This window comes from Misgurnus anguillicaudatus, chromosome 5 (assembly GCF_027580225.2).
Source record: "Misgurnus anguillicaudatus chromosome 5, ASM2758022v2, whole genome shotgun sequence".
NCBI classification, from domain to species: Eukaryota; Metazoa; Chordata; class Actinopteri; order Cypriniformes; family Cobitidae; genus Misgurnus; species Misgurnus anguillicaudatus.
This window is the reverse complement of record NC_073341.2, coordinates 20,256,768-20,328,856: the sequence shown is the minus strand read 5'-3', so window position 1 is coordinate 20,328,856 and position 72,089 is coordinate 20,256,768. Positions and strand designations below refer to the sequence as shown.

The following is a 72,089-nucleotide window of genomic DNA, read 5'->3' as shown; positions in this document are numbered from 1 at the left end:
TTTATGTGTCCATGGCAGGCTTACGTCAAACGTCATCAGAGTACTCACATTTCAGTTGAAAATATTATCAAATGAAGATGTATTTCTCTTAAGACATAGTTTTTTGTCAGTCGCATACATTTCTATAAATAGTTTTTCGTGTCCGTTGCACGACTTTCTTTATCGTGGCATTTTATGTATTGTTTTCTCATCGTTTTTTCCCTATTTTCTTATTATTGCCACTTGGGGTTAGAATCACTTTCTGTTACATTTTTAGACATCCTAACCCAAACCCCACCTCCAGGCGAGAATAGTTTAAAAGTGGAAGGAAAACATGTAGAAAACAATACATAAAAGTACATCGTGACCCCAAATCTAACCCCAAGCGACAATGATTTAAAAACAGGGGGGAAAATGAGAAAACAATACATAAAATGACACTTAAAAGAAAGTCATGCAACGGACACAAAAAACTATTTATAGAAATTTGTGCGACTGACACGAAATATAAATTCGTGCTCAAGGCACGAAAAAAGCAGAATTTTGTGCCATGGACACAAATAAATTAATCAAATTTTGTGACTATAACACGACTTTCCATGAGATCATGTTGCTCCTCATATACTCGGTTGACCATATGTGTCATTTTCCCTGGACAAGTCCTGGACAGGATTTTGGGTGTGTCCTCCGGAAGTCTCATTTGTCGACCACATACGTCATTTAGGTATTCACATTTCAGTTGAAAACATCAAAATAAGATTTTTTTCTCTTAAGACATACAATCATTTTAGTTTTATTTTTACCTTGAAATGTAACGTTTGCTTTTCTGAAATCTGAATCTGAAATATTAAACCTTGATGACGTACGCGGTCGACCAATGCGACTTCCGGGGGACACACCCGAAGTCCTGGCCAAGACGTGCCAGGAAAAATTATGGAACCGTCAATACCCTCCCTGGATCCCATCAATAGAGCTGCGCATTGTGACTGATGGGAGAGCAACTTCAAGGCTATCTCAAATAAGAGAAAAAGAGAAAAAACTTGACCTGTTTTTTCTTTTCACAAATATGGTCTGAAATCCTGGCCAAGACGTGTCCAGGAAAAATGACACGTATGGCAATGTTAAGTGTATGAATGTTATGATAGTTTGAGCTCCAGTACATTGGCTCTGGTCATTTAGTTTCTGGTCTGCTGTCGCCTTCATGTGTTTTGAAGGAGACGTGGCTTAGTTTGGATGGTGATTTGCAGGAAGGATGTCTGAGATCGTTTGCCCTTTGTGCTAATAGGCTAAAGCTAGCATTTTCAAAATCACAGACTATACATTTAAAGATATCAAGGTTATATTTTCACAGAATGTTCTTTACATTATGTAGGATGATTTACTGTTCATCACATGAAATAACTTGGTGTTTTACAGACTGGGTCACAGATTATTCAATTAATTCACACCAAAAAGTTACACCATACATGCATTTAGTACATGATGCATTTAAGCACATTCATAGGTTTAAACTTAATGTTTTTTTAAATGAGGCCTTAAAAGTGTAATGTGTTTTTAGGCATCTAGTGGTGAGATTACGAATTGCAACCAACCTCAATTTCGAAACGCAATGAGAAGCTACGGTAGCTTCCACAGGACAAACATGTTGTCGTCTGAGACAACATAGTGACGAAACGCGCTCTGTAAAACTGTTTGTCCGTTTAGGGCTACTGTAGAAACATGACGGTGACTTCCATGTAAGGGGACCCACGGTGTATGTAGATAAAAATGTCTCATTCTAAGGTAAAAAAAAAACAATACAGTTATTTTGTATATTATATTGCATTTCTGTCAAGAGATCCTTCTAAAAGTTACACATTGCACCTTTAAGCTGCGGTCACCTTTACTTCTGACCCCACAATGAATGTGAGTAACAGGAAGTCATCTTTAAATAAATAACTTTTAAAGTTTTTTGTATTCTTCAAACTTGTGGCAGGATCTTAATCCTCTATGCATTGTGTTCCTCCTCTCTGTGTTCACGGGGTGTCTAATATAGTATGACTGCACCTTAAAGGTCCCATTCTTTCTGTGTTTTTGAAGCTTTGATTGTGTTTATAGTGGGCAATATAACATGTGTTCATGTTTCACGTGTAAAAAAACGCTGTATTTTTCCCACAATTTACTTATCTGTATAGCGCTGTTTTCACTGTCCTAAAAACGGGCTGATGTCTTTCTTGTTCTATGAAGTCCCTCCTTCAGTAATATGTAACGAGTTTTGATTGTGTAGTTTGTTTAGTGTGTTGTGATTCGACAGCAGCTTAGCTTAGCCAGAGCCGTTTGAGCCGTAGCTGGTGACTGACGTATTCTTGTGGGCGAAGTTTAGTCAAAAACTCTTTTATTGACGTCATTCAATCGGGAAGTAAAGGGCTGTAGTCCAAACTGGCCGTTCGCTGTAGGCTTTGAAAGGTGAATTCTGTTAAAGAAAATATATCGCCTAGCAGTGAACTTTGAGCTTAACATTTTGCAGGTATTATTTATGCCCTAACAGCAACATTACAAACTAACCAAAGTTTGAAAAATGGGATCAGGAAGAACGTGACCTTTAACATCTTTAGATGTGACATGTACAAGCTATAATGTAGAAAAGCCTGTGATCTTATGTAGACAATAAGTAAACCAGAAGTCACTCAAATTTTGTGCTGACAGTTCAGAAGAAAATCCATCATTTTGAATCCCTCACCCCAAAGGAACTTCTAGAGTGAGAAGAACATCACAGTGAATGATAAAACATGGAGAAAAAAACAAGTAAATACGTCTGTCCTCCCTCTCTACAACCAAAAAGTGAAACTTTTTTCTCTTCAGCTCGAAGTTGGAACTTCAAATCATTTTTGTGGCTGTTCAAACGGTTAGGAACACATAGCGTTTGCTGGATTCCTGTGTGCTCATTCAAAAGCCGTCTCCCTCAGAAGTGCCACCTAGCAGCGTGCTAGCGCGGGAACCTCGTGCGGCGCTAGGATTCAGATATGCTAATTGATCAGCGGGGTTGCTCTGAGCATCGCTACAACCTGCTTTAAATAGACAGCTGCTTCACTCTGTATTCCCCTTATACCTACTTTCCTTCTTCTCTCCTTTCTCCTTTGTCATCCTCTCTTCCGAGTCATTCTCCTCCTTTCTTATACCCCTCCATCTCCGCACTTTTTCTTCTTTACACAGAGAACCATTTTATTGCTTACAGATTGTCATTTTATAGTTCATGAAGGTTCTTCTAATTTTTTTGTTCATATTGAAACTGTGATCTTTGAGTACAGACTTTGAACATATAAGGTTTAAAGAGCACCTATTGTCCGATTCATGTTTTTAAATTTCCTTTGGTGTGTAAGTGTGTATTAGTTAATGTTAACGATATATGTAAAAGGTACAAACCCCAAAGTAAATGATGACGCGAGTTATCGTCTCCAACGTAAATCTCTTTTCTTGGACTACAACGAACACACGGATTTTAGGCAACAGTTTACTTTCTGGGATTGGTGATGTAGTAAAGACCGACATTATCATAATTCCTCCCACTTTTTCACAGCCTGTAAGTTAACTCCTGTCAGCTTTGCATTGTGAGCGAATCTTACAAACATGGTAAGGAATGTCACACTTCCTGCTGACGTCAGAGGTATTCAGACCAATCACAACGTACATATTAGCTGGCCAATCAGGGACACAGAGCTTTTCAAATCCATGCGTTTCAGGAAGAGAGTGAGATCTGGAGCTACAAAAATGTAAGGTGTGTGGGAAATAATGTGTTTTAACCATAAACCATGCAAACACATTGTATTATACCAAATACACAAAATAACGTTGTTTTTAGCCATGAAATAGGTGCTCTTTAATTTTCAGACGTTGAGATTTCTTCTGAAGCTCTGGAAGAGGCTAAAGGGGATCGCACACCAGCCGCGCAGCTCAGCGCCACGCCGTTCTAAGAAAATCGAACACATTGTTTTCTATGAGTATACGCACACCGGCACCGCTAGTCCGCGCCGCCCAGCTGTGACTCAGGAAGTTGTTCAAATCCCTGTCGCGCCACAGAGCGCCACTCACATAGTTTAACATTAAATAACATCATATTTGTCCCAAATCATTAACGATTAACATTGGCTGCTAATGTATATTTTACATTTTGAGGTAGACTCTATCTGACGAAGCTCGCGCTATTTAATGTGCTCTTCCGGTTTACAATACCTCCGAGTTGTCCTAGGCGCGACGCGACGCGACGCTGAGCTGCGCGGCCGGTGTGCGATCCCCTTTAGATTCTTTTATTTCTGGAGAAGAAACTAAGGGGCAGCCTTATAAAACTTGAAAGTTGTTACGCATTTCAGCTGTTCGTTTACAAGATGGAGCCTTTTGGAGTCTGAAAATGCAAACCTTTGAAGACGGGTTTCAAAGGGCAAGTTTTTGATAACCTTGTCATGTTCATGTAAACATAAATCTGCGGTAACTGTGACATCATGCGCATATGTTAATTCAGGCTAGTCAAGTGCGAATACAACCAAAAAACAATGGCGGCCTACAGGACTGAGTTTGTGCTAATTTTGATACTGAGTTTATTAACGTTTCTCCAACAAAGTTTATCAAATTTTGGCACTTTATAGTCCAAGGTCACTTGTAGTATAAAACGTACCAGCTCAATGCTACTGCCATCTTCATTGTTTGTATTTAGTACTTTGTAGACAAATGCTTATGTGCGCAGGCTTGCAGAATTTCTTTACAAGGTAATATCGCCATCTACTGGTCTGGCGTATGTAATACAGCAGATTTAGTCGTCTCTGTGGATCCATGTAAATATGGATCTTTTTGACAGCGTTGCCATGGGTACATGAAATTTTTCATAAAGGGCAAAGGAAATACTTTTTAGTTTTCACTACATCGTTGTCTTTTAAGCGTAGCCAAACGCGAGTTCAACAATTTGCGCAAGTAGATACATACAAAGTCAATGTAAAGAGGCGATCAGACGCGACCCTGCAAAAAAAGTTGAAAATATTCAACTTGAGGCAAAAATTCACATGACACCAAGTTAAATCCCGCGAGTAATCTAGAGGGAGTAACGCGATGCCCCCCGTTTGGTGTGTACGTAGCATTAGAAAAGGTAGATTTACATCAAATTTGCTTTCTTCGTGGATCTGTGTAAACGTGGATCTTTTTGACAGCATTGTTGTGTGTGAGTAAAATTGTTCAGAAACGCAAAGGAAAAACGTTTTCTTTTTTCACTACATAGTTGTTGTGTAAGCGTAGCCGAAGAAACAGGAGATTTACGCCAAATTTGCTTTCTTCGTGGATTTGTCTAAATGCGGATCTTTTTGACAGTGTTCTTGTGTGTATGTCAAATTTTTCAGAAACGCAAACTTTTTTTCACTACATCGTTGTCGTGTAAGCGTAGCCTTAGAAATGGGAGATTTAAGGCAAATTTGCTTTCTACTATGTTACTCATAGTCATAATTTATGTCAAGCTGATCTCTCTCTCTCTCTCTGAGTTTAGCATTGGAGCAAACAGCAGTAAATGAACAGAAGAGGTGATGAATTGACTTTCGAGTGAAGCGAAAAGGATGAGAACTAAAGAAGGAGGACAATAAAAATGCAGAGGGTGTTTGTCTGTGAGTGAGAAAGTGTCGTCGCTCTCTCTTTATGGCTGCTACGGCTGCATTAGCGCTAAGTCTTGCGCGGCTCTTTTTTCCTCTTGTTCGGGGCACATGCTGAGCAGGAACCTGAGCTGATTGGGTTTCATTCACCCATCTCTGAGTCGGCAGTAAATTCGGCCGGGTTTCCCTGAGGGCCCCCTCGACACCTCATCTCCAGCTGGCTGAGAGCGATTGTTGAGAAGCTGAAGAGTCACATTGAGGTCATTCACTATGGTACTACTAAGCTAACTCCCCTCTTTACTTCTGAGTCTCTTATGTTTTCTCGCCTCCCCTCTGTAGGTTGCTAGGGCCTGGTATTTGCTCTCCTTGGCCGGGTTGTAATGACAGCCGCGGTGCCCCTGCTGGCTCTCGGCGAGCGTTCCTCTTTGTACTGCTCGTGGTTATTGGGAGTGAGAGGGCACAGAAGGGGTGATGGCTTACAAACACACATTATTACACACATACTCCTCATTCACAGCTTTTGTACTATGTTGGAGACCCAACTAGTTTTGTAACTCACTAAAAACTAAACTCAACTGAAAATTGAGTCAAATGTGGACAAAAAAAAATTGTAACTACCGAAGCTGGGTGTTTTAATTCATGGTTGGGTCAAACATAAAAAATTTTAGTTAATCACTTGGGTTTGTCCATATTTTTCCCAAACAACTCTTCATTTTAATTATGTATATATTTAGTGTAGTCCAATATTGAAATTCATGGTGACAAAGAAATCAACTTTTAATATTTTTTTTATATTACCGTGACGACTTGAAACTATTTTTATTGACGGACCGTATTGAAACTTTCAGGGGGGCTCTACCCAAAAAGCAAATTAATTGCATGTGCTTAGGGGAGGCAAGCATTTATGGTCCTTAGAGGGCCATGAGACATCAGAGCTTAACAGATGCCCATTGAAAAAGCACAATCAACCTAGAGATCATATCACACATCCTCTAAATACTACAGCTCGTGAAAAAGGCCAAACACCAGCCATAAAGTCTAATGACAACTCTAATAAAACTACAAAGAGATGAAAGAGCCAGGCAAAGCCCACGGTGCAAAGCTGGGTAAATCTTCCTTCCTGCTTCTGTCTACAGAGAGAGAGAGAGAGAGAGAGAGAGAAGGAAGTCCATTTGTCTTCTTTCTGACTGTCTGAATAGCGATTTCAATGGAAGCTCCATTTTTTTGCCTGCCATTCTTCTGGTTGCCATGCTTTCTCTTTGACACTGTACTATTAAAAGTTGACCTCAGCTTCTGTGATCTCATTTAACACTGATGCTGGCAGCTTAATGTCTTGGTTTCATTTAATAAATGTCTAAAATCTCTGTTTTAGCAGGGCTGACTGGGCTATACAAAATAAAGCTTTTCAGCCACACTTAAATGCATGAATGTGATTCCATTAGATATCAAAATATCAAACTAAATAGCATTTATTTTCAAGTGACAGGCTATATAGCACAGACATATTTTTTCAGAAAAACAAAAATAAATTTTGAGCATAACTAGTTGGCACAAAGGGCACTTTGTTATGATTAAAATGATAAAGCAACTTGTACTGTTCAAATAAAGTAAAATATATATTTTCTATAATTGCAGATGTAAACTGTAAAGGTACAATGTGTAACTTTTAGAAGGATCTCTTGACAGAAATGTAATATAATATACATCACTTTATTATCAGTGGTGAATAAAGATTATACATAATGAACTGTATTGTTTTTATTATCTTAGAGCCGCTTTTTATTTACCTTCACCCGAGGGGCAACCTTCCGATCTCTCTGATGAAGTCAATACGGAAGTGATTAAAACTGTAATTCATTGACTGGCCACTAGAGGCAGGGAGTCAATTCCCATAGACCTCCATGTTAAAATGTCCATCTTTAGAGCAGAAAAAATATGTTTACAGCCCGGTACCAAAAGTGTTTTTGGTCTATATAGCTAATTTTGCCCTTCATGACAACTGCGAGGGAGGTGAATATTTTTGTAACTCATCCGTTTAAATTATATTAAGCCTTAAAGTTCTGCATAATTAAGGGCGTGGCCACTTGAGTGACGGTTAAACAGCCACTACCGTCACGAGAGTCGAGCTAGTCGGGCGTGGTTTCAGCAACCAGCCACCTCAGCTTCATCCACGTCTCACCTCTTTACCCATTTTCGGATATCCGCAAGTGATGCACGGCCAAGATGGCAACGGCAGGCACTGCCTACTATTGGCTTCAAAAACGATCTTCAGAAACCTATGGGTGACATCACGGACACTACGTCCGTCTTTTTTTACAGTCTATACATACACCGCGGGTCCCCTTACATGAAAGTCGCCATCATGTTTCCACAGTAGCCCTAAACGGACAAACTGTTTTTCAGAGTGCGTTTCGATGTTGTCTCAGACGACGACATGTCAGTTGAGCTACATAAATCTGTGGTTACCCTGCTGAGACACCTGTGGGAACTTGTGGTTAAATGACCAAATATTGCCTTAGAATTAGCTGCTTAGAGGTAATTGCAAGAATGCAAGAAATGCTTTGGTATTCTGCTCTGATATAATATTAAATTATAAAACTTAATAGTAATTAATAGTAATTATGCCAACCTGTGAATTTTCTCAATTTAGACATTTCCACACTCTACAACATAAATGTAATTGTACCAAAAGGTTACACAAAGATTAAATTACATCAAAGCAGATCTACATACAATTTCACTCTGTTTTACAGTTTGTATTAAGCAAAACAGACATCATTCCGCTCTCTCTCTCTCTCTCTCTATCGTCCACAAATTCATTTCCCTCCCATCTTGTGAAATGCGCAGAAGACAACAGATGCCTTATTGGGCTCCACAGTGACTTTCCCCTAGTGAATCTTTAACAAGACATCAGATATTAAAAAAAAGAGTACAGTTTCTTTTCAGTAGGGCCAAGTCTTTTGTGTGGATGGCAAAGAGCCACAGAAGCTCTGCTTTGTTTGATGAGAAAATTATGTGGGTCTCTGTATGTGTGAGAATGCGTTCATTTTTTTTTGTCAGAAAGCGTTTTACATGTCTGATAAATAGTGCATAATTTTTAACTTCTTGCCTTTGTGCTCCGAATGTGCATCATTGGGGACATCAAACAAAGATCCTCAATAAACACCACAATTAAAAAATGCTAAATACAGATTTACCCCATTAGTTAGACTTTACATCAGTTAGATATCAAATTCTAGAAAGTCTTTTATCACAATAATATTTGGGAGAATGATCCATAAAGCAATAAAACCAAAGTCATGGTGGTTCAAAAAAGGACAGATGATAAATACATTTTAATTATTTCCTTTTTTGAACTAATTTTGCATTTGAGCCAAATGGTTGTTCAGAGGCATATGTTCACACTGTTTACCGTCCTATTGACTACAGGGACACATTAGTTTAGGGCTAATGTTTATCCCTAAACATTTTTTGGCTGCTCTTTCAATTAAAGAGTCAAAGCTTGTAAATAAATACATCAAATGACTCCAAACAGTGTAATTAGCTTGGAGAACCTCAATGGCCTACAGTGTTTTCAATACATCCTGAATGTATCTCTCTGTGTGTGTGAGCGCGTCCGTGAGTGTATAAACAGAGCTAAAGGTGATAATGGAAAGCGCTCGATCATTTAAAGACTCATCACTGCTTCTCATTGTGGTGATTTTGTGGTAAGGATTTTGACCTTTCTGCTTCAACCTCTAGAAACTAAATTGATATATTTTATGTGAGTTATTCAAACGCATTCTGTGTGTAGAGATCCAGCACATGGTGGCACAAGAATGTATGATAAGAGTAAATGTAGAATAGCCGCACTTATAATGCTTAAAAAGTTTGAAAAGTATTTTAAATTGAAATTGTAGATATACTTTTAAGATGGAAGATAAAATCAAGACAAAGTTGTTTCTACTCTAGAAAGGCAGTTTCTACTGTAAAGCTTAAGTCCATAGCTTTAATATAAAAAAACTTGGCTGTTTTAAATATGGACCAGCCCAGCCATTTGCTCAAATGTAACCTGAGAAATGTAAAATATTAAGTAAAAAATAAACTTAAGACCACCACTTTGTAAAACAAAATTGTTTTGTTTGCAGTTATATATATAAAGTACTGTGCAAAATTCTTAGGCCAGCTTTGTTGTTTTAGCAAAGTTTTAATGTCCATCCATATTTATTTTTTACTCTTTTTTAAGATACAAACAGAAAATACAGGAAATATGTATACAAAATTAAAAACAAAAAACAATTGTTTCAGGCATCGATCAATATTTAGTGTGACCTCTCTTGACATGAAACACATCTTGAGCTTTTTTGAGGAAACTGAAGTCCTGAAGTCATTTGATTAGAATTAGGTTTAATTCATTTAGGTTTAAAAGATCCTGCAGTTTCCTGCTATTGCTCAAGTGGAAGAGGAGTTTACTTGACACTTCAGCTTATACTTTTAACTGTTTTTAATACTACATACACATTTCCTGTATTTTCTAGTTGTATTATAATAAAAGAGCCTAAGAAATAATTATATATAATCTATACAATTGCAAAAACAACAAATCTAATATAGCATGGTGGGCTTACACAGTACATACTGTATATGTATGTAGTGACATGGATGCATTTTAAGTTTGGCTAAAAGTATTTTTAGGAGTGACTGTATTTGCATAAGCATTAAAGTTGAACTCTCCAGTCGGCAATATACTGTAAGCTGATAAAGATGCAGTAAACTTGTGCTTCAGTTGTTTGATTTGATAAGGCTTCACTTTAATGGCTTAACTCTGTGTGGACTACTGTCTGTTTAGCAGCAGATATGTGCCGTTTGTCCTGGAAAAAGCTGTAAACGTGCAAGTTCTTGCACATCTATGAGCAAATGCCGCCTATCAAATGGTTTCAGCACTTACCACATAGCCCCTGCAATTGAGATCTATCACAGGTGCCTTAGACCCATTGCTACCCAAAAAGCAAAAGCAGTCATTTCACCAGCTATGAGTAACCCACTTCTAGTAAAATAAACCAGAATTTAGTTACTGAGAGCCCAAATTTTGCCTTGTTTTAGGCTTGTCTGCAGGGCCAGATTATCCATAGACGGGATTGGGTGAGTGCCCTGGGGCACTAGCTAATAGGGGAGCACCAAGGGCTCCAGAATGTGACCAAGTTTTTGAACATTTTTAAAATTACTTGCACATGTGCTACCTGCAAATTTGGAATTTCTTCTCATTGTTATTTCATGTTAAAAGACAAGTAAATCACGAGCCCACAAGTGTGCAGTGGTGAATTTAGGCATGGGCAAGGAACGGTCATTAGACATTGCAGAGATGAGAGATAGAGAGAGCATGAGAACTAAAGGGCACCCATTTCATTGCTAAAAAATTTACAAATGTACAAAACTCATCGATTTAAAAAGCTCTGTGTCCCAGCCGGAAATGTGACGCTCCTTACAATGTTTTAAAAAAAGATTCGGTCACAATGCAATGCTAACAGAAGTTAACTTAAAGGCTATGAGTCCGAAGCGGGAGGAATTATGATAATGTCGGTCTTGTCTACATCACCAATCCCAGGAAGTAAACTGTTGCCTACAATCTGTGTGTTTGTTGTAGTCCAAGAAAAGAGATTTACGTTGGAGACAATAACTCACGTCATCGTTCACTTTGGGGGTGGGCCATTTGCATATTGTTAAAGGAATATTCCATTTTCTTAAAAGAAAAATCCAGATAATTTACTCACTACCATGTCATCCAAAATGTTGATGTCTTTCTTTGTTCAGTCGAGAAGAAATTATGTTTTTTTGAGGAAAACATTGCAGGATTTTTCTCATTTTAATGGACTTTAATAGAGCCCAACATTTAATACTTAACTCAACACTTAACAGTTTTTTTCAACGCAGTTTCAAAGGTCTATAAAAGATCCCAAACGAGGCATAAGGGTCTTATCTAGCGAAACGAGTGTCATTTTTGACAAGAAAAATAAAAAAATATGCTCTTTTAAACCACAACTTTTCGTCTGGATCCGGTCGGGCGCGGCCTAGCGTAAATGCGTGGTGACGTGGGGAGGTCACGTGTTACATATATAAAACGCAAATTTGCGGACCATTGTAAACAATAAACTGACACAAAGACATTAATTAGTATCAGTTGACATACAACAATGTAGGAACGGTCCTCTTTCACACACTTGTAAACACTGGGGCAGAGTTTCGCATTCGTCTCCTGTGACCTCTTGAGGTCATGATGTATTGTGTGGGGTCACGTTGACGCTTTCAGGACCGGATCTAGACGAGAAGTTGTGCTTTAAAAGTGTATATTTTTTATTTTTCTTGTCAAAAATGACAATCGTTTCACTAGATAAGACCCTTATGCCTTGTTTGGGATTGTTTATAGTCCTTTGAAACTCCGTTGAAAAAACCTGTTAAGTGTTGAGCTCTATCAAAGTCCACCAAAATGAGAAAAATCCTGCAATGTTCTCCTCAAAAAACAAAATTTCTTCTGGACTGAACAAAGACATCAAAATTTTGGATGACATGGCGGTGAGCAAACCATCTGGATTCTTCCTTCAAGAAAATGGAATATTCCTTTAACATGTACTGATACACATTTACACACCAAAGAAAATGTAAAAACGTGAATCGAACCATAGGTGCACTTTAATACCAAAAACATTATAGATGAGAATAAAGGTCTTAGACATCAGGTGCACTGGCAAGGAAAACTGGATAAAAGATGAGAAACATGTAAAGGAAGTGCAAGGCCATGACACTTATTTCATTACAATATGCTAAGTGGATAACACTGGATATAACTTTTTGTGTATATATAGTTTTTAAAAAATCATGACCTGCAACAAATCAATATCAACCTAGTGATTGTATACTATCTGCTGACCTAATATCAGCATAGGGAATCTCTATGCCTAATTTAAAAGACATCTACATTTAGCTGATATGTTGTAGGCTACCTTTTGTTGTAAACTGAGTCTTTTGGGGTATCTTACGGCTAGAATTTGGTTCACAACTTCCTATTCTGAAAGTTTGATCAATTATACATGAAAAGGACATGGGCAATAAATGCATAGAGAGTTAAGTCTATTTATTATTAAAGTATTTGTCAGTAATACAGTTATTTTGGGGAAGAATAATTGCATTGCATGCTGACTTAAGGTGTGCCTCTTAATGCGCTCCTAAAACTTTCAGTGAAGGGGTACAGTGCTACTTAAAAGTTAGTATGGAGCCGTGCAATACACCTTTAAAATATGTGGGAACTTCAAATAGGGCACTACATTGTGTTAATCCTGGCCTGCTTGTCTGGACTTTGTTTTTGAATGGCTAGTTTAAACACATATTTGCTTGCTGGGTTTGTACAGTTAAATGTTGTCTTGCTTGCAATTGAGTTTGGATAACTTTGTTATTAAAACCCCTAAAACCTAAAATAAAATTCATGGGGGGAAAAAAGGAAATAATTAGTTCACTTCTACCAAATGCAATAAATTTTGAAACTACTCAAAACGGATGATTGGAAAAACATTTGCACTTTAATTGCATTTTGAATTGGATGCCTGGGATCAGTGTTGGGGAAAGTTACTTTTAAAAGTAATGCATTACTCCCTAAAAAAGTAACTAATTGCGTTACTTAGTTACTTTTAATGGAAAGTAATGCTTACATTACTTTTAAGTTACTTTTGCGTTACTTTTTCTTACTTGACTGAGGCTTGATCTCTTTTAGGCCTTGCAGGTGTTTTTATGATCGCAAAAATGTCAATCTCTGGTCTACCATCTCCGTTTCTGACTCAAACTGTTCTCACTCAGAGTGGGTAATTCTACGTTAATATGTTCAGTTTAATTCAGTACATTATTTTATTTTTAAATTGAATTAATTAAACTGAAAAGTCACTCGCATTACTTTTTTTTTAAAAAGTAACTCAAATATTAAGGTATACATTTATAAAGTAATGAGTTACTTTACTCGTTACTTCAGAAAAGTAATATTATTACGTAATGCGCGTTACTTGTAATGCATTACCCCCAACACTGCCTGGGATGCATCAGCAAGAATTAGTGTTAACACTTTATATGCAACGCATTTTACTTCTGAATGTTGCTTGAACTAACTGATAACCTAAAATGGTTTGTCGAAACTGTGTGTATGAAGGTGACACCAAGATCGCTGTCCCTCAACCTGGCACAAACATGCGTCATCCTCCGCTCCATGTGTGAGGGATCACTGTACCTCTCTCTATTCATCTGCATTTGATGTGGAACTCACCTGTCACCCGCCCTGGACAGATAAGAGGAGGATGTCTGCTCGCGAAGGCATGTCAATCAAAGCACCTGACACGGCCCTCAAAGACGCTTTGACAGAAGGCCTGTTGACACCCCTCAGCCGGCACCCGTGCTCTTTCAAGCCCCACTTCTCCTAACATCTGCAGCAGAGATGAAACAGAATCATAATTGTGTTCAATCACATAATTCTTTTACATATAAACTTACATTACAACATGTACCAAGTGCTCTTAATACTAAAACTTGCTTAGACTTACTGATAATAAAAAATACAAAAATGCTATATCTCTTTTAAGTAAGAATTTTTAATTTGTAAAACATTTTTAATTTAAGATTGCATTACATTTTTTAAAAGGGAATGCAATATCAAGGCTCTACACGAACACCTGCTCTATAGCGTAAAACAGAAGGGCTCCTGTCATTGAGAACAATGTTTTTAATCAATGTCGTTTCTTTCATAATCCAGATTTCAAAGCTCCGTGTCTCCCTGCAGCTTGAGAAGAATATGCTCACACATTTATGCAGACTTCTAAGGAGAATTCATATAAAAGACACGGCAGATACAAGCACGCACACAGAAAGTCACAAGGCCTGATTTTTCCTCGTCTTTTTGTGTCATTGCGTTTGTGTATCGATTCCTTTCATTCATCCAGTCAGTCTCTTCACTATAAAAGCTCACACACTCCAAAAGGGTCCCTACAAAAGGTGTTTGTGTGTCACGCTACAGAATCTTCTCTTTAATCACTTTTTCAGCGAGATTCGAGACGGAAAAGAAAGGGCGAAAGCGAGCTAGAAGAAAGAGGATTAAAACAGCGCCGTGTGTGTTTTCTCCATATGATGTTTAATCAAATACTTTTGAGAGCAGCAATTCTCAATAGATCACTGTCTCGCTTTCTGTAAGCGAATGCTTTTGAACGACGTACCTGACCCTGTTTTCTGACGCATGTCAACGTGTGATGCAGAGTGGAAGAAGGGTGTAGTCTCACTTTCTATCAAACTATATAGTGCGTTTATTTATGATGTGTATTTCGGGAATGCTTTTGAGTGCCTCGAAGAAGCATTTGCAGACCTGTCTGCTGACTGTATTCTGAAATGACGCACACACATTGTGAAGTCTATTATTTAACATTTGTGTCAAGCAATTTCCAGTCAAATTTTTAGTTGAAGCAAAGTTTATGCAGAGGATAATGTTTTTGTTCAAGTGAATCAGCGCTGTCAGTAAAAATGGTCACAATATGTAACCCAGGTGTCACTGAGATATACCGGGTGTGCCCAAGCGTGCTGCACAAGCCCTGAAAAGTGAAGCCAAAATGTCTCGATCGCCCCCCAGTGACTGGTCTCAGTATAGGTCATAAACCCGCCTCCCCATGTTATTCAATAGGACTTGAGACAAACTAAACAATTTAATTACACTTCAATTATCTTTTTTCCGAAGCTGCTTTGTGTCATTTACTGTAGTTTTTATCACGCTGATGTAAATTCAAGTGTTTTTAAAATAAGTTTGTTTTTAGTTAGTTATTTAATGATATAAAAATGGTGGTGTCATATCATGATTGATAGCTGTGACATGCACATTCTGCGAGAGCGAGGGCGGGGCCTTGCTTTCGCGGCTTTACTTCCTGCTCACTACTGCGCAGGACTGGTCCCGAAATCGCTACTGCGCAGACTCAAGAACCAAGATGTCAGCACCGTATCGGGACACTGACGGCTTCACTTTTCACCAGTGGAAGAGAGCGAACGGGCGTCATCCATCTTTTTTTACAGTCTATGGGTGTGCCTCATACATCTTGAAAAGTGAAGCCTCTGGCTCTTTGATCGCCCCCTGGTGGCGGGCTGCAGTACAAGTCATAAACCCCGCCATATCCATGCAAGCGAATGGGACTCGGCTCTAAAAAATATTTGCACTTCCAATAAAGTTTTCCGGAAGATAATTTTGGTCCTTTAAGGTAGTTATCATGCAGATTTATTTTCAATTGATCATTTTTGTAATAAGTTTCATTTTAGCTAGTAATTTCATGCTATAGAAACAGGGCGTGTCGTTATGATTGGCTTGGTTGAATTGGGCGTGCAAGCATTTGGGCGGAAGTTTGATACCGCGGCTCCGCCTCTGGCTCCACGACCGATTCCTCCTGTGCATACCCTGGCTCCAAACTAACGTTTTTATGTAACATGGCAGTGCCCTTGGTCAAATATTTTTTGTTTCAATTCACTACAATGGAAGGATGCGGCATCGCATCGTCCAACTTTTTTACCATCTATGTGTATTTCCTTTAAAAAGTACAGCTTTGAGTTTATATTAGTACATCAAAGGTACACATACTGGAATCAAATGTATATATCTGTACCTAGGTAGTAGGACCTTTTAATTTAGGTATCAACTTTATCTCAAATGTTAGTTCTGCATCATAGATTAAATGAACTATTTTAATTAATATAAATAAAACTTACAAATGGATAATAGAAATTCTGAAATCTTTAACTGTCCAGGTGAAAAAGAAATGAATCAACTAAAAAAGGACCCTTACCGAGGACCCTTAAAGAAAATAAATATCTCAGTAGCCTTGATTTTTAAACTTTTCACAACATTTACTTTTCACAGTGCATGAAAGTTTGTTTTGTCAGGTGAAAGGTTGTTTTGTCACAGATTTTGTGGCCTGTATATTATTCAGTCTAAGGAAATTGTTTGAATATCTTGACCCCTCTACGGTGTCATGATTTCAGGGCCTCTTTCTTTGTTGAACTTCAGAAATAGGAAAAGGGCCACAGGGTTTTTCCTGTTATGTGTGTGTATGGCTATAACTGTGTGCAGAGTGGCAGGTGTTTTGATATAAGAGCTGCAGGTATGTGCATGGGTACAGTAATCTTTGCGCACAGGGGTGTCAGAAGGGGGTCGGATAGGCAGAGATGAGTTAAGTGCTCACAGCTATGAAACCGTATCTCGGACAGATTAAAAGCCATTTTCCTCTGTTCCTTTCAGCTCTTCCAGGTGTTAGGTCCTCGACATGTTCCTCCATGTGTAAGGTTTCTTAGTTTTTTTAGTGCGTGTGTGTGTGTGTGTGTGTGTGTGTGAGAGAGAGACAGAGAGAGAAACACCTTTACTGTACACGAAAACTTTGAACTATAGTTTTGTTTCAGTGCAAATGTTAGTTTTCTTATGAGACTTTAAAGAGTAAACATTTTAATAGTTGCCCAGAACAAGCTTTTATTTGTCTAAAATACAACAAATATAATATGACTGTGTACTGAAAAAGATTATTGCGTGCCTCAGAACGTGCAACATACTTTTAAAATTATATGTGAGATATATTTTCAACTGCAAGTGCAAATTACAGACGGAAAACTAGGTGCTTTTGAAGTTTTCTTTTTGTGTGAAAACTGGCATTGCAGTAATGTTGATATGCATCCAGTCTTGCAAAACACAATTATAATTAAGATCATGACTGTTCTTGCTTGTCCTCATACCTGAGCTGGTAATGCTGTCAAGCAGTTCTCATATGAAAATCTTCTGAGCGTAAGCTGCACCTAATTGTACAAAATAATCCATCTATGAAAAAGTTTTCATAATTCTGTTTTGTATTTTGCTGGGGGAGCATTGAGTATTCTTTTTCAAGGTATTTTATTTTTAAGCTCTATGTTTTTTGGATGATTAACATGAATCCTAGGAGGAGAAATGTTAAAGGAACACGCCGACATTTTGAGACTTTAGCTTATTTATCATATCCCGAAGAGGTAGGTAAGTCCATACATACCTTTTCATCTCGGTCCATGCCGTAACTCTGTCTGACGCACGCACCGCTAGCCTAGCTTAGCACAAAGACTGGAAGTAAATGGCTCCAGCTAGCATACTACTCCTAATAAGTGACAAAATAACATTTTCCTATTTATATGTTGTGATTTGTATAGTCACAGCGTATACAAATAACAAAGTCATATGAGACATAGCCATCTTTTAACCATATACATACTGGGAACTATACTCTCAGAAAGCGAAGCACTGCTACTTGGCCAGATGATTAGCGCAACACTTGCGCAAACTCTCTGCTCCTCACCACAGGGCTTCTCAGGTGCTGCGAGCAAATCACTCCGCTGTGTCCATGACCTTGTTATTTGTACACGATGTGACTATACAAATCACAACATATAAATAGGAAAATGTTGGGGTTATTTTGTCACTTATTGGGAGCAGTATGCTAGCTGGAACCATTTACTTTCAGTCTTTGTGCTAAGCTAGGCTAGCAGTGGGTGCGTCAGACAGAGTTACAGGACGCACGGAGATGAAAAGGGTATGGATGGACTTATTGACCTATAAGTTTAAGTCCAAAAAAGCTGGTGCGTTCCTATAAAGAATTTTTTAAGCAAGTGAATGGTGACTGGGCATGCCCAAACTGTCAACTTTAAAATGAGTTGGGTCTTTAGGAAATGTTAACCTTTTTTATATAATAATTTACTCACCCTTGTGCCATTACAGATGGCTTCTTTTCTTCAGGTGAATACTAAAAATAATATTAAAATGCTGTCCTGTTATCTTCTTATATGAGAGCCAAGATGGTGACACTCCATAAAGCACAAACATCCATCATTAAGGCAGCAACTTTTTACACCAAGTGCAAATATCAATTCGATTTACACTATAGTGACAATATTAGAATTTTCACAGCGATATGCTATTAACATGCAAAAATAAGTTTAAATTAATTTAAATTTTTAAATGTAAATTTTTAAGTGTAAATAGTAATTATTGGCAGATACTATATGCACCTCAGTACTTTTGTAGATTAACATGATGCAATAATAACATAGTGGGTAAATGATTATATTTTTTTAAATTATTAAATGGATGCTGCATTATTGGAAGAATAAAAGCCCTTCCTACACCGACCCCTAACCCTATACAATAAACACTTTTATTTTGAAAGGAAAACACTGCCGTTTTTCAATATTTTACAATGTTCTTACCTCAACTCAAGACTAATTAATATGGGGGAAGAGCACTTAGTTTGCAGCACTTCGACCTCGGCTCACAGTAATATCATCACTCCTGACTACTCCTCCTCGCTCAAACTTCTGTTACTGCACCCGAGGTTGAAGTGCTGCAAATCTGCTTAAAAAATCGCCACGTTTTATTTTGTGCCACCATACTTACTCGTGTAACTACTCATGTAACAGTCTTTAAATAGGGAAAACATGTGTTTGATGGCTTCAAAATTCATCCATGTTTGGATTCTAAGGAATGAATGGGGCTAGGCTAAATGCTAACACATTCACGACGCGCTGTACAAAGATTAAGTGCACGCATTGAATAAAGATGGGTATGTATTAATTCATCTTATTTGAGGTAAGAACATAGTAAAATATTGAAAAACTGTGGTGTTTTCCTTTAATAAACACTAGTTAGGCACTGTACATGATATGTGATAGGAAAAAGGAGAAGAGCGTGGTCGGCAAAAAGCAGATTTGAACCGGGGACATCGTGTCAAAAGACAATTTTACAAACCATACGCTCTACTGCATGTGTCACTCTAGCCATTGAATTCTGTGCATTGAATTCTGGGTGGAGCTAATGTAAATATAAGGGGTTTGCCATCAAGGGACGCTATCTGCACTCCAAAACTATTCATATTTTATTTCTATTATGTGATCGATCAAAGTAAACATACAGTTTAGCATGTTAAATTCAAATATGATGGCTTATCGATAACTTCTAATCTCATTGGCAATTGCGTGTCTCGTTAAGTTATACCAACACTGGGTTATTGTTGTTACCTAAATGGTTGGAACAACTCAGCATTTCGGTTTAAACAATTCAACATTCATAACCCAATGGTTGGTTCTGTCCATCGACAACCCAACATTTTTACAATAGTTGTTTCTTGAATATCTCCCCTCTGTCATGAACTGCCCTGTTTTCTGTTAACTGTCTTTCCGCTGTCTTTTCTCCACACTACACTTCCATCCCTATGTCACTTTCATGCTTTTCTTCCCTTTCTCTCGTGGTGTGTGAGGGAATTGTTTAATTTCTGTGAGAGGTTTAGGCAAACACAGTTCCAGATAAAATGTGCGAGACCTCACTTCCTCCTGCTCCCCTGTCCTGGCTAATCCAAACACAACTTCAGAGGGAGAGACGCTCCACATGTGGCTGCATGAAAGGAAACGCCGAACCTCGGGTGAAAAGACAACATGCGAGGGAAAATATCACATCTCACCATCTTATCCCACACAGTTCCTTTGAATAAAAATCCTCCTCGGTTTCGCCGCTATAATTGCTCAGATCTGCTAACTACAATCCACAGACTGCGGAAATACTTTAAGGATGAGTTTATAATAACAATGTCATATGCTGTCATATTTACCCATGTAGAGAGTCTGTTACACATGTGCGGAGGGACACCATACTAACATGACGAAGACTAATACTAGCGCTAGGGAATTTTCAATGACTAACGAATGCAAAAATATGCATTTGCACGGATCACCAGTATGATACTTCGCCTTTTAACTTTGGTCATCATTTAAAAGGTTATGGATCAGTCAACTAGTTTTTCTCTGGTCCACACTAGTCAAACACTAATAAAAACAAATCAAACATAGTTTGCCTTCTCAACTGCGGTTCGACTGTAAAAGGCACATTGTTAGTGTTTTGTCTGGGCTGTTGTTTTGTTTGCTCAGTCATTTCAACACTTTGCTGCAGGACGTTTAAAAGCCTCTTCCTCTCAGCAGAAAATCCAATGGTTTTTTTTTCAGAAAAGAGGAGCGCAAGAACCAAAAAAAGAGTGACGGAGGAAGAAATCAATGAAGAAATATTTGCTGCGGGCTCGCTTAGTTTTATCTGCCTTTGAACGAGTCAGCTTTAATTTGGCTTTGATCTCAATTTGCCACCGCATGAATTGGCCTCCATGCACTATAATGAATGGAGAGGAAAGTTTTCTGGCGGATTTTCTTTTTCCAAATCTCGCTCTTTCTCTCTTTCATCATCTCCCGTTTCCCTCCCTCTGTCTCTCATGCTCAGCCCCAAAAATAAATGCTCCGAAAATGCCCTTTCTTGCTATAATTTCTTCAGACGGACTGAGACGGCTCTAAATCATCAAATTAAGACTACTGAAGAGTCACGTTAGGTATTTTAGCAAACCTAAAACTTCCCTTAAAGCCAGTCATTAGATTTGTTTATCCTTAAGTCCTACAAACTCAAGTTGACTCACAGTCCACCACTAAAAGTTTTCCCAGAAGGCCTGCAGATAGTCGTACTTATGATATAAGAGAATAAGTACAAGCAGCTTTCCACTTGGAGCTTATGGGAAAGGACTTCCTTTTAATCTATCTTCACACTCCCTCTCTCTCTCTTTCATCAGACTTTAAAGGCAAGCGGTTTACAGGTCTGAAGGATGAAACAGTCAAAGGCGTTGTTGAGATAATTCGCAGCCTCAAAGGTTCTTCTGACCTGAGCAACCCAGCGCAATGCTAGTTTGGGAATAGCTACATTCTGTGTGCTTGAATCTTAACACTATGACATGATGTTTCAGATCCGCAGTTAGCTTTTGTTAGTCAAAACATGGGTAGGCTCTCTCTCTCTCTCTGTGTACATTAATCTTGGCTGAGGCCCATTGCAAGCAGACAGTTGTAAATGCATTAGCGAGAGGGTTCGCAGCTGAATAGAGTGAAGAATGAGAGACAAACTGTGGTAATGGCAGTAATAAAGAGATTCACTTTCTCAGATTCTCTGATGCTCACATAGTTTCCTTTCTCAAGGGAAGTAACAGGTTGACACAAAGAACAGCTGGCCAAATTCTCACCGACACCCCTCCTCTTATAGACACACAAACTCACAGCATCTATTCTGCTCGTACATTTCCCAGACTGGATTTCAGTTTTCCATTATGGATTTGACTGCACAGTAATGTACATTTACACTTGCTTAATTATAAAATGTTATGTAGTGGGTTACAGTAAAGGTTTGTATTTATGCAAGGGTTAAAGTTTGTATAACTTAATCAGTTTTAAATATCCTCTCCCATTCCAGCTTAAAGATGTTAAATGTATTTATGCATTGGGCATAAGTGACTTACAGTGCACCACATGGTATACATTTTATCAGTATGCGCTGATACAATGCTCTACCAATTAAGTCTGTAGAAGTACAGTGTATTAGTACAGTGATTCCCCAAAAAGTGGAAAATTAGTGGTTATGTGCCACAACATTTGTGCATACCAACCACCCAATGGCATGAGTTTGGGGTGGAACTTTTTGTGTTCCTGACCACCTTAGATGGGGGAATGTTTGTAAAACCTGTCTGAATTATTACAGTCCTTTGTTTAAAGGGGACATGTTACAAGACTTTTTTAAGATGTTAAATAAATATTTGGTGTCCCCAGATGGCGTACGTGAAGTTTTAGCTCAAAATTCCCCACAGATAACTTATTATAGCATGTTAAAACTTCCACTTTGTAGGTGTGAGCAAAAATGTGCTGTTTTTGAGCTGATCTGTGATTGGAAAGTGCAGATTAAGGGGCAGTATTATCCCCTTTTGACATCACAAGGGGAGCCAAATTTCAATGACCTATTTTTTCACATGCTTGCAAAGAATGGTTTGCCAAAACCAAAAGTTACTGGGTGGTTCTTTTACACATTTTTATTAGGTTAATAGAAGCACTGAGGACCCAATTATAGCACTTAAACATGGAAAAAGGATGAAATATTGGTCCATTTTTCACACATGCGCAAGGGTCCGCATTTTTTTTTCATCAGAAGAGCGCACTACGAAATATTTGAAACCCTGCGTATATTGTACGTGTAGATCATGCGCTTCAGGAGAATGTAGTATCTAGCCCAGGAGATGAATTGCATTTTGTCACAATGCGCATGCATCAAGTCATATACACTATACTTTGTAAGGCTGTGAGTTTGACCCAATTGGGGCAACCTTCCGATCTCTCTGATGAAGCCAATACGAAAGTGATTTAAACTGCAATTCATCGACTGGCTGCTAAAGGCTGGCTCCAAAAGGGAGTCAATTCCCATAGACCCACATGTTAAAATAGCCAACTTTACAGTAGAAAATAATGTGTTTACAGCCTGAAGCAAAAAGTGTTTTTGAGTCTGTATAGCTAATTTTGACCTTCATGACAACTGTGAGGGGGGATTTTTTGTAACTCATCCATTTAAATTATATTTAGCTTTAAAGTTCTGCATAATTAAGGGCGTGGCCACTTGAGTGACGGTAGAACAGCCACTGCCGTCACTAGAGTCCAGCTAAACGGGCGTGGTTTCAGCAACCAATCACCTCAGCTTTACCCACGTCCCGCCTCTTTATACATTTTCGGATATCCGCAAGTGATGCGCGGTGACAGGCGGCCAAGACGCATACTTTAAGCTTCAAAAACGATCTCCAGAAACCTATGGGTGACGTCACGGACACTACATCCATCTTTTTTACAGTCTATGGTTTGACTGTTCCCATACATTTATCTAAACATAAAAAATCTGACTATAGGCTTAATGTAGAAAAAATTGTCAAAATATGCACCTTAGCGGTCATCTGGGTAGTAGGGGAGAGCGGGGCACAACCTAACGCCTTTTGACTTTGGCTCTATCATTCAAAAAATATTTAAGTTAGATTTATCAGTCAATCAACACACACATCTCTGCTACAAATGAACACTTAAAGTCTGTTTGTGGGACCCACAGTTATCATACATTTACAGCGAAAGTGATATGAGTCCAAATGTTTAAACTAACCCCATAGGTGGGGTTTATTGTAACAAGCAGAGGGTTTGTTGTAACACCTGCTAGAAAATTTTGTTTAATCACAAATAATTCAATAAAATTCTGTCTATATACCAAATGTGGATATTGTTTATATATCTGCCTAGATATACACACATTCATCCATACATGATCTTTCATCTCACCATCCATGTATTGTGCATCAATGCATATAAATAGATTTTTTTGAAAAGGACCATACATTAGACAAAAAAATCATAATTGTGAGTTATTTCTCCTGATATTGTATTATCAGTTATCATTTTGATTAATAGTATTTACATTGTTTTCATTTTATACTGGAGGCTTGTAACACTGAGTTACAACTAACCCCGCTGTGTAAAAGAAAAATTTAATCCCAGCTATCAGTTACTAGGATTTGCTGACATGTTTCAAAATGATGTTATGTTTTAGGTAACAAGATAGTATAAGGTTGGATTTGGTGACTTACACACCCAAATCAGAAATCGAAAAAAAAAACGTAAGATGAAGAAATTTACTTCCATGCCTCCAAAATACTCTTTGTTCAATATCTTAAGCAAAACACATCAAAACTTTTTAGAAATATACAGGAGATCATATTCTGTCAGTAAGAGAAAAAGACCAAAAGCACAGATTGCTCGGCCCCATAGAAATATGTAAAGTAGTTGCATTACAAATAACGCTGTTAGATTGTGCCCCGCTCACCCCATAAGGTCCTAATATGTACAATTAGGAACATATACAAAAAGTACCTTTGAGATACTAATGTGAACTCTTTAGGTGCAAAGCTTTTAAAAGAGTACAACCCCATTGATAGTTTGGATACATATTTCAACTATTTATAATTGTATTTATTTATTTATGACAGTGTACAGTGCAATACAATACAATACAATAAATCCTCTAGTAAAAATACTAGCGCAAAAATCACTAACTTCAACTTTAATGTTGCCTGTATGGTCACACAAATGTTCATTCTTCTGTGTATATGTGTTTGTGTTCGGCAGATTTGAACAAGTGGGTTTATCTGAAAGGGGAGTTAGGGGTCACTGGTAATAAAAAGACCAGCACTTCAGTAGGGAAAGAGAAGAGTTCTCTAATTTAATTTGACTGGATTGAGTATGTGCGAGTGTTTGTGTGCATGTGTGTCCGCTCAGTGTGAGAGTACTGTGGGAATAGCCCAAGAAAGCTTTCTGTGTGAATGGTCCCTCCAGAGCCAAAACCAGTGGGGTGTCCCCAGATCCTCTTTTTTCCATCCTTCTCTCTTTCCATAACACCCCCCCAACCCAAGGACTACTGATTCCAGTCTAGCCACTCAGAAACAGATTAGATGACAGAAAGAGGATGAGGGGCAGAAACTCTCAGAGGCCTTTCTGATTAGTGACTGACACTAATACGCCCTATACCCATGCTAGTCTGCATTTACTTAGTTGTGTCGAAAAGAGGTAAAGTATAGCCATGTTAGTGGAAAAAGTGGTATGTCAGTTTTTTTATTTTATGTAAATTTAAAGCAAACTGCAATTTTATGTTTCAAACTGAACTGGTGACACAGAATTAAAAGACCTTTCTGGAAATGTAGACTAAAGTTTTTACATCCAAAACAGTACACCGGGTTCTGAGGATGATACTGTAATGTCCTTTCTCCATGAAACGCCTATTTCTGACCAGCAAGCAGAAAAACATGACTGGGTTGTACCTAAAGCCTTTTGGCTATTTTAAGGCCAATTTTGAGGCCTTTTGGGAATTTCGGCTCCTGTGGTAAAGCATTGCGTTAGCAGCGTAAGATTGAAATCATAATAAAATGAATGGCTAAAATCAGACTTTAATGCTCATTATCTCAAAATTTGATTTTGAAACTGTAGTATGATTATTACAGACTGGTTCACATATAAAAAAAATTGTCATAATTGTGTTGTTTTTTCTCAGATATTTAGACATTTGTATCCATTTATAATTGAACTATTGTTAGAAAAGGGCTGGATGAATGAATACAGTGTGGATACCTGTCTATTATAGACAGATATATAAACAATATCCACTTCAAGTATATAGACAAAATAGTATTAAAATATTTGCCTGCAAACTTAATTTTAAGCAAGTGTTACAACTAACCTCCTGCCTGTTACAGTTAACCCCACCTATAGGGTAAGTTGTAACGTTTGCACTTCTCTCACGTTTGGTGTAATTGTTCAAGAATGGTAAGCAATAGAAACAAACCTCAAATGCTCATTTGTAGCAGAGATGTGTGTGTTGCTTGTGTAAAAATGTAATTAATCAAACTCAATTTTTTTTAATGATTGAGCCAAAACCAAAAAGCGTATGGTTGTTCCCCCCTCTCCCCTACATTTATTTTACAGCTCTTGGAACATCCAGAATGTGATGTAGTGAATGTAAAAATATAATGACTCTATCCCACGCTAAAGATATTTAACTTATTATATAACAAACCTGTTTACAATTCAGTGTTACATTAAATTGTCACTGTCATTGCTTATTCCCAGATATAAAAATGAAAAAGGGGGGTGCTGCAATATGTTCGCTCCAAACTTCTAAGAAACTTCTCTGAACATCTTTTATTTATTACATTGTTTCTTCACATGCAGCTGTTGTTGTGTTAATGGTTTCTTTGCATACATACCAATGTTTCTCACTTGCAACCCACATTTAAAGATTGAATCTTTTAAGTGGCCTACATTTTACTCTTCAGATAACACATTGGATTGTGATGGATGCATGTCATTTCACTGTTTGGCTGATCTGTCTAGAGTTTGTGAAAACACTTGAAGTGTCTCAGTTCTGTTATTAGATGGCCACTTGAAAGCTGGATGAGGTCAGAGCAGAGCGAAGACATGCACTCTGTATGTTTACACAGATCTCATGTGTTTACAGTAGATCTCAGCCACATCAGAGTCACTGCAAATTGACCCATCTGCAGGTAATGCCTGGGTTTGATGTTTTTGTTAAAGGACACATATTATGCCCATCCTAACAAGATGTAATATTAGTCTCAGGTGTGCTTAGAGAATGTGTCTGTGAATGTTGTAGTGCATATTAATGGGCAGTATTATCCCCTTCTGACATCACAAGGGGAGCCAAATTTCAAAGTTACTGGGTTGTTCTTTTTACATTTTGTAGGTTGATAGAAGCACTGGGACCCAATTATAGCACTTAAACATGGAAACAGTCAGATGAAATGTCCCCTTCAATGGGTCCAAATCAGTCATACACAACACTAAAGTATTCTAGTGGTGATCTGGTCCTACTTTAAGTGTTATAAAATGTGACCCTGTCTGTGAAAACCCAGCTAAAGTCATTGTTTTGTGATTTACTGTTTTCTGCATAAAATCATCCTTAATAATGTAAAGAACACTTGACGGAATAAGATCATGTCAAAGATTGAAACCAATGTCAACTCAATGATTGAAATCAAACTTTGTTGCTCCTAGTGTCAAAATAACATTACAATATGAGATTTTAACCTGGGGTCACAGATATTCTCTTGAAGTATTTAAGCTTAGGCCATATATCACAAACAAGTTAATTTAATGTAACATTGAATTGTAAACAAGTATATGTTTGATCTCATGCAATGAATTTTGACTATTACTGCTTTTTGCCAGATAACCTGTGCATGTTTTCAAAGCGGTTTTGGATGATTGTGTGCCTGGTATATAAAGGGACAAATTAAAAATCGTAAATAAATTATGTGTTGTTGAACCATTAAAACCATGTGTGCAAAAACACAGCATGCTTTGAAGTAGCGGAGAACTTAAATTATTAACTGAAGAGCTCACAAGCCTTCCTCAAATCATCTGACTCTTTAAAGAGATCACATTTTGAACAAGGGATGAAAAAGAGAGGATGCAATTAGAGGATTAATCTTGCAGTCTTTTCAGTTCTTTCTCAGATACATGTGTCTGCGCAGCTGTATAACTTTCATCTCTTGCTGGTCAGTCAAGATGAATTTCACAGACATTCATGCAGAGAGATCTGATTTAAATGCATTACAATTTGTTTGGAGACTCCAGACTTAAAATCTGAATATTTTTGTACTTTGGTACTCACTGAAGAGTGGCTTTCTTAAAGGTGCACAAAATATTTTTTGCTAATTGAACGATTTTAAACAACAAATATATTATCAAGACATCCACTCACATCAAATAAAAAATCTACAGTAGAAACTAAAGGAACAGTATGTAAGAAATGTATATCAATTAATCATAAAATGGCCCTGATATGTCACTAGACATTAAGAAATCATTTTCATTTCAAATACTTAAATCACTCACAACAGCGGTCCAGCCAGGATATTGTCATTTAAAAAGTGGAGTTGCAGTACCAGTATTAGCCACAAGTTTTGTGATTGCAGTACCAGTTTTGGCCACAATCAGCTCTTAAAGCAATTAAAAGTGCATCTGACATAAGAATTGTTTCATCAGACTCTTATGCTTAAATACAGTCATTATTATTTAGTCACAAATGTCACTTAAGTCTTTTAATTCTTATGTAACCAATTTGGCTGTCTTTCGCTGCAAAACCCTCTAAGTACATACAGAAGTCTCCACTTCTAAAAAGTCTCACTCTTCATAGTCCTTTCTGAATAAAGGTAAAAGGCTCAAAAATTCATATAATTTATTCGATAAGCCTTTCCTTAGGTAAAAACACAGAGCATACAGAGTTTGTAAACAGTTTGCATCCAATGCAATGAGATAGTTAGGGCTAGCCCAAGGCATAAGCAAACTAAGTGGCTGCTTGGGGCCCCCTGGCCAACAGGGGACCCCCAATCGCTTTTTTTACATTTAAATAACTTAAACAAGTAATATGAATTAATAAATATGATTGAATAAATGAATAATTTGCGCATGTCACTGTAGTAAATGATAAGCCATGTCACAAAAAAGATGTATCCCTTTGGTGCCGAAAAGAGAACGAAGAAAAAGGCAAGATAAAGGTATGTTTGCATGATTATTTACAGTATGTCTAACTGGTGCTGAGCAGCTAGTCGACCCACGGTTCAGCTCGCATGCGATTCGCGGATTAATACGCAAATTTAAATAGGGAAAGTTTATCGTTTGCAGTTATCGTTTTTCAAAGGCTTGCAAATGTTAACATTTCAAGTGATTTTAAACAATTTAACCGGCAAAAAGGCGCTAAAGTGAGCAGCTTTCTGGACGCACATGCGGTTGAATGTGGAATAGAGCACTGAAAAACAACGTAACGTTTTTATGTTGCACCGTTTGTAATTCGTCCTACGTCTGTGAGTGCGTGCGCGCGTGTTTAAGTGCACTTGGTAGTGCACACATGGAGAGACGCGTTTCAGAAAGCAAGCGAACATAAAATCTTTCTGTTCGTGACAGGGCACATACAAAAAAAAAGATCTCCACAGTATTCTTTTTCTAATAAAAACATTTGTTTCTGTCTTAGGTTTATGTATAGATTAGGAAGAAACCAGGTCTGTGCTTCTCTTAAAGAGACAGTAACCTCAATTAACCTACTTAAGTCTGTGTCATTAATGTTAATCAAACAATACAAGACAAAGAGAAAATCACTTCTGTTGCTCTAAAAAATAATAATTATATTTAATTTGTACAATAAAGACAGTGTTATGATTTATTTGATTTGATTTCTGTACCTAATGCTAATTTTAGCCCTTACTTAAAGTGCAATTTTGTTCTTTTTATAAATGTTTGTAATTTCTTAATTTTTTAATTAAAAAATTGGTGGCGTGGGGCCCCCAAACAAATTCTGCTTAGGGCCCCCAAGAGGCTTGGGGCGCACTGGTTAGTATTTAGACCAAAACTTGTTCTATTGGGTGGGTTATGGGTTAACAAAATGTAAATGATTGCACTTTTAAATACACAGATATACAATATAAAGTAATTCAAATGCATGCATAAGTAAAGAATCATAAAGCATGCAGGTTGATTTATTTGAGATCCCCCAAATAAGAAAGAAAGGATTATTCAGATGCACCCGAATTTAGGGAACACATCTATAAGCATGCAGCCTATTTCAGCGTAAAATTTGAAAGTTTGAGAGGAGAACAAAGATATGGTAAGCAGATTAACCCCATGTCCCTCCTGTATCTATAACCAACATGCCCTGCTAGAGGCGCACCCCAATACAATACATGAACCAAATCCACCACCAACACCAGCATTTCTCTCTTCAAACCACACACACATCTTCCAATATAAAAATAGGCTGCACGATTCAAGTTGTTACTTGCTTCTCCGATGCACAGTTTGAAATCTGCAAAAAGATTCACTTTGACTGCCGCTGACAGTAGTAGGAGGATCAGGGTGTAAGAAAGACATTTAGTTCAAGAGGATAAATCTGTCGGGAACGTTCGAATCAGGGCGACCTGTATGTCCACCTAATCTCAGATTTAGGTCTCTCATGTTATACCACCTTTTCGGCATGTAAAACGTCATATGGCGGAAAAAAACATTTGACTCTAAGGAAAAATAGCTAATAAGATTTCCATTCATTTAAACTTATCAAAATTCCCACTGGAGCCCGGGGAGCTTTCTTTCTCTCAACCCTCTTTTCTTTCATCCATGGTTAAATATGTAAATAAAATGTCTAAAGTCATTCTTCAAAGGGGAACAAAAGAAAAACGGGGGGCTGAGGGAGGGGGTGAGGCAGTTCTAAAATGCCTTCCTTTCTCCATAACATTAGCCAGAGGGGGGCCAGCTTCTAGGCAGAGTGGAACAGCAGGGGTGCACACAAGCTCCATAGAATCACACATCTCTCCAATCCCTCACACACAAAAAACATGAAATATCTTTTCAGTCTGAGCCATCAAAGGGCCTCCCTTTTCTTTATTAGTTACAGCATTATCTCACACTTTCTGATTTCCAGCAAGATGGAGCCTAGCTAGCTGCTGCTGTGCTTTGGAAGAGATAAAGTTTGTGTGCATGTGTGTGTTTGTGTAAAAGATAACTGTAGAACTGGGTGAGTATGAAACGGCGAGGGTGGATGCCAGACACAGAAATAAACAGACACAAAACATGAAAGAGAAAACAGTGGCTGCCAAGGCTACTGATGATAAAGATTGAATGGTCATGATTCTCTGTTCTGTTCGTATTCTTTCTTCAAAGTGTTATCCTTGTGGTCTGTAAAACAATCACAGAAAAGAAAAAGTGTTAAAAGAAAATGGAAAAAAGTCTGTGGCATTTTTTTGTGTAGTTATGCATCAATCTCTTAGCTCTATTAGCTAATAAGGCATTCCTGTACGTCATTAATTGCTGTGATATGTTATACATCGTGAGATGCTTCAGTATTAGCAAATGCATTGAAGAATGGCATTTACATATTAAAGCACATTCCATTTGTACATACTTGTTCATCATTATAATCAGGGCCGTGCACAGGGGGGTGGCCCGGTGGCTAAAGCCATTGCCTTTCTGCTTCATCAGCTGAGGTACCCTTCTGTATTGCAGAAATATTAACTTGCAACCTAAAGGGTTTCTGCAGATATTAAATAGTCTTAATTCACCTTGACATCTGCTCAAAACTGGGTATTGACGTCAAAAATCAATGTTGATCCGATGTCAAAATCTAATGTTGATCTGATGTCAAAATCCGGCGTTGATCCAACGTCAAAATCCAACGTTGATCCAACGTCAGGATCCAACGTTGATCTGACGTCAAAATCCAACGTTGATTCGACGTCAAAATCCATCGTCGATCCATCGTTAAACCAACGTCAAAATCCAACGTTAATCTGACGTTGATCCAACGTCAAAATCAAACGTTGATCCAACATCAAAATTCTCCATTAATCCAAAGTTTATCCGACATCAAAATCCAACGTTAATCCAAAATCAGGAGCCAACGTTGATCTGAATTCAAAATCCAACACAAGTGGATACAGTATGACAATATAAATGTTTTTTCCAGTCTGTGGACATTTATTATGAAATATTAGCTAACAACCTAAAGGGTTTCTGCAGATATTAAAGTGTCTTAATTTACCTTGACATTTGCTCAAAATTGGGTATTGACGTCAAAATCCAACGTTGGCCTGAAGTCAAAATCAGACATTGATCTGAATTCAAAATCCAACATCGATCTGATGTCAAATTCCAACACAGGTGGAAATATGAAATATTAGCTTACAACCTAAAAAGTTTCAGCAGGTCTTAAAAATAGTTTTAAACATTGTTTGGGCTGAAAACACCCCTTTTTCTGAATAATATATATTGAATTTATATTTTTAGATTAAAGTCACAATGAAAGGAGGTAGCAATTGTCTTTTTTCCCTGTTGTGACATATATCCGAGTGAAACGGCTTCTGAAATGAAGAAACGTTAGGGCTGGAATTCGTCCATCGAGAATTGATTGGATTGTTGGAAGTTAGATCATGTTGCTATTTGCTAATCGCTGCAGTCTTTTCCCAGGCCCCGCCCACCTGTCATACCCTGTGACCGGAAGTAAAGGGAGATCATTTCGTTTTATGTTTTTAATGTCATTGTGACTTTTACTCAACATTTTTAACCAAAAACTGAAAACATTTTGACTGTTGCTTTGCATGGCAGTGGTGTTTTAGGGTCTTTAGAAAAAGTTTTTGAAAACCATGTGTTAATTCTGTGTAAATGACAAAACACATGTCGTGTATAGCACAGGCATGTGTGAGAGTACTTGACAACTATATTAACAATGGTACATGTAGCAAAATTAATGGTGTGTTTATGCTACTCAAGATATTTTGTTTATGAACTGTTCTCCAACAGTTTATACATTTTTGCTGCTTAATAGTCAAGGGTCACTTGTATTAATAAACCTACCTCATCATCTGTAAGAGGCCTTTTCTGTTATGATTGTTTGTACTTATCGCGTATTACTTAGTTAATACTGTACTTATTAACTACTAGCCTGGCACGCACAATACCGTGTTTTAATAGGGATTGTTTTATCGTCATACACATTTTTTTTTTCTGAAACACTAAAGAAAAACTTTTCAGTTTAGTACAATTGTTGTCATGTAAATGTGCTCTAACCTGGGCCATGTTACATTCATTTAGCACTTTAAGATGACAGTATTATGTAAAACAACTTACAAATGATGAAAACGCAAACAATTTGTTAATCTAAAGCTAACAATAATAACAGAACAGCTGTGTATTACAGATGACAGGAATTAAGCACTAAATAGTCCTGAGCACTGCTTTACGTGTTTTATATTGAGTTTGTTAACCGCCTTGAGGCATATAGGTCCAGTTTATGGTGAAACTGTTGTTGGTAGTCAAACAGTAATTGAGGAGGCACTATCTGAGCCTTGTAAAGTGTCTCACACACCACACAGATCACCAGCAGGTTGGACCTTTTAGCTGGAAAACATTTTTAAAATATGTTGAAAAGCACTTTACAAGCTGTCATAAAAAAGCTCTTAAGAGTGTTCTGTCAAAGATCTCCAGAAAACCACGGCCATCGGGTGCTGTACAGATAAATCACAGTTTTACTGGGTAACATGAGAGAGCGCCCAAGTGACCCGGTGTCTAAATGCTAGATGAGGTTCTTCATAGTTGCCATGAAAACAGAGACTTGTCACTCGCTGACTAAACCAACATGATCTCATGGAAAGTTGTGTTATAGTCATGAAAATTTTGATTAATTTATTCGTGTCCATGGCACAAAATTCAGCTTTTTTCATGCCTTGAGCACCAAAGTCTTTTACGTGTCACTCACATGAATTTCTATAAATATTTTTTTGTGTCCATTGTGTCAGATTTATTCGTGCTTTGAGCACAAATGCAGTTTTCATGTCAGTCGCACAAATTTCTATAAATAGATTTTCATGTCCGTTGCACGACTTTCTTTTTCATGTCATTTTGTGTATTGTTTTCTCATTTTTCCCCTATTTTTAAATCATTTTTGGTTGGGGTTAGATTTAGGGTTTGGATGTACTTTTATGTATTGATTCTTCCGCTTTTACAACTATTCTTACCTGGAGAGGGCGTTAGAGTTGGGGTTTGGGTTAAGATGTCTAAAAAACAGAAAGTGATTCTAACCCCAGCCCCAAGCAACAATGGTAAGAAAACAGCAAAAAACTATGAGAAAATAATACATTAAATTACACAAAAAAGAAAGTCATGCCATGGACACGAAAAACTTTCTATAGAAATTTGTGCAAGTAACACAAAAAAGACTTTTGTGCTCAAGGCACCAAAAAAGCTGAATTTCGTGCCATGGACACAAATAAATTTATCAGATTTTTCGTGACTACAACACAGCATTTCGTGAGATCAGTTTGGACTAAACACAAAACATACAAGTCTAGTACAAATTTGTAAACAATTAAGGTTACGAATTAAAACGCTTAACCTGATTTTGTCAAGTGAGAGATGGCAACATATTGTGTTAACACAAGGACAACTTAATCTGTAAATAAAACCTAAACCCATCCCAAACCCCAACAATTATTGAACCCTAAAATCAGATGGAAATGATAAGTGAAAACAATGGTCAAGAAGCAGCTAATCCTGGTTGTAAGCTTAAACTTGAAACAAACTGTAAACTTATTTCTGAAATCTGAAATAATCAACATAATGTTACCATGAGGACATCAACCAATTAGCAAAGCAGGAGAGCCGAATTAAAACAACAGCATCAAAGTGATATATGCATTCTGCACAGAAATCTATTTTATTGTCTATTTTACTGAGATGCTATGTTAGCATTTGTAACAATTGAGGGCCAGGATGCCCTTAAAATGGTCTTTAAAAGATCTCAGATCATAATTCTGATGATCTTTTACAACAAACTAGTCATGCACAAAACCTAAGGCACCACATGACGTAAAAAGCACATAATTTTTTGAGCAGAGGCTAAAGCATTGAGTTTTGCTTTTGTCAATGACTACTAACACACAACAGTTTTGTAAGTTAAAAGCAGAAGAATAAGAAATAAAAAAGAAAGCATACTGATTTATAACATTGTTTAGGAAATATGTATTGACTTTCGACAATAGAAACACACACATATATATATATATGTGATAATTGATTAATCAAACATCTGTTGGTGTTTGTTTAATTTAACATTAAAACAGCCATGTGTACATCTGACAGCTGTCTGACGCACCCACGGTTAGCCTAGCTTAGCACAAAGACTGGAAGTAAATGGCTCCAGCTAGCATACTGCTCCCAATAAGTGACAAAATAACGCCAGCATTTTCCTATTTATATATTTATATGTTGTAATTTGTATATGACCTTATTTGTATAGTCACACTGTGACATATAAATAGAAAAATGTTGCCGTTGTCATGAGCAAGTCGGTCCCCTCTGGCAATTCGGTCTCCCCTAGGACCCCGCGTGATTCCATTGGCTGAAAAAACTTCTCATGGGTAGTTTTCTTAGCGCCTTATTACAATTCCTACAAAATCGCATTATGATTTATGTAGTTAGAACGTTGTTAAAATTACAATTGATGTCTTTTAAATGATATGTTTCATATAGTAGTATATAAATGAGGCTATAGGTGGTGAGATCTACACATTGCTTGTGTCATTTTATTATTTAGATATTATATACGGTACCCTTTCTACTTTTGTACTGTGTAAAGTTAATAAATTACTTATACAAAACATGATTATACATAGTTAAATCAAACATTAAAATTATAATTTATAAGCCATGATTACTACACTTTTACTATAAAAAATACATTTCGTAAGGTATGTTAATAATTTACAAAAATAAAAGTATTGTTTTTGTAAAGCAGATGATGACACAAAAGTTCTGACGTATCTGCAACATGAATATTAGTTCATTATATTGTTTTTTTGTTAACTTTTTTATTTTTATTTGTATGCTTCTATTTTGTACAACGTAATTAGCTTGCTAGACCGCTAACGCAGACGAGATATTGCAATGACAAATTTTTGACCAGGCATTAGTGCTAGGTACCAATCGGGGTCCTAGGGGGGACCAAATTGCCAGGGGGGACCGAATTGCTCATGACACCGTTATTTTGTCACTTATTGGGAGCAGTGTGCTGGCTGGAGCCATTTGCTTCCGGTCTTTGTGCTAGGCTGGGCTAGCGGTGGGTGTGTCAGACGGAGTTACGGGACGAACAGAGACAAAAAGGATATTTATGGACTTATCTAACTCTGGGAGATACGGTGAATCAGATAAAGTCTCAAAAAGTCAGCGTGTTCCTTTAACCCTTCTCCTAGACAGTTGACATCTCACTATCTCAAAATACTGGTGTGTTATGAGGGGTTTGGCATGCACAGATGCCCCTAAGGGGTATGCCATGGTTACAGCCCTGAGAGCAACGTCGTGGCTTGCCAGCCCTTAGCACCAGCATGAGTAAAGATGAATCCACTGAAACAGGACTGAGAGTCCTTTGTCTAAGAGTCCTTAAGGCATTTTTATCATGTAGTCATTCAACTATTTATAATTGAGAGCAGGGGGGTAAAGAATAAAAGCTGTAATAGCAAAGGTTAAGAATGTCTTTAATATCATACACACCCACATCTGCTCACAAGGCCACTTGTTCTTTTGCTGCATAATATGGAGAACAACATTTTGCATATGCATTTGATGCAACGAATGTACTGCATCAAAGCACTCAGTGTTGTGTACAAAACTTAGGAATTAATGTGATTGTTCAGTTGATTTCTAGCACAACACAGTCTTTGTTGCATGGACGTTGTAGTAATGAATACTTTATTGTGATAAAGAAAAATGTAGCAGATGCTTTTATCCAGTAAGTGATTTACAAATGAGGGAGATTTTAAGTTTTTGTAGGAGCCAGCAGGAAAACTGGAATCGAGTTGAAGCTTGTGTGACTGTGAGATGGTAAACATTAAAGGAGATTTTTGTTATATAAACAAAATTAAACAGTGGACAGTTAGGGATAAGTCAAGTGAATGCGGAACAGGTGTGTCTTTAATGTTCAGATATTTGTTGAAATACACTTTGGGACTTGCACATATAAGTGAATGTACAGTAGTGATGTCCAAATTTACTTCACACTTTATTTGAACATATTAAAAATGTATTAAATATTTTGTACTGTATGTTTGTTGTATAACCGTGCTTGGAAATGAAGTTGCTTTGGGAAGAATTTGAGGAGGTTTGGCAAAAAATTACAAACAACACATGTGCAAAGTTTATTGAGTCAAGCCCCATGAGATTGGATGCTGTAATCAATAACATTGGGAAAATAACAGAATCAATTTTAGTCAATGCTTTACTTCCTGTCAGTTCTGGACATGCTGTTCGTTTGTGCAGTTTTTCTTCAAATAAAAAATTATAGTTATATTGCATATGAAAAACTTTAGTATTGTTTTCTATAGTAAATAGAGTAATTACTGCACTTTGTTAATGTTTATATTATTATGTAGTATATTAACTATAGTGAATTAATAAACTGTAGAAAATACTGTAGTATACTTTATTTTACTAAAGTAATAGTTAAACTAAACTATAGCCTACTAAAATATTTTGAAGTGGGATGCACCCGAATATTTGCATGGAGTGAATTTTAACGCACACACAGCAAACACTTGCAGTTTATCTAACAATAAAAAGCGAGGGGAAATTTGAAGAAATAAAAACTCTCTTTTCTTTCTTCCCACAATGGTAGGACCGTGAAAATCGCCAGTTGTAGAGAGAAAGGCGACATATCTTGACTGGAAACCCCGTTTGGTCGTCCTCCGTGAGAGTTTTGCCACTTACATGCGCGGTAAATGTCTGACGCGCTTTTGTAAATCATCTGAGGAAGACGACGACAACAACAACAACAACAACAACAAATGGCCAGAGAGCAATTTAAGTGTGATGTTGTGCTGAAACGGTGAGGAGGATTTGAGGTCTACACAGGCAGTTCCGCACGGTTTAAGGATAATCAGTGTGTCAGTTCGGTCTTTCTTATGTAAAGCAGCTGTCTTTGAAGGCGGATCTTTTGGCAGGTTAGTTCAGGACTGAAGCGGAGGAGCTCAGACTGCGCGAGGCAGCGAGCAACTCGACACGGAGCAACGGAAGGCGAGCTGGAGGAGATAAAAACCAGTTTACAGAGAGGATTCATTCATAAACATTAACATAAACTTCGTGAATGCGATAAAACTACGCCGTGCTTTGTGTTGCGTGGAACGCACTGGTTGAGTTTGGATCGTTTGCGGAGGATGAATGTGGAAAGCAGCGCGAGCCGGAGTTTAAAGCGAAGTCTGAAGTCTCGTGAAGGAAATAAACCGTCAAAGAAGCAAAAAACGACAGGAATTTTATCTGTGGACATGAACTGCAAAGTCTTCTAATTTTGAGCTTTCTTCAGTTTGCTGGCAGATTTTTTTGAACTTAACATTGTTTGGGACATTCTTTTCAACTCAAGACTGGGTTTCTCACTAATGCACTTCAATCCTTAAAGTTCACATTTTGGGGATACGGACACGGTCAGTTACAAAGAAACAACAACAATGAAACAACTTAAATAAGCAAAAAGTGTTCAGAGCCTTATTTTAAAAGACTCCCATATCTTCTTTTCTGCTACATGAGGTAATATAATATAAAATGTTTGTTGGCACTGTTGGACTGGGCGCTCTTGCGCTGCTGTGTGTGGCTGGAGTTTCTTTTGCTATCAGCTCCATAGACCCCGACCGTCCCGCAGAAGGAAGGTGCCAGGAAATCGCTATCCCACTCTGCAAGGACATCGGCTACAACTTGACAGTCATGCCAAACTTAATGGGACACGAGGATCAAGGCGAGGCGGCCATCAAGCTGCATGAGTTTGCGCCGCTGATCGGTATCGGCTGCCACAGCCATCTGAAGTTTTTTTTGTGCTCGCTCTATGCTCCCATGTGCACGGAGCAGGTATCCACCCCCATCCCAGCGTGCCGAGTGATGTGCGAGCAAGCTCGGCAGAAGTGTTCTCCAATCATGGAGCATTTTAACTTCCGCTGGCCGGACTCGCTGGACTGCTCCAAGCTGCCGAACAAAAATGACCCCCATAACCTATGCATGGAGGCCCCTAATAATGGCACGGACGAGCCCCTGAAGGGCTCCCACACTCAGCCACCCGACTCCAGACCACCTCGTCCAGGTAACAGTCAAGAACTGCCCATTAAGGAGAGGGTCGGTAAGACAACATGCAGTAACCCTGGAAAGTTTCATTATGTGCAGAAGAGCGAGTCGTGTGCCCCCAAATGTTACCCTAATGTTGACGTATACTGGAGCCAAGGCGACAAGCGTTTCTCTATGGTGTGGATCGCCGTCTGGTCCATCCTGTGCTTTATCTCCAGCGCCTTTACCGTACTCACCTTCCTCATTGACCCCCAGCGCTTCAAGTACCCAGAGCGTCCCATCATCTTCCTCTCTATGTCTTACTGTGTCTACTCAGTGGGCTTTCTTATAAGACTTTTTGTAGGGGTCGAAAACGTGGCTTGTGATCGCGACACTGGCGTGCAGTACATCATCCAAGAAGGCTTGGAGAGCACAGGATGCACCATAGTCTTCCTTATTCTGTACTATTTTGGGATGGCCAGTTCTTTGTGGTGGGTCATTCTTACTCTTACGTGGTTCCTGGCAGCTGGGAAAAAATGGGGCCACGAGGCCATCGAAGCCAACAGCAGCTACTTTCATCTGGCGGCATGGGCTATACCAGCCATTAAGACCATCATGATCCTGGTTATGAGGAAGGTGGCGGGAGATGAGCTCACAGGGGTGTGCTACGTTGGCAGCATGGATGTCAAAGCCTTGACCGGTTTCGTTCTTATTCCCCTCTCTTGCTACCTCATCATCGGCACTTCCTTTTTGCTCTCAGGGTTCGTGGCACTTTTTCACATCCGCAAGGTTATGAAGACAGAAGGAGAGAACACAGATAAGCTGGAGAAGCTGATGGTCAGGATCGGCGTCTTCTCGGTTCTTTACACAGTTCCTGCCACTTGTGTCATCGCTTGCTATTTTTACGAGCGACTTAACATGGATTATTGGAAGATTCTCGCGAGTGAGCAGAAGTGCGTTGAGGATGGTAAGAGCGGCGAGGAGTGCGTGATGAAGACCTCCATTCCAGCTGTGGAGATCTTCATGGTTAAAATTTTCATGTTGCTTGTGGTGGGCATCACCAGCGGCATGTGGATCTGGACCTCCAAAACGCTGCAGTCTTGGCAGAACGTTTTCAGCCGCAAACTGAAGAAAAAGACCAGGAGAAAGGCTGCGTGTGTTTTTACGGGCAGTGGTCCTTACCTCAAGCCTCATCCTGCACTGAAAGGACATAAAACCAAGTATGAACCAGCAGGTCCTCCTGCCACATGTGTATGAGCTGGGCCTCAATACACAAAAACAGCCAAACAAGTAAATGCTTGACTATAAAGACAGAAGCAAAGACACAGAAATTCTTATATTTATTTAATGCAGACTTTTTTTTTTTAAATGCAGCATTTTAAACAGTTTCTGTTTGAAATACAAGATCAAGGTCGGCTTAAGCTCTTAATGCTTGTACTATTTCAGAAAACTTTGCAGACTTTGAAACATGTTTTCCCTCAAACAAAGATAAGGGAGCTGGCCCTATTGTCGTCATGTTGTTGGGATGCCTGTATCATGTGCAATAGTTGTTTCCCTTAGTGACAGAGAGAAAGACACTCTCTGATACTGTAGGGCTGTGATTAAAGACAATGAAAGGACTCAACAAACAATGGGTGTGAATGGCTCGGGAAAAAACGGCTCCTCTGTGGCGCAGTCGTGTGGCTTTTCTATGGAAATGAAGGCCGTGTCATACACAAGTGCATTGACATTGGAGCGCAGCTGCTCAATAAGGCCTCGGCAGAGAATGAACTGCCCATTGTCAGGCCTTTTCATGGAACAAAGTATATCTTTAAGCACTAAATATTGCGGACACAAAGAGAAAACTTGTTGTTTGAGTTGTTTTGTACAGTGAGTTCGTGCCCCTGGTTTGTTTTGCTATTATCTTTTTATGTCCCACAGACATTTGTGTATATTTCTAAAGGTTCATATTTTATAAGAATAAATAAAAACATTTTAGTTTTAAACATTTTGAAACAGAAGTCATGAATCACAAAGCCATTTCCTTATTTGTGTGGAATGTAAATATGCCTCAATGTTTTTCTCTCACAAGGCATGAGTGCCTCTAATCAGATTTTAAAGGCAAGTCAATTGGGAATTACTAGACTCAGATTACATTAATATGCTTCATCAGTCATATCTTTCAAAACGTTGAGAAGCTTAGAAGTTTGTATGATCAGTCCACTGATTTAAAGTTTTAAAGATTATAACCTTCAAGACCATATCACACTATCTGACAGTTCATGAGATACAGCTTTTGAGCTTTTAGTTGTGGGTTTGTTAAATCCCAGAGCGGCTATTTTATTGGCTTGTAAGCTTTTTGCAGACACTTTTATCCAACCTGATTTACAGTGCATTTGAAGTTTACTTTTTACCAGTTTGTGTATTCCCAACGAATCATGACCTTTGTGCATCTAAAACAATGCACCAACTGAGCTCTAGAGACAGCTATTGAAAAATGACAAAATAGGTCCATAATATAAAAAGTCTACATCAAAGGATATGAATATAGTCACATTTGAGTACTGTAGCTTTTTTGCTCTCTTCTTTTTAAAATTACTTTTTAAATGCGCTAGCTTGTATGCATCTTATTAAAATGTATCTATTCACTTCCATTTTCATTGATACGCAATACTGAATCGAAAGCTTTAAAGTTTGTTTTGTTTTGGTCTTTTCAGGTTTCAAGGGATTTTTTTCACATTATTTCTGTTTTATTTATAACATCAAATCAGGTCATTTTTGAAGTGTAGCTTTTGATTTAGGTTGTCTTTTTTTTGCTGCCATAGAGTAGAATTTAAAAGTGTTACTAAAATCACATATGAATCTCCTCTATGCTCATCTCCTATTAAACTGCATGCTAGCTTCTTAAACCACAGAAGTCTTAACACCAAATCGAATAGTGTCAAAGTTGAATTAGAAAATGAATCATTTTAGGGCGTTTTCCCTGACAGGGCTTATCCTAGTCCCAGACTAAAATGCCAGTTTGAGCTACCTTCATTTAAAGACACCTTGTACTGACTTTACATATGTCAGCGCCATTGGTTTGTTTCAATATGCACACCAGTTTTTGTAAAAAAAAACTACACTGTAAAAAGTACTTTGCTGCCTTAACATTTTTTTGTTAAATCAACTCAGATTTACAAGTCATGTCAACAAAGATGAGTTGTCACAACTTATAAAATATAGTTGAGAAAAGTCAACTTAATTTTATAAGTTATAACAACTCACCTGTAGTTATAACAACTCATCTCTAGTCAAGATAAATAATAGCAAGTTGAAATTACTTGTAAATCCGAGTTGATTCAACAAAAAAATGTAAGGCAGCAAAGTATTTTTTACTGTGTACTTAAATGTCCTAATATAACCAAGGCCTAGTCCTCGATTCATCTAAACTCTGTCCGGGAAACCCCCTATAGTGCGCTATTCATTAAAAAAATTTAAGGGTTTGTTTAAAGTAAATGTTGAATTGTAAACTATGAAGTCTCACACATATGTAGGTATACATGCAACATAAGATTAACTCTGGAATTAAAAAGTATGAAAACTACAGCTTTAATTTTAAAACGCCAAAGAGCAAAACATTATTAAAGGGGCCATGGCATGAAAATCTGACTTTTTCCATGTTTAAGTGCTATGATTGAGTCCCCAGTGCTTCTATCAACTTAGAAAATGTGAAAATGATCAACCCAGTAACTTAGTTTTGGTAAACCATTTTCTGCAAGCATGTGAAAAAATAGGTCGTTGAAATTTGGCTCTCCTTATGATGTCATAAGGAGCTCATATTATAATAATACCACCGCTTAATCTGCACTATCCAACCACAGCACTGCCGTTTAGTGCAGAGAAAAGCACAATTGAATTTTAATTGCAACAAACCACCATGATCAGTGTTTGAATTTCATCAGCTCATTTGCATGTTAAAGGACACACCCAAAACGGCACTTTTTTGCACACACCTACAAAGTGGTAATTTTAACATGTTATAATAAATAATTTATATGGCTAAAACTTAACATTATGTGCTCTGGGGACAGTAAAGATTGATTTGAGATCTTAAAAAGTCTTGTGCCATGGCCCCTTTAAGATGTTACCATGAGGTTTTTAAATAGCAGGATTATCCTTAAACGTCAATACCAGTCTAATCACATATCTTAATGAACTAACCACAAAACTGTTTGCCTAGAGAAGGCAGAAGTATGTTTGAAATGCACACTTCAGTAATCTGATCACATCTGTCATTAGCCTGAATCCACAGAGGACGTTTAGACAGGTGAGTCTGACCTTAAGGCTCTGCTCATTAGCTAAACATTTAAACACGCAAGGCAATAAAAAGGAAAGTGCATCTGTTTCATTACATGCCCAGTCATGTTCATTGAGTTTCACTTTTAATAATTGTGTTTCTTATTCAATTGCATGTGATTTTTATTCGTGGGAGAAGAAACATCATTAAAGAATCAAACATTTAGGCTTACTTACATAAATGAGCACTTGTGCATTTAGAGGAAGCAGTTTGTTCTACCCAGCAGGAAACTCACAAGTACACACATTTCTTATCAGGTGTCTTTTGATGTATAGCAATATCTTAATATTTAATGTACTTGTTTTTTGTTTAATAGAGTCTACTGTGAAAATCTGGTATTTTAGATTTATCTTCATACTGGCTTTTTATTCTTGTTTAAAGGAAACATACATTAAAACATGCATTATTATTTTAAATTGCCAACCGAACGTCACTTGACCAAACCGGTAAATGGGGTCGATCGTTTCCGGTTGCCGGTATGTGCTATCATAGCTTGTTATTGTTATTCGTAGTATTATTATTATGTGTTGTGTTTTTTTTTTAAAATAAAGGATATCCAGTGGATATGCTCATTAACATCTTGAACCTAAAAATTACAAAAATGTTTGTACTTTATAGTTTTGACATACTTTCAGATATTACAATAAAAAAACATAACACAAATAATAAAACTATGAATAACAACAACAAGCTACGATAGCACATACACTCAACTGGAAGCGATCGACCCTGTTTTCCGGTTTGGTCACGTGACGTTCCACATATACCCTATTAAAAAAAGGGAAATCCAATTATTCTCATAAGCCTCATAATCAACATAAATTTTAATCTTTGATATAGCCTTAAGGGGGTCGCACACCAGCCGCGCAGCTCAGCACCACGCCGTTCTAAAAAACTCAAACACATTGTTTTCTATGAGTATACGCACACCGGCGCCGTCAGGTGGCGCCTGTCTGTGCCGCCCAGCTACGACTCAGGAAGTTGCTCAAATCCCTGTCATGCCACAGAGCGCCACTCACATAGTTTAACATTAAATAACATCATAATTGTCCCAAATCATTAACGATTAACATTGGCTGCTAACGTATATTTTGCATTTTGAAGTATCTGACAAAGCTCGCGCTATTTAATGTGCACTTCTGATTTACGATACCTCCGAGTTGTCCTAGATGCGACGCGACGCTGAGCTGCGCGGCCGGTGAGCGACCCCCATTAGTCAACATTGAAGATATCAAGGTTACATTTCACAGAATGTTCTTTATATTATGTACGATTATTTTATGAGAAAACACGACTTTAGCTGGGTGTTCACAAATGTATGTAAATCAGCACATTTTTTTGTCATAACTTTATTAAAGGTGAAATAAACGTCTGTCCACATATTAACAGCAACGACGAATCTGACAAAATATTTATTAAATGCAAAGTCAGCTGAAACGGCGATGTTTTCGTTTTATTCGTGTTCGACTCTCTCTAAGCCCTAGCAAAATATACAGTGAGTATATGCGCTGTAATTTCGATGAAGTACAAACATTTCGGTGGCCGTTATTTATAACACTCGGTGATTATAAGATTAGGGTTTGTTTTGAAGATTTCTCTGCTCACTTTACGTGTCAAGTGCAGTGTGTGTGAGAAAGAGATCTGAAACAGGTCTGATCTGATGAAGGCCTGACTGAAGTGTGTGTTCTGTACTTTGCCCAGGGGCTTTTCAAGTCTCTGCAACGTCCTTGTAGTGTTTCAAAATTCAGGCACATGAATCAAAGAGGCCTCATTTGACACACACATACACATACACACCTCTCTCTCTCTCTCTCTCTCTCTCACACACACACACACACACACACACACACACACATACATTGTGTACACACAAGTCTGTTTAAGGGCCACCTGGACTCTGGGCCCTGAGGTGTGTGAGTCGAACTGTAAATATCAATGACAGTTACCATTCCACCACCTTCTGAAGACAATCTCACGTTTTCCTTTTTTTTCTTCCCTGCAGTGCTTTCTCTGTAGTTGAGAATTAAAGACCGGTTTACCAAGAGAAGATAAAGTGTGTTTTTGAAGTGAGCTAAGAGCTCAAGTGTAAAGGACAGTGGCCATGTCTCTCTTTAATGTCACATCCGGAGCTTTGCAGCATTGAAAAGTCTGTTTTCTCACTTGTGCCTGTGCTCTTTGTGGCTGGTTAACATTTATAGTTTCCCTTTAAATTATTCTTAAGAAAATAATCCACACATATTCATCACATCCTTACATTTAATATTGTTAATATGTTCTTGTAAGTAAGCTCAATCATCCAATCAGAATCAAACCAGCAGAATCTGTCTTATGAATCATCAGGTATTTATTGGTGGGTTTGGCCAAATGATTCGGTGCACCCTGAGTGAATCACAAGTACTGGCAATGTTAAAAGAAATTCCATTTATTAATCAACTTTTATTGCCAATGTGTTAACAGCTTTAAACATAAAAAAATTTCCTGACTTTGTTATGTCAAGTACTCAGGAAAATCCAGAGGATGTGAAGTTGACGTGCACTTCCCAGAGCCTTGCCTTAATTTTAATTAACCTCATTTGTGAACATGATGTCAGTGAATCACGTTCAGTCATGTTCAGTGCTTTGGTCTACAGTATAGGCTCACTTGTGTTACTATGTGTTTGGGAGCAACATAAGGGTCAGCTATTCCTTTAAAGAACAACCTGTTATTATGTAATCCTGCACCAACTGTTTTTTCTCAGGAAACACATTACGATAAGGAACCTAGACCTGTACGTGGTGTCGGTCTGAATTGCGCACGAAGCGTGCTAAAGCGCTAACATAAATCTGTAGGTTGAGTGACTGCAGGTCAGGTTAGCTCTCTTTGATCAGATCTTTTTTGAAGACGCCTGTCGACTCATCACAACAGGCCCTTCAGCACCTGTTTTCCAGTCAGGACCTGTTCTAGAGGAGCATTGCTCTGATTGTCTCGTGCATAAATACGCCGGAACAACACACACTTATAATGACTCTGTTTCTTGAAGTGAGTTGTCAGCATCTTACATTGCCTTTCAATAACTTTCTATAAACTTAAAACCCTTTCATGGGGTTCTCTCTTGTCTCAAGTCTTTATACGCATTGCCTATGAAAACTGTCACTGTATAATGGTTTAAAATAACAGTGCATGAAAGAGATTACAGAGAGGGAGTTGCTAAAGATGAAGAGGCTGTATAAAACCTTCCTGTTCCACCCAAAAGGCAGATCGCTCCATCTGAAGATCCAAGCTGTCTATTGAAAAGACTTACAGTAGTAGCGTCTTTAATCAAAAGTGACTTACAGTGCACTTAAGTTCCTATAGATTTAACTAAAGCCCTTTTCACACAGACATTATGGAAAATACACCGGAAATGCATCCGGGATCGTTAGATTTTTGGTTCATTCACACTGCCAATAATTTGCCGTAAATATCCCAGAAAGACACGTGACGTGAAGTCCTACTGGTAGTTTTTTTTCTCTGAAGTGTCTGAAGTTAGCTTATTATCCATTATTTCTCTCTCCAGAAACCACTTGCGTGCATTTTTGTTTATGATAAGATTTTAAAGGAGCACGTGACGCAACATTCTAGTGTGTTAGGTCAATGATCTCAGTTTCAGAGTTGGGTATTTGACGAGCTCCCTTCAGTCCAGTTTGCAGACATTTCTCATTGTGAATGTAAAAACCCAGTTTTGAAGAGCCAAACGATATATATTGTTGTGATGACACACGTGCATTTTTGTTTATTATAACCTCATATGAGCGTGTGACGCGCAATTCTTATACACTGGTGAATGATATCTGCTTCAGCACGGAGAGTGACAAGCTATCTATAACTGCTTCAATTCAGTGTGCAGACATTTCTCGTCGTGAATGTTGATCTGCATGTAAATCCCTGATTTTAAAGAGTTGAACCATAACTTCATGTTGCCATGACACGCGCGTCCTCACTACGGCACGCTCCTTACAGCATTGTTTCTGCATCTCATTCATACTGAGGGCTACGGCATTGTTTCTGCGTCTCATTCACACTGAGGGCTTTCCAGGTATCTTACGGCAATGTTACTAGGTCCTCTTTCCGGGAGCAATCCCCATAGATATGTATTATATAGGCTAGATGTGTTACGGCGGAGTCTCTAACGTCATCACCTGGCGGCCATCTTACCACATGCAGCTCGCTCACTCATAGCATTGAGTTTTAATGGTGCAGGTACTTTTAAATGACCATAACTTGCGCAATTTTCTACCAATTTTCATACGGTTTGGTTTCTTACAAACGTTATTAAAATGGCTATAATTCTGGATGCTTTAACATGTTTTAATGCAGTGTCATAGGTACATCTTTGACATTTATAACAAACCAAACCGTTTAAAAATTGGTAGAAAATTGAGCAAGTTGTGGTCATTTAAAAGTACCTGCACTATTAAAACTCAATGCCACGAGTGAGCGAGCTGCCTGTGGTAAGATGGCCGCCAAATGCGGACGTTCCACTCAATTGGCCAGCAGCGCGGGCGAGGCATCTAGCCTTTATACATATCTCAAACCTCCGTCAAAATTACTGGGCACTGAGATTGAAGGTCAAGGGCTTTTTTAGCCTCTTAAAAAAAAATTGCCACGTTTTATTTTGTGCCACCATACTTGCTCGTGTAACTACTCATGTAACAGTCTTTAAATAGGGAAAACATGGAAGTGTTTGTTGGCTTCCAAATTCATTCCTGTTTGGATCCTAAGGAATGAATGGGGCTAGGCTAAATGCTAACACATTCACAACGTGCCACACAAATATTAAACTGTACCTGTCAAAATGATCTGTGGCATCCCGGTTACCGTGTGTTATTAGTTTTGTGTAGTTGCTTTCTGGGAATAACAAACTTGCAAATGTCACGACTCGCCAATCAGAATCAAGCATTCCAACGAGCCGTGTAATAATGTTAGTTAACATACAATTGTTTGTGCATTGTGGATTAACTCGTGTTAAGTTACAACTTTTTAAAATTAATGCTTAAATTAACATGAACTTAGATAAATAAATGCAGTTGAACTATTCTTCATTGTTTGTTTACATTAGCTAATGTATTAAGTATTGTTAACAAATACAACACTATTGTAAAGTGTTACCCATAACCTCTATAACAATAGAACAATGCAGTATAACAAAATATACTATCATGCCTGGATATACTGTAACATGTATCAATAAATTGTCAAGTGAAATAGGGAAGTGACTAAAGTAATGTGTGAACTACTAGTTCGACTGCCTTCACAGACATGTGATTAAACCAGTACCACTGCATTACTTCTCATAAACACAATTTTGTAAATCTAGGGTCATGGCCCCATGTGTACTGTATATAGGCAGTACTGTATACTGCTATAGACTAGTCATGAAGATACAATAAGCAGATTTACTTATGATTTTTTTAGTAAGCCAGTGCCAATAATGTCAACTCAATGTAATGAACCTGACTGGATTTATTTAAATATGTTGAAATGTACATGATGGTCCTAAAACAACTGGAACTGGCACTTATGTGCAAAAAGCCGGGATTAGGATTTAGTGCTGTTGTTTGCATTTAGATCAAATACTGATCAAAGCTGTATAAAACAGCAGAGATGTGTGGTTTTACCTATAAAATGCACAGATGAATGTGAATACACAATAGTGTTTTGTCGCAAAACCATATACATGAAACATGAAAAGAGTGGCGTGTGGATGCACATACTGGTGTGAACATTGTGTAATTATCAGGGAAGGTGAGGTGCAATGGGCCTCAATCGTTCATGGTTTTGTGTAAGAACCTTTTGGAGAAAAGTGGTCCTTTGCAATTATCAGTTGAGAGTCATTACAGAAGAATCTGGAACAATGACAACACACCCGTCTGCCCTGCAGCAGGGGCACATTTCATATAATCTTTCTCACCGTTTCAGGCGCACAACAAATACGTTCATAACTCCTAGGCGGCCATCAAACAGCTCAGAGCGAGACATAACCTTTACATAGAAAATGAGCGATAAGATCTTTATTACAAAATAAACAATAGGCATGTTTGTCTATACATGTGTATGCCTGGCTGTTTGATGTGTGTCTGTGTTATGATAGAGAGTGTGGGAGTGAAAGGGTTCAGGGTGTATGTGTGTTTGATGTGCGATAGAGGTGGAGAACTTATTGGAAAGTAAACAAGAGAAGCAACACCCTTGTAAACACTCACACTCACATCGAACTATAAGCCAGGCCAGGTCAACCTAAAACAAACGCTTGATATTCACCTGGTAATTATTATTATAGTGCACTGAAGAGTTACAGCGTTAAAGGAATATTCCATTTTCTTAAAAGAAAAATCCAAATAATTTACTCACCACCATGTCATCCAAAATGTTGATGTCTTTCTTTGTTCAGTCGAGAAGAAATTATGTTTTTTGAGGAAAACATTGCAGGATTTTTCTCATTTTAATGGACTTTAATAGACACCAACAATTAACACTTAACTCAACACTTAACAGTTTTTTTCAATGGAGTTTCAAAGGACTATAAACAATCCCAAACAAGGCATAAGGGTCTTATCTAGCAAAACGATTGTCATTTTTGACAAGAAAAATAACAAATATACACTTTTAAAGCACAACTTCTCATCTATATCTGGTCCAGCGCGACCTAACGTAAATGCATAGTGACGTAGGGAGGTCACGTGTTACATATATAAAATGTACATTTGCGGACCATTGTAAAAAATAAACTGACACAAAGACATTAATTAGTATCAGTTGACATACAACAACGTAGGAACGGTCCTCTTTAAACACATTTGTAAACACTGGGGCGGAGTTTCACGTTCGTCTTCTGTGACCTCTTGACGTCATGATGTATTGCGTGGGGTCACGCTGGCGCATCACGACCGGATCTAGATGAGAAGTTGTGCTTTAAAAGTGTATATTTGTTATTTTTCTTGTCAAAAATGACAATCGTTTTGCTAGATAAGATCCTTATGCCTCGTTTGGGATTGTTTATAGACCTTTGAAACTCCGTTGTTACGTGTTGAGTGAAGTGTTAAGTGTTGGTGTCCATTGGAGTCCATTAAAGTGAGAAAAATCCTGCAATGTTTTCCTCAAAAGGCATAATTTCTTCTCGACTGAGCAAAGAAAGACATCAACATTTTGGTGGTGAGTAAATTATCTGGATTTTCCTTTTAAGAAAATGGAATATTCCTTTAAGGTGTAAACTTTTAGAAAGATCTTTTGACAGAAATGTAATATAATATACATAACTATATTATCAGTGGCGTAAAAAGACCTGTATTGTTTTTATTACCTTGAGCCATACCATTACGTTGACTTAGACGACAACATGTTTGTCCTGTGGCGACTACCATATGCGTTTTGAAATTGATGGGTGAGCTGTTGGTTGCAATTCGTAATCTCACCCCTAGATGCCTAAATTTTCATTTCATGTCTGTATTTAACAAGACTCACTCTCGAAAATGTAATGATGGACACAGAGATAACCATAGCAACGTTCTGCCGTCTCGCGTGCTTATCACTTACAGCTTTGACCAAAATAATTGAACAGCGTTATGTTTTGCATTAAACCTCTGTCTTGGCATTGTGTATTGTACGCATTTGTGTTGCTGCTGCACAGCGCGCAGTCTTGCAGTGTTGCCAGGTCCTCACGTACCGCTTTGGCGCTTAACCGTTTATAGCTTTTGGCTCATGAAGAGATCAAGTTTTGGTGTTATTATAGTGTGAAGGTGTCGGTCCCAATATTTTGATCTTTGGGGTAAAGCATTTTCATTTATTTCGGTTTATTTAGCTTTTTTTTTGTTCGCTTTTGCCCCATCTAGGAATTAATTTTTTTAAGAAGAGAGACCTGTCATGTCCATGATGCATGTTTAAACACTTTATTAACTAGTAGTTGTTCAGTTTGGTTATGTACACACTATGCAGAGTTTCTGTAAATGCGATTGTCACTACCCGCATTTTGCAGGAGTTAATTCGTTTGTAGTATGCGACATTTGGCAACATGTTTATGTTAACGTCAAGTTTAGTGGCAGATATAGTGAGTATGTGAAAAAATGTGTTCAATAATAGTATAGCTTCTAAGATCTCTGTGTGTGCGTCAGATGGCAGCAGGATGTCTTCCATGGTGACTTAGCAGAGCACGATTGAGGGATTGTAAAGGGGTCTAATCTGCCCCATTTCTAATTCTTCCCAAACACACACACACACACACACACACACACACACACACACACACACACACACACACACACACTAATCTGCCCCTCTTTCTAATCCTCACTGCAAAGTGCCCAGATAATGAAAAGCCATCTGAATTCCAGAGCTCAAGCTCTTATTGTTGCTTAATGGTGGAGATGAGTCCCCAAACTACACACACACACACACACACACACACACACACACACACACATACACACACATACACACACACACAAAGGAAGGATCTTATGTGTTCACAGAGTAATCATAGGAGCACCTTGGGACTAGAATATTACACAGATTTGAGGCAGGGTCTTTGACCTAGGCGCTCAGAAAAAAGGTTCAAGAAGGTAAAAAAGTCACTGGGGTGGTACCTTGGGGTAGGAAACACATGGCAACAACTTAAAAAAACAAAAACCTTAGCAACTGCATAGCAACACACTAAAATATATTGGCTGCATCTGAAATGGCATACTGTGACAGTAGGTACTGAATTACTGTTGATGAAGTACCTACTCATAGACCCTTAAAACAGTAGGTACTAAGTATGAATACAAATTATATTGATGAATTCGGACATACTACATCCACCATGTTGATACATCACGTGACATACGTTGTCTTAACAACAAGTTAGTCGTTAACTGGAATGAGCAATTTAACCACAATGGACAGCTGTTTAATATGTATTATAAAACGGCTCGTTCTGGTTCTTCATTCTGATTGGTTTACCGGATAAAATACCCTGGTAAACCCACGGTTCAGACCGCATCACAAGTGTCACTGCGCCACTGTTGCTGCGTACTGATTTATGAAAATAAACACCACAGTCTTTAATCATATTAACATTTTTCTACATTTGCACAATTATGGCGATATCCAGATAAATGTCAATAAATATTGTTGAGTCATTTCGTCAATAGAGAGAAAACGTTCTCTGGAAAATGGATATTAAATGGATATTTCCGCTATAGTCCACTAGATGGCAATCTTACCCAACTTAAACACTGACGCATTTACTCAACACAACAGCGTTGTGGTGGATTTAGCGTAACGTGTGAATTTTGATGGCTCTGAATCTGATCTCTTACAAAAGTTCTTCACAAAAATGGAATTATCTCCGCTTTTGAAAATTTGAGAGGTGATAACTGATAAGAGAACAAATGAAGGTAGGATGAAACTTTTTTTTGTTGTCGTTGGAAAGCGGATGGTCTGTTCTTTCATTTGATATTTTATGTTTATTTAAAGAAGATAATTTTTCTGTTAGGCATTAAACTAAAACTGGGTCGGGCAACTTAAAAAAAAAACACTGACGGGGAAAGAGTTCACCATGCTTCCAATCATATTTGATCATCACTTCAACAGTTGCACGATATAAATGTTAATGTATATTTTAGATGAATGTTGATTTATAAAAATAAACACCACAGTCTTAAATTATATTTTCATTGTGTCTTTGCTGCATCTGTGTTGCTTGAGAATTGCGCTCTGTTGCAGCCACACTTGATTCTGAGGAACTACTTTGTTTGGCGGAAGAGCAATATTTGTACTAATATAATTACAACTTATTTGTGTTTCATTTTGTGAAACCCTGCTATGCATATGAAGTAACCGTTTTATAAACGCAATAAACCCCCGCGAAGAAGTGGGGTTACAGTGCATTGTATAACAGCTAAGGGGGTTTTAGGCACTCCGCTTCGCGTCGTGCCTAACAACGCCCCTTAGCTGTTATAAAATGCACTGGTAAGCCACTGCTTTGCGGGGTTTATTGCTTTATTTGCATTTGAATAGAGCCGCGTTACTGCTTTTAGACATTTTTAAATAAAACAACGCCTTTCATTCTTCTTTTTCGTTGGATAACCCCTTTCCCCGTGGCTCACGGGGAATGAACACTTCGGGTGTAGTAGTAGTTCATTCGGGTACTTTTCACATACTGTTTTTGGAATACTACAAATTCGGACATACTACTCGCCTCGCCTACTACTTTCGCTTACTACACACTCTAAAAAGAATTGGTGGTAAATAGCACTAAAAGTTCGTAATCATAGGGAACCATTTTTTTGTGCTACTGTATATAGCACCTATGAAGAACCATCCGGGGGTGATATAGCACCACTAAAGCACCGGATATGGTTCTATATAGCACAATAGGGTTATACGCAGGGCACTTAAAATGGTTCCCCTATGATTATACGTACATCACTCACTTTAGGGCATTCAGTCCTGTAAAATGTAACTTTGAGCGCCACATGTGTGAGTAAATGTTGTTTGCTTTTGGTCTATTTTATATTAAACTACTTATCATTATCACATGGTCATGAAAATAGCAAAAGAGTACTGCGAAAACAACAAAAGTTGTGTGATGGTATGTTATGTACAGCTACCAAATATATAACATAACTGTTTCTTTATCTTCTTTTGGTGGAACCTCCAACCCACCAATCCGCCTCTCCCAAAATCAACAACCACAAAGTTAAAACCGCAAGGACATGTTTTGTACCTTATGACAGATTGTCTATAGAAGTATTGTAATGAATGAAAAATTATTTGTTGTTGAAAAAGATTCTGGGCGGTGTTGCCTCCATTGTTTCCCCAAAAAGAGCATCATTTGGATATAAGATCAACCACAAATGGAGGAAATCTTTATTGAGGGCAAAATCTGCCGCCCAGTTACACAAAGAGAACACCTGCTTCCCTTTTTCTTAAAAACAAAAAAGCACAGGCCAAAAAAAAAGGTTTGGGTAAAGTTGAAATACAAACAGGCTGTGACATGCCAAACAGGCTGTGTCATAACTCTACCATGAAAAACACTGTCAAAACTCAGACATCATTTTTAAAGACATAATTAGTGTTTGAGGCTAAAGAGAGATTAAACTGTTTCAAAGATTGGACACGTGAACGCTTTGAACGGGAGAATATTGGGCTCATATACAGTTTAAGCTTATAAAGCAGAAGATTGATTACTTCTGTTTATACATTTATGATATTTCCTTTTTTTATTTTCATTAAAAGAAATACAGTACAAACACGCAGGTGAGATACAGCACATCTATTACGGATTCATTGGAAGCATATACTGGTGTTTAAATATGTATTTAATTTGAAACTCACTTGTTTACTTAAAAAGTTTAATACTTGCATGCAGACATCTATTATTATTTTTTTATCAGTCATCGTTATTACTCAGTCATGGTTTTGTTTTTAGATGTCCTTGTTGATTAAAACTGTTTAGAAATAATTGTATTCCCCATGAGAACAGTGTTCAGTGGGGAAGATTAGTTCACTTACATTGACACAAACAACACAAAACATATGTTTCCTTGCAGTGGTCCATGAATGTCGCCTTTCCTCTTACCCAATCCTAGGACACAACTGGAGACAATTAGGAGGAGAAAATGCCATAAGCACTATTGAATTTAACAAATGCTCTTTGTTTTATATTCTTTATCTTTCCATGTCACTGGCTATGTTCTGATATGTCGAACTAAATAGGAGTGTTCGCTATATTGTATACTGCCTGCTGTTTAATATTTACGTGGATTTAAAGCGTTGTAGATTCAGTAGATTAAATAAATCTATTTAGATAGATTTAGAAATTAGAAAGTTGCATTAAACCTTGACAGTTCAATCAAACAAGTGGGTGATTCTCACGAAACCATTGAAACACCACGGCACTAATGATTTCAGCTTTAAAATGTGTAATATAGTAACATTAAAAAGCATCAGAATGAACACAATACTGTGTTCTACCTTGCACAATGTGTGATTTCAACATAAGAATTTATAATTGGAAATTTTATCTCATTTTCTGCTGAAATTCTCATTACCGCGATGTGTCCGGCTGTGTTTGAACATGCGTTTTGTTGTAATTTAATCAAATGAACACAAAAATATTAAGAAAAAAAAATAAATGGATGTTTTGCTAGACTACTTTAGATGACAGAAAAAATATTTACTGAATATTCATGTATAATAATGAAGAAAAATTAGGAAAATTATGTGTCCATGCCTGATGTTCTCATCCTCTCCAACACTTTTTGAGAACAGTTTAAGCACACATACAGAATTTTAATAAAGTTTTGATTTTGAGTGACCAAGCACATGGACCAGTTACTTTAAGATGGCTACCAGGTAAGATCATTTTTTTACAGTTAATTTGAAATATTGTCTTGTCAGAATGCTTACACGACATTTTGATTATCATTACCACAACAGATGCTTATTAAATGTTAATTTAATTAATAGAAGCATAATACTTTGATTTTAAATGCATGTGCAGAATCTCCAAATTATGTTCTTTCAGGTTTGTCATGTCATTTTGAAAATATGTCAGTGTTGATGTTTTCTGACTGTTGCGGTAATGAGATTTTTTTAGGACTAATTTTTTTAATTAATGTTCCCATTTACTCCAGACTTTGTTTTTCAATGTCTGGTGGGGAAAAAAGTAAATTTAAGCAATTTTTACATTTTCATGCTTGACATTTTTAAAACCAAGTTTTCGTGAGAATCACCCATGTAATTCATATACATACAGTATTGTGACTTATATTACTACTAAATGGTTCAAAACAGTAATAAAGTCAAGTCTTGTGTTTTGCATTGATACAGTATTGTAACAGTGCTTTGTTGTGTACTGCATGTTTTATCAATAATCCTGTGCCCACAACCGTCATACAATATTCTGCAGAAATAATAAGAGTATATGGAAATATATCATGCCAGCGTTGCACATCTGTTGTGGTTTAGACAATCATGCTCATTTTAGGAAGGACGGGTGGGTGTGGGTGTTTCCTCAGGATAGGTGTTGGGATGTTATGGTTTACTGAAACTACAGTTAAAACATAATTTAAAGCAACAAACAATGTGTTTGATCTTAACAAAACAATCAGCCACAATTGACAGCATACAAGATATACACAGAGGACAGAACTGGGGTCTGCAAAATGCATCAAATGTGCATGCACAGATGCTGACATGCTAATGCATTGAAGCAAACATAACATGCGTATTCTGATTGAGATTTAATTTATCCTGATCCTGTTGCATTCATGCGTAATAGAAACACACAATGAAATCATCACTCACTAAACAAAACAGCCGTTTTAATAGTCTTAGGCCTTAAGGTCTGTAATCCTACTATAACACTGCAAATAAGGATGACATATTATGTGTGTGTGTTGTAGCCGTTTATTTGTGTATTTCATATTTATGTAATGTTTATATTTGTTTATTAATTATTATTATTATGTGAAGCATCACTGCATGTACGTTACTGCATATAGTCAGGGGGAATTAGTCACTTAATTATGTTAATTTAACATTTGAATTTATACAGTTGGTAACTATCAACTTGGTTAAGCTTTAATTTAAGAGTTTTCTGTCAAAATATCAAATACACTTGAATAATGAGCTTATGAAGTGTGTGTAAAACTACCCAGTCTCCTGAGGATGCGTATAAATAGCACGAAGTGTAAAACTCGTGCAATACATACGCCAAATTCCACTTTGGCGTGCATATGATACGCAAGTCCTTCCCATTCACTTAAACGGGGCATCTTTTTTTGTCGTTTTATTTATTGGTTTCTCAATTTTTTTCTGTTTTTTAAACCATTTTTGCTTGGGTTTAGGGTTAGATTTTAGATTTCCTTAATGAGGTTATTTAATATACAGGTTTCTCCATGTTTTTGTCCATATTTAAGCCATGGTCGCTTGGATTTGGGGTTAGAGTTGGGGTTTGTGTTAGGATGTCATTTTTATATAACAAAAAGTTGTTCTAACCCTAAACCCAAGCGAAAATGGTAAAAAATAGCAAAAAATTGAGAAACCAATAAATAAAACGACAAAAAAGATGCACTGTTTAAGTGAATGGGAAGGACTTGCGTATCATATGCACACCAAAGTGGAATTTGGCGTATGTATTGCACGAGTTTTACACTTCGTGCTATTTATACGCATCTTCAGGAGACTGGGCTCGACTTATGGCATCACAAAAGTGTATATTTGTCTCTGTGTTTAATATTTTGTGTTTAAGCATCTCTCTGTGAATAAGGTCCTGCTACTAAGCTCATTGGACAGCGGAGTTCAGTTCAAGGAGGTTAAAGGTCAAAAAAAGGGATTGCATGGTAGTATTGGGGTCTTATTGAAAGAGTCGATCTGGATAGAGCCAGTTCATTGATATTCAAGGATTTGACCTTTTAACAAGAGTAGGGTCACTAAGGTTGAAATAGCAACGCCTCTATCCAGAATGTTGTTCCTACAAATGCGCACACATCCATACACGCACATTTGCTTTTTAGTTATGTATTCAAGTTCACTGTTTATTTTAATGCAACTTTCTATTGACTTTTTGTTTTCATTGTTTGCTAAACATTTAGTAAACAAAACTATAATTATACCTTATCTCAAAGTATAACTTTTTGCCAAAAAAAAATAAATCGTATAAACCCTTATAAAAATAGGTTTTGAAAGATTGCGGCTCTGGGGACAAATTTTCTCCAAACTAACACAGGTATGTATTCACATACAGCACACACACACACACATCAATGGTGTGTTGCAGAAGGCAACACTTTATCACTGTCATATAAGACTCTCCATCACCCCGCCCTCCTATAGTTCACTCTTTCTTCCTCAGTTCAACAGGTCGTGACACAAAGTGCATAAAACTTACGGCAGAAAGAAACCTTGAGAAAAGGAATGAGAAACAAAACATAGTCCTGAGATAGCGATAAGAATAACTAAAGAAAAGTCATAATGTTTTGGCCTTTTGAATCTTATACAAACACACGCTTACACAAATACGCACACACAAACACACAGTGTTCACTAACAGGGCTGGCACTAGTTAAGAGAAAAGACTTACAGCTGCCACTGTGGCATCTGTGACTGGATTTCATTATTCACATTTTTCAGTTGATTAATTTCTCCTTACAGTGGACACTGCAAACACACACACACACACACACACACACACACACACACACACACACGCACACACACACACACACACGCACACACAACACAGTCATTCATTTTCAGCTTTGTAATTATACTGCTGACAGTTTAATAGCTTTCCAAATGAAAATGGAAAACAATTAAATGAAAGCAATAAAACTCAATTGAATTTATTATGCTTTGTTTTATATTTAAAGTATTGTTAATGCGCTTACAATGTAACTTTTAAACTTGGTTTTATTTGCTCAATTTCACCACATTGGACACCTGTTCAGTTCTCTACAGAAATTTGAACGCTTTATTCTGGTTCTCAGTTTCTCAGACTAACGTTTGCTTGAACTGTAAACCTTGACGGACAAGATTTTAAACACACTGTAGACTCAGCTGTTGTGTCATATCAGATTCTGTAGAAGATGCCATTGCAGTCCACAGGTGTTGATTTAGCATATGTGCTTTTCTATTAAACAGATCAACACCGCTCAATACCACTATTGTGTGCTATTGTGCCAGAGATAGCATAAGGAGGAGCCGGGCCACTTGACAACACAGTATGACAACACAATATAGCAACTGCAAAAAATGTCCCGCCTTTAGGTAATAAAAGTCAATCATTATTTCACAAAGACCATGTCAACGTGTGGATGGTTACCCAGGCCCTGTCAGCCCCTGCTGGTAGAAACTAGAAAAATACACCATGGAAATTAATTTTTATTTATAGACTAAATTAATCTTGTATCCAATATACATACAGTATGTATACTACCTTCCAGATATTTTGGAAATGATAGTCCCCACACACAAAAAAATCTGGGTTGTCTTACCCCATGGCTGGGTTGTTTGTCTATATTTTACCCAACCAAGGGTTAAAACAACCCAGCATTTTTAGTAAGTGAAGGACTGTGTATAATTCTTATGGTGCCATGCATTTACACTGTAAAAAGTGAGGAGTTGGATCAACTTCAAAATTACTTTAATTGGTAACAACTAAAAATTAACTTTAGTTTCACTTTAGGTAAAAATGTTACCTATTGAAGTACTTTTTTAAAAATTCATCCAAATCTTTCTCTTTTTACAGTTTGGTGTTATCATGACATCATTTTTTGTAGTTATTAGTCACATGACAATTACAGCTCAGGTGATTGGCTCAAAATATCTGTTGTCCAGGGAGCAAAGATGTCAGATTTCAAATTGTGTCTTCAGACGGCCCAGCAAAAGCCAAGAAACTTCCATTAAGATAGAAAATGAATGTCTAGCTTTCTCCAGGTATTATTTTAGACCACTGTGGTATTGGCAGCACCTATTGCTAGCCGTATTTCAGGTAATGAAGCTACAGTAAGGTGTGATACAATACAGGAGTCAAACTAGGGGGCGAGCCGAGCACCCCTAGGGAGGCGCAAGATGGTGCCATGGAGGCCCCAGTTTTATGAAATTTGATAAAATACATCAATATCATAACTTGTGTAATTAAAGGGATGCACCCAAAATGTTTGAGTTATTTGCATGCATGTGCTTTTGTCCTGTTGCTTATAGCTTCCTATGGGACAGCCAGTGAGCTGACTTTGCCTAAAATAACTAATTGTGATAATTTCTATGGGAATTTCAGTAGCAGTATGACAGCTGCTGAATATAATCCTGAACATTATTTCTTCAAAATGAGCACATAAAGACACGTGACATCAAGGTGTGACATGTAGGGCCTAATGTTATTATGTACTTTATGGATTTTTTTCCCTACAGAGTCTTATATTGCTTATGACCTGCGATGCTTGTTTAAGCACAATTCAGAAAAAAATGCACTAGCACAGCGCATACTGGTCTATTAAAGGATTAGTCCATTTTCTTAAAAAAAATCCAGATAATTTACTCACCACCATGTCATCCAAAATGTTGATGTCTTATTTTTTGAGGAAAACATTCCAGGATTTTTCCCGTTTTTAATGGACTTTAATGGACCCCAATACGTAACAGTTTTAATGCAGTTTAAAATTGCAGTTTCAACGCAGCTTCAAAGGACTCTAAACGATCCCAAATAGGGTGGCCATTCGTGCCAGTTCCGCCGGACACGTCCCGAACATGTTTTCGGGTTCGTTCTCCGGAAGTCCCGTTGGTCGACCGCATACGTCATCAACGTTTAATATTTCGGGTTCAATTTCAGAAAGCAACCGTTACATTTCAAGGTAAGAATGAAACTACAATGATTGTATGTCTTAAAAGAAATAAATCTGTATTTTAACTGAAATGTGATGACGTATACGATCGAGCAACGCGACTTCCGGAGAACGAACCTGAAAACATGTTCGGGACGTGTCCGGCGGAACTGGCACGAATGGCCACCCTAATCCCAAACGAGGCATAAGGGTCTTATCTAGCGAAACGATTGTCATTTTTGGCAAGAAAAAAAAAAAGAACTTCTAAACCACAACTTCTCGTCATCCTCTGTAATACGTCATCACGCCAAGAGGTCACGGATGACGTATCGAAACTCCGCCCCAGTGTTTACAAGTGTGGAGAAAGAGAACCGTTCTGATGTGTTGTATGTCGCATGATACCAATTCATGTCTTTGTGTCAGTTTATTGTTTAAAATGGTCCGCAAATGTGCGTTTCATATGTAACACGTGACCTTTCGACATCATTACGCAATTACTTGAGGTCACGCTGACACGTCACACAGCCGGAGGAAGACGAGAAATTGTGGGTTAAAAGTGCATATTTTTTATTTTTCTTGCCAAAAATGACAATTCTTTCGGTAGATAAGACCCTTATGCCTAGTTTGAGATCATTTAGAGTCCTTTAAAACTGTAATTTTATACTACATTAAAACTTAAGTATTGGTGTCCATTAAAGTCCATTAAAATGAGAAAAATCCTGGAATGTTTTCCTCAAAAAACATAATTTCTTCTCGACTGAACAAACAAAGACATCAACATTTTGGATGACATGGTGGTGAGTAAATTATCTGGACCTTTTTTAAGAAAATGCACAAATCCTTTAAACTGGCAAACCATCTCAGCTTCAGCGAGGACAGCAAACAGCTCCCTAACCTGCTTCTTTCCAGTTTCCAGACATTTTTCGTTGTGAACATTGATTTGCATTTAAAGAGTTAAAGAGTTGCACGATAACATCATGCAACGACACATGTGACATCACTACGCCACACCCCTTACAGCATTGTTCTTGCCTTTTGTTCTCACAGGGCATGTTAGGGGACTGATCCCAGCATTGTTACTACTGTAGGTCCCCATCCCAGAGTCGAACCTGGGACCTTTACCGGGATGTGGTTTTTTGGAATCGACATGCTGTGCCAAAAGACTATAGCATTACCCTCCTACACACACACACACACACACACGTGAAATCAACACCTATGACTTTAATTTGGTGTGCACAAAGATGAGATACCCACAGATTCCTAAAATCATTACTGCTTCTGCCAAGAAGTGTTTTAACAGGTTCCAAGGACCAAAGCTTACTTTTTAAATAAAACATAAACAAGGAAAATATCAAGCCTATTAATCTTTCATTAAGCTAGCATGGATGAAAAAGAATCGCTTAAAGTATCATGCGTTACCATCACTGCGAGAGCACAGGCCCCCCTGCTAACTTCAAAGGCTTTCTCAAAGAAAAAACGAGGATGGAAAGAGAGGATGAGAGAAAGAGAGAGAGTCGGTTAGCTAGCTGCTCGCGACTTTGCGTTTGGCAGCGAACCAGCTTGTGGCTTCGTTTTTATCTTCTGAGAAAGAGAGAAAGACAGAGAGTTGGATTGTTAGCCCCATAGGAACATTATCAAGACAGTTTCTTATCCACAAGTTTTGGGTGCCGCCATGATAAGCAATACTGCATGTCTCACTTTCACTGCCCTGTCTCAATAAAGGCACCTTTACTTTTAAAAGTGTAAAAATGCATGAATCATGGCAAACCACCTGTTTAGAAAACGATAAGAAACACTGACCGGCGATGTCACTATAGCAAAGAAACACTATAGCAATTTATCCCCTCTGTGACCTGCATAAACAATCTGACATGCATTTGCTCACTGTTCACTCAAAACCATAACTCCAATATTTAGCCTCAGAAACATCTTGAATTTAGCAACATCAAGCCATACCTCTCACCCCACGGTGCTTCCCTTTGAACCTTTGTCTCCATGTATCATTAAAAATGTAAATCAGACCCCCATCCTCACATGACTCTCGCACGCCTCTCAACATGTTATACATTGCAGCTGTGATGGACTGAAAGCTGGGTTTCTTGCTTTGATTTGGCTCACGGGCTGGAGAATGGGCAAACGTTTTAGCTATCACACCTGTGCCAGTCTGATACGAGCTGCTTGGAGTGCCCGCTTTGTAGATGTGCCAGGCTGGGAGAGATGCATTGGTCTACACAGTGGTTAAGCGGGTCAGGTTATGATGCTGTTATTGGGTGCCAAGTGGAGCAAAAGTGAGATGAGTTGTTGCCATGTCAGGCATCAAACTAGTGTGTTTTTTTTTGGGTGTGTATGTTTGTTAGTTGACATTACAGTTGCTATACTGAATGCAACAAGTAATGCTAAACGGAAACCTGCACCTGTCTACCATTGGTTGGACAAACAGGCAGTCCAATCCTAAACTCACACCAATGGGAGATTTGGGGTGGGTGGGTGCTTGAGTAAAGCAATGGAACGATAAAAACTGAAGGGTTTTGAATGAGATGCTGCATGGGGTGGTAAAGGAGATGGTTTTAATTACTGGTGTCCAGAGGAGATGGGTGGTATGTGTCTGCACACAGGGGTTTTACTGTGTGTAGAGTTCATACAGTGCTACAGGAACACGCTGAGATCCACTGTCTTTGATGCTCACTTCTCTGTGGCCTTTCTCTGCTCTCTCCCACACTGTTTCCTCTTCTGGCCTTAGCCTGTGTCCTTACAGCTCATTCATCCTACGCCTTTGTTAAAGTCATCATTTGGACTCGGAGAAGATGCATGTTAAAGGTGCCGTAGAATGTAAAACTGTATTTATCTAGGCAGTTCTGTACATGGTAATGACATATCGTGAACCTCAAACACAATTGTTTCCTCCTTATGTAAACCTTGTGCATGAATGACCGCTGGAAAACAGGCCAAGGTACATACTGAAAAACGCAAATGTACCACTCAGAAATGTCCATTAACAATCTCAGATTAATTGATCGTTCCTCAAAATCTGTATTCTCATCTAATACAGGTTCAAACGTAAGGTCTGTTTACACACACACACAGAGCTACTGAACTGAACTGCTCTGAGAAACAGCCAATCAGAACAAAGCTCAACATTATTATTAATAACCCTTTCAAAAAAGGCAGTAATAGAGGGTATGCATATGACGTCACCTTTGGCGAAAGTAACTGCGGTTATGCCCACTGAGTGGTAAAAGACAGAGCGGCAGCATTTGAGAACAGTGTGAAATTAGCGAAAACACGGGGAAAACGCTTCTAAATAAGAAACAGCTGTTGTGTGATAGACTGTACTAACAGATTAACAAGAATTCTGAGCTATTGTTTTACAGACTGCCAAAAAACACAGAAAGAGAAGTAAATTCATCATTCATGCCAACGTCCACAGACCACAGGTGGGTTGACAAGTTGCTAAGGTCACTATCAAGCAGAGATTTTACAAGTATTTGTATTTTATTCATGTTTTTCTTTGAAAAACATACATACCAAACCATATGTCATAATTTTTACTCTATTACATTTCATAAATACAAATTTTTGTTTAACATTTAATATTTAAGTACATTAACGTACTTTTACTCAAGTAAAAGTACACAATTTTAATGTAGTTAGGTATTAAATAAATTTTAATATGCAATATTAAAGAACACACAGTATGATTCTATGCTTTAGACTGTAGTGAAGTAATTTTTTTCCCAAGATAAACACCCTTATAATGCACAAATGCTTGGAAAATGTAACTAATGTAACCAAGAATTGTCCACCTCTGCTATCAAGTCCAACTAAATTAAGTAAAGCTGAAAATAGTCAGTTTTACTGGCGTTTTTGCAGCAGCAACTATGAAAACCAGCCATTTTATTGAACGTTTGCCACTCAAGAGGACGTGCTCCGGTGTAATCACGTGGAAAAGTGACATCAATGCATACCCTCTATTTAATTCTAAAGGCAAATCATAGGGTTGTAAATGGACATGTAAAAATGTCTCTGGATAATCTTTGCACTTAATAAGGCCACATACCTTCTATGTAGATATGAGAGAACAATTTAACAATATTTTTCAATGCATTCTTTGGCACTTTTAACTTTACATGTTACGCCAACAATGCATAACCAGTTTCTGTCATACTATGGAAGGCAAGGTTTTCATTGGGTGTGCTTGAAAAGATCTTTACAAATATTGTAAACATGCCAAAAAGTGACTTATACATGAGTACTTTCAGGTGGCCCTTGCTAGTAAAAGAACACTCATAAATCATCCAAATCATATTGTGTGTGCAGGTGTATTTAAATATGTACTTAAAAGTAACATGAAGCATGTCAAACAGACCTCTGACTCTGAGAACATTTGAAGTGATCCTCAGTATTTTAAAAAACTTATATACTTCACTAAATATTGGGGTTTAACTTTGCAGACCCATCGCTGGGTCCAAAACTGCATTATCAAATTTCATTTTTTGTATGTTGTTACACAGTCAAAAATAAAGGTACAAAGCTGCCACTGGGGCAGTACCCTTTAAAAAAGGTCCTAATATGTACCATTTAGGTATAAATATGTATCTTTGAACTGCCTATTTGTACCTTTAAAGTACTAATATGCACTTTTGGGGTACAAAGGTGCATCTTTTTGAAAGGGTACTGTCCCATGTGACAACTTTTATTTCTGAGAGAGTGTAGGGGATTTTTTAAAATTCCGACATTCCCAATTCTGCAAAAATGCTAATTATACTGTAAGGGGGCGTGCACACCAAAGCTTTTAAGTCCGCGGCCGGCGCATGTTTTCAATTGATTCCAATGGAAACTCTGTGATTTTCAAATCAGCCAGCAGCTAGCGTTTTTTTTCCCGCACTGAAAACCGGCGCTCTGCGGTTTTTCACGCTTGGCGCTGAGCATCGAGAGTTGAAAGAGATTCAACTTTGGGTGAAAAGCTCCGCTCGTCAATGTCAGTTCTCACACGGCCATCCAATCACAGTGGAGGAGGGGCGGGACATTGCCACAGCAACCAACCGGCTCACAGCTAAAGTATCAGAGCTACCCAAGCGCTCGGCTGAAAAACAGTTGGCATTCGGCATCCTCAAGGCGTTTTCAGCCGCGTTTAAAAGTTTTGGTGTGTCCAGCCCCTAAAGCTCAGATGCAAAAGCCACTAAATGTCACCTCCGTCAAAAATAAGATAATCAAAAACTTTGCTTCAAATCCACTTAATCCTGGCCTCAGGCCATTCAGAAATGGCGCTGAATCTGTTAAACGGCAGAAGAACTGAATATTTTTCAACTCTACAAGTACAAACATATTCATTCCAAGATGCCACAATTGATTAAAGATGAGAATGGTCCCCTTATGAACCATAAATCAAGTCACAGAATCCAGCGAGTCATTTCGATTGAATCAAAATGAATCAAACTGTCTCCCGCTGTACACAAAGCTCCTAAACAATCCGTCTGACAGTTGATTCATGTGAATTGGTCGCGTAGTTCAGTCCCAGTTTCCCCAGCAGGAGTCTGTTGCTACGCTCCGTTCCTCTGTTCCCCTCTGCCGCCCAGCTGTGTCTTCACTCTTTTGTTGACTTTGAAAAAAGATCACATAGCTTCCCTGCTCAGCGTGGGGGGAACAAGCGAGAGAAGGGGGGCACGGCGGGGCTCCGCTATGGTCAACATGAGACCCCCATCCTAACTAAAAACTCTCACTCCTGCCCCTCTGCACAAAAGAACAACTGCGGAGTAACCTAATGTTTGTGCATGCGGGCCTCTTTTTGAGCTTAGAGATCCCAGGATGGATATGGACTTATTTGGCCATTGCTTACATTAGACTCAACAAGCATGTGCTGAAATGATGCTCAAATGACTCTTTCTTATGAGTTTGAATCGGAACAGGTGTCTCTATGCATTTGTCTCCAAAATTAAAGCATACGGGGCATTGTGAAGAGTAACACAGCTGAGCCATTTAACTAAAATACCTTCAAAATACAATGATCCCAAAACACATTAAAACTTTTAACCCAAATCAGGGCTGTAGACAACTTTTGAGTAAAAACCATCAGAATAATTTTTGTCTTTATTTTCAACTATTTTGTTCTCTTATTATTTAAACCTAACAATAAATAAATAAAAATTATGTTGATTTTTTTAATGAAAATGCAACAACATTCATACATTTACAAGCCACTGTACACGCAATACCTCTTATGAATTCACATTTATGAAAATAAAAAATGCTCCTGCTCATTAACTTTCCTATTTCTTTCAAAACAACTTTTTGTTCACCCAAAAATAAAAATAATGTCATTAATGACTCACCCTCATGTCGTTTCAAACTCGCAAGACCTCCGTTCATCTTCAAAACACAGTTTAAGATGTTTTTTATTTAGTCCGAGAGCTTGTTGACCCATCATTGATAATCTACGTACGATATACTGTCCATATCCAGAAAAGTAATAAAAACATCATCAAAGTAGTCCATGTGACATCAGTGGGTCAAGTTGAATGTGTTGAAGCATCGAAAAATACATTTTGCTCCAAAAATAAGAAAAAGTTACGACTTTATCCTGCATTGTCTTCTCTTCCGCGTCTGTTGTGAAGCGCATGCCGAGACTTAAGTCACGTGACTGCAGTGACGCGGATGACGTGTTATCCTCAGACAAGTTTGCAACGTTTTTTTTTTTCAAACTTACAGCGTGCGTCTCCCTCAGATTGTAAATAAAGCCCGGGGGCACAAAAAAAAAGCTGGGGTGCACCAGATAACATGTCAGCTACGTCACTGCAGTCACGTGACTTTAGTCTTGCGCATGCGCTTCACAACAGGAAGAGAAGACAATACTGAATAAAGTCGTACTTTTTGTTATTTTGAACCAAAAGGTATTTTCAATGCTTCAACACATTCTAACTGACCCACTGATGTCACATGGACTACTTTGATGATGTTTTTATTACCTTTCTGGACATGAACAGTATACCGTCCATAGATTTTCAATGAAGGGTCAACAAGCTCTTGGACTAAATCTAAAACATCTTAAACTGTGTTCCCAAGATGAACGGAGGTCTTACGAGTTTGGAACGACATGAGGGTGAGTCATTAATTACATTATTTCCATTTTTGGGTGAACTTTCCCCTTAAGCCTATGTTTCTTCTTATCTCCTGAGGGATGTAGGCACTCTTATCCAAAAGTAAGAGCCTGATCGCCCCTATCGTCTGCTGGCAGAACTTTTAACATCAATACAGAGCTCAGATTTCATTAAAACTCATCTCGGTTAAGAACAAACAGGACACTTCCGTGAACACCAGGTTACAGACTGACCTTAACTTGTGTTTATCTTCTGCTCCCCTGTTGTCAGCTTTATCCCTTATATGCTTGCCCACACGGCACAACTGGCACAATGCTGCCTGGCCTTGATCTGTTTTATCAAGTGTGAAGGAAGCATCATTTGCCAAGAAAAACACCTCTGTCTACACTAGAGATATATGTGGGGAAGTGGGCTTGTCTTTTGTTTGTACATGTAATCTAAAAACATTTCCGTAGGTGAACCACAGAAACTAATAATTGCCTTATCTGTAAGTAAAACCCACATAGATATCCACCCCCTAGAGGTAAGAGCCAGCAGGTCATTTTCATTAGCTGAAGTACACAGAACGTATGAAAGTGGAGCTGTCTATAGCTGCTATAACACAGAGCAGATTACAGTTTGGGTCTGTCAGTAAGCGCAGGTTTTATTTAACTTTCTTCAAACATGAGCGTTGCTAATCAGACTGACACCTTTAATGTGCAGTGATATCCAAAATGTGTCACAACTGATCAGTCTCATTCTGGCTGTTAACATTGCTACCTGTATACACTGGTAAAACGTTACAACTAAGAATGACTCCTGGACTAATATTAGATCAGCTTTGCATTTATATGTAGACTTTTATTCAGTATGTTTATTAATATTTATTATATATTTCTCTTGAAATGGTTTTGTGCATGGGAGAAGTCATAATTTGAACTGCATCAAAGGCTATTATTAGTCAAGTGTGTTTAATGCAAAATATCAAAATATTAAGTGCATATTTATGTAAAATTGTAGCTTTAGAAATAGTGTACACTCATATTATTTTACGAAGGAAATATGATCTTTAATAATTAGCATTTATGTTAATTTATTAAAGAACAGATACTAATATACAGCAAACTTTAGACTTACATGTTATCTCTGTACATACAGTGTAAATATTGTGTGCTATTTTCAAAACAAATGTTTTTCCTCCGGTGGCTTACAATTACTTTAATATTACAAGCAACATCCATTAAAAATTGCTTTTGAGGTCACGCTAACATCAATCAAAGCCGAGTCATTTCATTCCACACAGCGAGGACACGGCGAATTAACTGAACTTGGACATATTATGAGTGTCCATTGTAGTCATCAGCTTCTAGGATTTTTATCTCAAAGGCCATTTGTTTCCACTTATTAGTTCAAAGAAGCCCCTTCATGTCGGTCATTGCTGTTCGGCATGAAGATAATGCAGTAATTTGGTGTTTTTTCCAGATTAAAGGAGTCTTATCTGGCAAACTTTGCCCCTGTTCCATAGCTTTTCCCCTTACTGTTAGAGGTTGTGGATCACTTATTTGAGCATAAAGGATTTTAATAAGTATTAGGAACAGGAAAAATTAATTCACACTGAAAATGTGGCAATTTTAATTATGAGCATCAAATTTAAAATGTATGTGTGTCTGCATGCGTGTTGTGACCGTGTCTTTGTCTGCTACCTATTTTTAGCCAAAAACTAGAGAGATGTTTTGCCAATAACCATACATCACATTTTACTCAGAAAGATCCAGTACTGTATCTGATAATAGTCATTGTCTATTACTAGTCTGTTAAATCCAGCTAAAGTAATTTTTAGGGAATCCGCCATGGCCCGAGCGCAACTGGCTTTTAAAGGGGATGAGAGATATCCCATTAGTTTATTGCATGTTACGCCCAAAACAAACCCATTACAAGAATAGAAACAACCCTTTTAGACCTTTGTAGACCCTACAGAGTTTAGATTTAGAAATGCTATAATGAAATTGCTATTTTCAAAGTCTTCTTTTAATCAGCATTCTTGATATATACATTAAATATTTTATATCTTAAAGGCTGGGTGCATGATCTCTGAAAGCCAATGTTGATATTTAAAATCAACTAAACAAACACGCCCCTATACCCCAATAGAATCTGGACCTTCTTTTGATAGACCCGCCCCACACATACGCAACCCATGCAACGATGTCGGGTAGTAGACACGCCCCTTACCGCTGATTGGCTACAAGTGTGTTTCGGTACTCGGCCCGACTCTCTTTTCCAACGTGTTTTTCAAAAGTCATGCACCCCGCCTTTAATCATGATCCTATTTTTGGAAGATGAAGAAAAAATAAGCCCATGAGCACCGACGATCTCTCTCAAATCAAACAAATGAGACTTCGGTTTTGATAATTTTCACGTGTATGTTTGCATAAAGCTATACCGATACTTACACATTTTATGTTTTGTTTCATGTCTTCAAAAATTATAAGAAATATCTTCGGTTAAAAGTCATGCATGTCATTTGTTGTGCAGGTAAATGGTGAATCTGATCTTACTTTGGCCGAATCGCTGATCATTGTTAGATCATGTCACAAAAGCCAGTCGTAGATCCATCTTCAATGCCCTTAAAGGTGCAAAGTTCACAGTCGAGAAAGATAAAGGGATGAAGGTGTGAGGGTTCTCTGGAAACAGTAGGAAGTTAGATGAGCTGAAAGGGAGAGAAAAAGAGATAAAATTTGAATCATTAATCTTTCATCAAAGTCTGAGTAAAGCAACAAGAAAGGACAAAATCTGGAAAATGGGGGCCTACAGATGGACACCCTTATAAAAATAAAAAACAAATTTTGAGATTCAGTACAGCGCTAGAAAGTGAAAATGCATTTTTTAGTAAAACAAAAAACATTTAAAGTTTACGCTTTTATTAAATTAGCTAATGAAAGTTTTATTATTTACTTAAAATTTTGTGTGCGCTGTGCAGTATTCTGTGTCAGATCTCACATTGTGACAGATCGAAGTGTAAAAATAAAAAAGTGAAAGGATCAAAAGCAGGCTAAAAAGATAAGCCGCTTTAAATGCTATGATGCAACACATGTATGCATCAAAACATCACCGGGCCCGAATCAGCATTTATGCCGCCTACATTCATTAGTCCTGTGTCTCAAATCTGAGCTCACAAAGCAAAACCAAGCAAATATTACAGCTGCAAAAACATCATATATTATGGCAGATCTCTCCTGACATGTGCTGGGAATTTTTTGGAGTATGATAGAAATGAGAAAAAACAAGCTTGGAGTATTTGTGTCGAAGCCTGTTTTTGTACATCTCTGATCTTTTTTTCTGATCTAGTTTAAATCAAAACAAATGATGGCTGATGCAAACAGACGGTTTTGCACTGCGGGATGAGGAAAGCTGGTTTAAATCTGTCTTGCCTAGCAGATATAACTTTCACAGGCTTGATGAACAACAGAGAGCAGAGTATCCGACTAAAAGAACATCCAGTATAATGCAATGTTTTATCTATTAAGCCTCCCTTATATTACATTTATATTAAAAGGGTATTGCAATTGGTTTATTCTAGGGGATTCTCGCAAGTCACAAACAACAAATTGACGTTCATTTTTTGCTTTCTCAGCAAATAAGACACTGCCATCATTTGTATGTTGGGGTAACCCATTGCTTGTACAAAGTGGATTTATGTGGTTTGCATATTGGTCTATTATGCATGGTTCATAAAAATAAGTAGCCTATGTGCTGGTGCTCTTTTGGCTGTGTTTACATCCTTGCCATGTTTTATGATAGAGACATGCCAATGGTCACTATGACATCTCATTGCATCTGTAGGCTATGCAACTAAAAAACTGTAAATAAAAACCAAATGCAGCCAAACCCTGGTATGTTTTATGAATTTCTCCTAACTGAAACACACCCAACCACACTGAACATCTAGTCCACACATTTTAGTGATAATATCCCACTTTTTTTTTCGGAATTTGATCATATGTTGAGTTCCCTTGTTTGCTTTACAAACTTTACAAAATATGTGGGTTGTGGCCTCGAAACGTAAATGTATTTACTGTGTAGGTGTACTGCTAACGAATATTTTCCTTTAGCTTTACAGATTGGTTAGAATCAGTGGGCAAAAACCCGTGTTATAGTGCAGATACTTGCCAATACACTTTTAATATCCTAATGTGCGTTCATAAAATAAAAAATCTGATAATAGTAGATAGTTATTTTGCATTTAGTTAGCATTACCTCTGTGACCTCTTGTGTCCTGTGTTTGAGCGTCATCTGGTGGTGAGTTGCGAACTAATAACCTAAATCGTCACAGGAACACTTCTGCCGCTGGACAGGAGTGTATCCTTCCGAATAAAATAGTTTAGGTAACCATCCTTTTGCATCGATATATGTTTCTTTTAAAAAAAATATTTCATAAAATTAACCACTTTTACCATAACATTTTATAGCATGAAAGATTGTGAAAAACAGGAAGTGATAAAGATTATTACTCCATTAAGCAGCGGAGGGATACAAGTGAAGTCAGGTTAACGGATTGCCTGCAATTAATGTACCTCATTTGGGCGTTTTGGAAGGAAGGGTAAGGTTGTGAATGATTGTGTTGAGGATTTGTGCATAAATGCTTGCATTTATTTATGTGAAAGTGTTTTAAAAGTGTTTCTAAAGCTTAAATAATGAAATTAAGTGTTGTTAATTACCTCGTCAATCAAGCTATTAACTTAAT

At 37.8% G+C, this 72,089-nt stretch overlaps 1 protein-coding gene and 1 long non-coding RNA gene across 2 annotated transcripts; one reads left to right on the top strand and one right to left on the bottom strand.

Moving 5' to 3' along the window:
• Positions 1–30,413: 30,413 nt before the first annotated feature.
• On the bottom strand, positions 30,414–71,740 carry LOC129414297 (uncharacterized). The gene is made up of 3 exons (XR_008634315.2): positions 71,603–71,740; positions 69,904–70,055; positions 30,414–30,737 (listed from the first exon to the last, which is right to left on the bottom strand). It is a non-coding gene; the product is annotated as an uncharacterized lncRNA (long non-coding RNA).
• On the top strand, positions 37,230–39,993 carry fzd10 (frizzled class receptor 10). Its single transcript, XM_055168307.2, has one exon. The coding sequence runs from the start codon at positions 38,142–38,144 to the stop codon at positions 39,885–39,887; it is 1,746 nt and encodes a 581-aa protein (XP_055024282.1). The 5' UTR covers positions 37,230–38,141; the 3' UTR covers positions 39,888–39,993.
• Positions 71,741–72,089: the final 349 nt, after the last annotated feature.

Bases quoted from the DNA above. Each gene is read 5' to 3' on its own strand.
- fzd10 (XM_055168307.2), top strand. From the start codon at position 38,142: ATGTTTGTTGGCACTGTTGGACTGGGCGCTCTTGCGCTGCTGTGTGTG.